This window comes from Giraffa tippelskirchi, chromosome 9, assembly GCF_054371585.1.
Source record: "Giraffa tippelskirchi isolate mGirTip1 chromosome 9, T2T-mGirTip1v1.2.pri, whole genome shotgun sequence".
In the NCBI taxonomy this organism is placed as follows: Eukaryota; Metazoa; Chordata; class Mammalia; order Artiodactyla; family Giraffidae; genus Giraffa; species Giraffa tippelskirchi.
The window spans coordinates 101,394,790-101,466,878 of NC_137283.1; the positions used below are offsets into that span (position 1 = coordinate 101,394,790).

At 36.9% G+C, this 72,089-nt stretch overlaps 1 protein-coding gene across 1 annotated transcript; it reads right to left on the reverse strand.

Annotated features, from left to right (window-relative positions):
* Positions 1–11,542: 11,542 nt before the first annotated feature.
* LOC145521238 (amine sulfotransferase-like) lies at positions 11,543–35,469 on the reverse strand. The gene is made up of 7 exons (XM_081529589.1): positions 35,425–35,469; positions 31,921–32,071; positions 29,671–29,879; positions 21,216–21,342; positions 20,261–20,355; positions 16,429–16,615; positions 11,543–11,661 (listed from the first exon to the last, which is right to left on the reverse strand). Exons 2-7 carry the CDS (start codon positions 32,060–32,062, stop codon positions 11,543–11,545), a joined length of 879 nt encoding a protein of 292 aa, XP_081385715.1. The 5' UTR covers positions 32,063–32,071; positions 35,425–35,469.
* Between the last annotated feature and the right edge of the window lie 36,620 nt (positions 35,470–72,089).

The following is a 72,089-nucleotide window of genomic DNA, read 5'->3' on the forward strand; positions in this document are numbered from 1 at the left end:
GTGCATTCAAGCCTGTTGTTATGTAACTTGCAACTATCAATCAAATCTGTCAGTCCACGACCTCCTAGATATACATGTAAAAGCCCTGTCTTGAACACATGCATACCTCATCATTCCAGTGCCAGTGCCTCTCTTGCTTGGCCCATCTCTCCCTTGAGATCTTCCTGTTCCTTTTTCTGTAAATCTGGGGCAAAACCTCTCTTGGCTTGGTTCAACTCTCCCTTGAGGTGCTCTTTCTGTTCTTTCTTCACTAAACCCGAGGACAGTGCTTCTCTTAGCTTGACCCAGCTCTCCCTTCAGGTGTTCTTTCTGTTCTTTCTTCAGGAAACCCGGGGCCAGTGCCTCCCTTGGCTTGATCCACCTCTCCCTTCACCTGCTCTTTCTGTTCTTTCCTTCAGGAAATCCGGGGCCAGTGCTTCTCTTGGCTTGATCCACCTCTCCCTTCACTTGCTCTTTCTGTTCTTTCCTTCATATACTTGTTTTTGCCACCGGTAAGACTTCAAATTTTTCTTTGTGTTCTTCCCAAGAACCGAGATGCACAAGGGAGGATCCTCTTTCAGTTCAGTTCAGTCACTCAGTCGTGTCTGACTCTTTGTGACCTCATGGACTGCAGCTTACCAGGCCTCCCTGTCCATCAGCAACTCCAAGAGTCAACTCAAACTCATGTCCATTGAGTCAGTGATGCCATCCAACCATCTCATCCTCTGTTGTCCCCTTCTTCTCCTGCCTTCAATCTTTCCCAGCATCAAGGTCGTCTCAAATGAGTCAGTTCTTCGCATCAGGTGGCCAACCTATTGGAGTTTCATCTTCACCATCAGTCCTTCCAATGAATATTCAAGACTGATTTCCTTTAGGAAGAACTGGTTGGATCTCCTTGCAGTCCAAGGGACTCTCAAGAGTCTTCTCCAACACCACAGTTTAAAAGCCTCAATTCTTTGGCACTGAAATTTCTTTATAGCCCAACTGTCACATCCATACATGATTACTGGAAAAACCATAGCTTTGACTAGACGGACCTTTGCTGGTCCTCTTTGACCCTTCCCACATCCTCGAGCACCTATCCACCAGATCAAGACCATTGTCTTGAACAATGTTAGGTTCTCAAGTGCCATCTAGTGGTTAAAGACTCTATTGCGTTTTCATGGCCAGTTTCCCCAGTGGCTCAGAGGGAAAGAATCCCTCTGCAATTCAGGAGACTAGGGTTTGACCCTTAGGTGTGAAAGATTTCCTGAAGGAGAGCATTCCACGACAGCGCTCATGGCCTGACAAAGGAGCCTGGAGGGCTTTGGTCCATGCGATCGCAAAGAGTCAGGCATGACTGAAGTGATTGAGCACAACACTGCTGCATAGCTGAGGCCAACTCCAGGGACACATGGACGAAAACCAAAACCTAACAAATAAAATCAGAAAACGTATTCCCGGTCCTGTTCTGGCTACTTCTTCAAGTTTTATCTCTCTTCCACAAAATGCCCGTCTTTATTTACTCTTTGGTGTCCTCAGCGAGCTGCCCAATCTTAGCATTCAAAGGATTTATTGCTCCTGCTGCACACTAAATATGTACCATCTCATGTTGCATACACTGTTTCTTAAAGCTGAGTTCAGTTCAGTCGCTCAGCAGTGTCTGACTCTTTGCAACCCTATGGACTGCAGCATGCCAGGTCTCCCTGTCCATCACCAACTCCCAGAGGTTACTCAAACTCATGTCCATTGAGTCCATGATGCCATCCAACCATCTCATCCTCTGTCATCCCCTTCTCCTCCCGCCTTCAATCTTTCCCAGCATCAGGGTCTTTTCCAATGAGTCAGTTCTTCACATCAGGTGGCCAAAGTATTGGAGTTTCAGCTTCAGCATCAGTCCTTCCAATGAATATTCAGGACTGATTTCCTTTAGGATGGACTGGTTGGATCTCCTTGCAGTCCAAGGAACTCTCAAGAGTCTTCTCCAACACCACAGTTCAAAAGCATCAATTCTTCGGCACTCAGCTTTCTTTATAGTCCACCTCTCACATCCATACATGACTACTGGAAATACCATAGCCTTGACTACCTGGATTTTTGTTGGCAAATTACTGTCTGTGTTTGTAATATGCTGTCTAGGTTGGTCATAGCTTTTCTCTCAAGGAGCAAGCGTCTTTTAATTTCATGGCTGCAGTCACCATCTGCAGTGATTTTTGAGCCCAAATAAACGAAGTGTGCCACTGTTTCCTCTGTTTCTCTGTCTATTTGCCATGAAGTGATGGGACCGGATGCCACAATCTTAGTTTTCTGAATGTGAGGTTTAAGCCAACTTTTTCACTCTCCTCTTTCACTTTCATCAAGAGGCTCTTTAGTTCTTCTTCACTTTCTGCCATAAGGGTGGTGTCATCTGCATATCTGAGGTTACTGACATTTCTCCTGACAATTTTGATTTCAGCCTGTGCTTCATCCAGCCCAGCATATCTCATGATGTACTCTGCATAGAAGTTAAATATTCACGGTGACAATATACAGCCTTGACATACTCCTTTCCCTGTTTGGAACAAGTCTGTTTTTTCATCTGCAGTTCTAACTGTTGCTTCCTGACCTGCATACAGATTTCTCAATAGGCAGGTCATGTGGTCTGGTATTCCCATCTCTTTCAGACTTTTCCATAGTTTACTGTGGTCCACACAGTCAAAGGCTTTGGCGTAATCAATAAAACTAAGTAGATATTTTTCTGGAACTCTCTTGCCTTTTTAATGATCCAGAGAATGTTGGCAATTTTATCTCTGGTTCTTCTGCCTCTCTAAAACCAGATTGAACTTCTGGAATTTCACAGTTTACGTATTGCTGAAGCCTGGCTTGGAGAATTTTGAGCATTACTTTACTAGTCTGTGAGATGAGTGCAATTATGCGGTAGTTTGAGCGTTCTTTGACATTGTCTTTCTTTGGGATTGGAATGAAAACTGATCTTTTCCAGTTTTGTGGCCACTGCTGAGTTTTCCAAATTTTCTGGCATATTGAGTGTAGCACTTTCACAGCATCATCTTTTATGCTTTGAAATAGCTCAGCTGAAAATCCATCACCCACTAGTTTTGTTCGTTGTGATGCTTCCTAAGGCCCAGTTGACTTCACACTCCAGGATGTTTGTCTAGGTGAGTGATCACACAATTGTGGTTATCTGGGTCATTAAGTTCTTTTTTGTATAGTTCTTCGGTGTATTCTTGCCACCTCTTCTTAATATCTTCTGCTTCACTTAGGTCCATACCATTTCTGTCCTTCATTGAGCCCATCTTTGCATGAAATGTTCCCTTGGTATCTCTAATTTTCTTGACGAGATCTCTAGTCTTTCCCATTCTATTGCTTTCCTCTGTTTCTTTGCACTGATCACTGAGGAAGTCTTTCTTATCTCTCCTTGCTATTTGGAACTCTGTGTTCAAATGGGTATATCTTTTCTTTTCTCCTTTGCCTTTCACTTCTCTTCTATTCACAACTATTTTAAAGGCCTCCTCAAACAACCATTTTGCCTTTTTGCATTTCTTTTCCTTGGGGAGGGTTTTGGTCACTGCCTCTTGTACAACATTTTGAACTTCCATCCATAATTTTCAGGCACTTTATCTATCATATCTAACCCCTTGAATCTATTTCTCACTTCCACTCAATAATCATAAAGGATTTGATTTAGGTCATACCTGAATGGTCTAGTGATTTTCCCTACTTTCTTCAATTTAATTCTGAATTTGGCAATAAGGAGTTCATGATCTGAGCCATAATCAGCTCCCAGTCTTGTTTTTGCTGATTGTATAGAGCTTCTCCTTCACTGACTGTAAAGAATATAGTCAATCTGATTTCAGTATTGACCATCTGGTGATGTCCATGTGTAGTGTCTTCTTTTATTTTTGGAAGAGGGTGTTTGCAACTTAAGTGCCCATTCACAAATTTTTGGATTAAGAGAAATACAATGGAATATTACTCAACCATGAAAACAATGAAATATTGCCATCAGCAGCAATGTGGATTCACCTAGAGAATATTACACTTAGTGAAATTAAGTCAGACGTGTGTGTGCGCATGCTAAGCTCGTTCAGTCGTGTCCAACTCTTTGTGGCCATATGGACCATAGCCTGCCAGGCTCCTCTGTCCATGGGATTCTCCAGGCAAGAATAACTGGAGTGTGTTGCCGTGCCCTCCTTCTGGGCATCTTCCCCACCTAGGGATCAAACCAGTGTCTCCTGCAACTTCCACATTGCAGGTGGATTCTTTACTCCTGAGCCACCAGGGAAGGCCCTTATAATACTATATCACAGAGCGAAAAATAGGTCTGGGATTGAGCTTCAGGTACTGTTTTGTATCAACTTTTTAATGGGTTCTACAATTTATCTAGAAAACTTGTCTTCTAAATGGATTGAACATAAGGATAGATATTCTAAAATCTGTTCAAATTCCCTGTATAGTCATTTGGGTTATTGACATTAACTGATGGCTCTCTTCTATTGCTAGTGCTTCTTGATACACAGATATTTATTCCCATAAACTAAGGAAAATCATGACTACTTTGCACATGTTGATTTTACACTGGGCACATTATCTGATTTGGAACGAAACTCAAGCTATTTGTAATACAATTTCCCTTATCCCTATCTTGTAGTCACTAAACCAGGGAAAGTCACATTGGATTCCTTATTTATCACTGCTCTTAGTAGCTTCGGAATTCATGGGTTCATTTTTCTTATTATTATCTTTCCTTTTATAAAAATTTAATTCAAATGAAAACCTCAGTTTTTTTTATTGGAGAAATATTGACAGCTAAGGAAATAGCATTTGATATAAGAGAAATCTGACATTGTAATTATTCAGACTGCCTTTTTCCACTGGGAGTTCTAAATTTTAAAACATAATCTATTTCTAGAGACAAATATATTAATAATTAGAAAAGACTAGTTATGAATTCTCCCAAAATAAATAACTTGAAGAAAGTAAATGGAAATTTACAAAAGTGAAAATTTTAACTTTCACCAGTCTTGCAAGATGAAAATCTTACCAACTTTAGGTGTTTAAGCATAAACTCTGACCAGTTTTTGACTGATCACTAAGCTGTGCTGGCTCAGCTGTAAATAATCAACAAGAATTAAAAAAAGAAATCTGAGTGGAGATATCAAAATCAGCACACTGCTGAGGAAAGTGGCTGTAAAACCTATTCCGTGCTGCATGCTAAGTCACCTCAGTCACTTCCAACTCTTGTGAACCCATGGGCCTTAGCCTGCAAGGCTCCTCTGTCCACGGCTATCTCCAGGCAAAAGTACTGGAGTGGGTTGCGATGCCCTCTTCCAGGGGATCTTCCCGACCCAGAGATTGAACCTGCATCTCTCTTAAGTCTTCTGCATTGGCAGGTGGGTTCTTTACCATCAGTGCCACCTGGGAAGCCCAGTTAATCATTAAAACAAATGATTACAAACAAAACAAAGCAAAAAGGCAGAAACAAACCTCCTTTAGGAGGAGATCAGAATTTAGAGAAACTATATTACCTGAAATGTTCAGTTTCTAATAAAATGGTTAATTAAATATGTCAAGAAGCAGAGAAGTGTGACACACATGCAGGAAGTAAAAAAAAAAAAGCAGTTCATTTTCAAAAGTCTCTGAATGCACCCAGATGTTGCACATAGCAAACAAAGGAACAGTTGAAAATATTTATGATGAGTCACTAGGAGAGTTCAACAACAAGTGGCATTTTACAAAAGAGAGAATCAGGTAACATGAAGATAAACTCATACAAACCATCAATCTGTAGAATAGAAAAACAATATAATGAAGAAAAATAAAAATATTCTCAGAGACCAACGGAAAACTTTGATTATATCAACGTATGTACAAGAAGGAGAGGAGAGAAAAGGGTAGAAAAAGACACCTGAAGAATCTGTGGCCAAAACATTCCCAAACTTGATGAAAACCAATTTATGGATCAATGCAGCTCAATGGGCTTCCCTGGTAGCTCAGTCAGTAAAGAGTCTGCCTGCAATGCAGGAGACCTGGGATCGACCCTGCAGTTGGGAAGAGACCCTGGAGGAGGGCATAGGGACCCACTCCAACTTTCTTGCCTGGAGAATCCCCACGGACAGAGGATCCTGTCGGGCTGCAGTCCACGGGGTCACAGAGGTTCGGACCTGACTGAGTGGCTAGGCACACACGCAGCTCAACAAACAACAAATAAGAAAAACATGAACGGACTTACACCAAGGAATATCACTGCAAACTATTGAAAGACAAATTTTAGGGTTATTCTTCTTGTGTCTGTGAAGAATGCCTTCGGTGTTTTGATGGGAAGTGTATCGGTTCTGTAGATGACTTTGGGTCCTGTGGACACTTTAACGATCCTATTTCTTCCCACCCAGAAACTTGAAACATCTTTCCATTTGTTTGTGTCTTTTTTTGATTTCAGCAAATTCCTGTAGCTCCCATTGCACATATCTTTCATTTCCTTTATTAAATTTATTCCCAAGTATTCTATTGTTTCTGTTGTTATTGTAAATGGCGTAGTTTTGTTCTGTTCTTAGGAGTTTTATCACTAATGTGAAGGAATACAACTGACTCTTACAGTGATGTTGTATCCTGGAAATTTACTGTGATTATTGATTAACTTCAACAGGGTTTTGGCTATTTAAGGATTTTCTATTTATAAGATAGTAACATTTGTCAGTTGCAACAAGTTTACTCATTCCGTTCTGATTTGGATTACTTGTACTGCTTTGCCTTGCCTCATTGTTCTGCTAGGACTTAAAATATTATGTTGAATAGGATTGAGTAGAGTGGGCATGGTTGTCTTGTTCCTGTTCCTAGAGGAATGGTTTTAAACTCTTGTTACTGAGGATGATGTTAGCTGTGAGTTTGTTGTATGTGGTTTTTATTAAGTTGAAATATTTTCCTTCTATAACCAATGTATTAATGCCTTATTTATTTACAAAACTATACATTCAAAAAATTTTTTTCCTGTATCTATTGAGATCATGATATTATATTTATTACCCTTCATATAATTGATTTGATATATTATAATTATTGGTTTCCTTTTGGTGAATCATCCTTGATGCCAGGGATAAATCTCACCCTCCACAGTGTATAATTTTTTTAATATGTTCTTAAATTCAGCTTGTTAATATTTTGTTGAGAACTTTTACATCCATATTCATCAGGGTTACTGATAAATGGTTTTCATTTCTTGTGGCATTTGATGTGCCTTTTGTATCAGGGTATTTTTGGCCTCCTAGAATAAGTTTGCAAATATTCCCTCCTCCTTGATAGTTTGGAAGAATTTGAGGAGAATCTGTGCTAATTTGTAGATATTTGGTAGACTTCAGTAGTAAAGACTTCATATCCTGGTGTTTTCTTTATTGGGAAGCTTTTGATTACTTATTTAACTCTTAGTATTTTTCTGCTCAGATTTTTTCTTTCTTTTTCATTCAGTCTTGGTAGATTGTATCTCTAAGAATATATACATTTCTGCCTGGTTTTGTAATTCATTGGCATATGATTGTTAATAATAATGTCTCATGAGTCCATATGTTTCCGTAGTATCCCTTGTAATGTCTCCTTTTTCATTTCTAATTGTATTTATTTCAGTCTTCTCTCTTTTTATCTCAGTCTAGTTTACAGTTGGTCAATTTTACTTGTCCTGAAGACCAGCTCTTTGGTTTACCTTTACTTTTGCTTTTCTTGTTGATGATTCATTTTGTTCCACTTTGATCTTTATTGTTTTTTCCTTTACATTTAAGTGAATATTGGCATGGAAGTGAATACTAACATGGAAGTTAAATATTGACATATTTAACTCATATGCAGAGTACATCATGAGAAATGCTGGGCTGGAAGAAACACAAGCTGGAATCAAGATTGCCGGGAGAAATATCAATAACCTCAGATATGCAGATGACACCACTCTTATGGCAGAAAGTGAAGAAGAACTAAAGAGCCTCTTGATGAAAGTGAAAGAGGAGAGTGAAAAAGTTGGCTTAAAGCTCAACGTTCAGAAAACTAGGATCGTGGCATCTGGTCCCATCATTAATGGGAAGTAGATGGGGAAACAGTGGAAACAGTGTCAGACTTTATTTTTTGGGGCTCCAAAATCACTGCTGATGGTGATTGCAGCCATGAAATTAAAAGACGCTTACTCCTTGGAAGGAAGGTTATGACCAACCTAGACAGCAGCATATTTAAAAGCAGAGACATTACTTTGCCAACAAAGGTCCGTCTAGTCAAGGCTATGGTTTTTCCAGTGGTCATGTATGGATGTGAGAGTTGGACGGTGAAGAAAGCTGAGTGCCAAAGAATTGATGCTTTTGAACTGTGGTGTTGGAGAAGACTCTTGAGAGTCCCTTGGACTGCAAGGAGATCCAACCAGTCCATCCTAAAGGAGATCAGTCCTGGGTGTTCATTGGAAGGACTGATGTTGAAGCTGAAACTCCAGTAGTTTGGCCACGTGATGCGAAGAGCTGACTCATTGGAAAAGACCCTGATGCTGGGAAAGATTGAAGGCAGGAGGATGAGATGGTTGGATGGCATCACCGATTCAATGGACATGGGTTTGAGTAAACTCCAGGAGTTGGTGATGGACAGGGAGGCCTGGCGTGCTGCGATTCATGGGTTCCCAAAGAGTCGGACACAACTGAGCCACTGAACTGAACTGACATGGAAGGAATTACTACTCCCATTTATTTTTTGACTTCTAGATATTTTGTAACTCCATTTTTTCTCTTTCTTTCTTTATGAATTGGTGGTTTTTCCATAGTAATGTGCTAGGTCCCCCTTTCTTCTATGTTTCATATCTTTAGTCTAGAAGCTTACATAAAACATCGAACAGTTTAAAATAGTCTTTTTTTCTGCTGATAAAAACTTATCTGTATTTGCCTTTAATGGATTTACCCTTTTACTCCTCACCTTTTGTATTTTGAGGCCACAGATTGCCTCTTATTATGCAGGTAATTTACATTATACACAATTCATAAATATTTATGTAGGTTCTATTATCACTTCTTCATCCTTCATAGAGCTTGACGGGACTTTTCTATGCTCTAGGATAGCAAATCTGCACCCTACCATACTCCACCTCTTTTCTTTTTCTTTCTTTTCTTTCCCACAATACTCTTTGCTAAAACTGAACTATAATTAACATTGTACAAAATTAATGTATGTTCTGTATATAGTTGGTAAATTTTGTAAAATATGTATATTGTATATCCATAAAATGGCATACTATTCAGGAGTAAAACTGGGAAAAAGTGCTAATACAATGGTACAACATGAATGAACTTCAATGTCCAGAAAAGTCAAGTCATAGAGGCAGAAATTACACTGTTTACTTTCTTAGTGTGTGCCTGAGTCTTGGGCATAAGAATGGGGAATAATCATTTTGATGAACCACCCTGTTTTGCTTCCCAGGTGGCGCTAGTGGTAAAGAACCCATCTGCCAATGCAGGAGATATAAGAGACACGAGTTTATTCCCTGGGTTGGGAAGATCCCCTGGAGGAGGGTATGGCAACACACTCCAGTATTCTTGCCAGGAGAATCCCATGGGCAAAGGAGCCTGGAAGGCTGCAGTCCACAGGGTTACAAAGAGACAGATGTAACTGAAGTGACTTAGCACGCACACATGCACCCTGTTTTGCATAATCTGGTTAGAAGATCATTCTTATGTGTAACAAAGTGCTTAAACAAGATGCAAGAAGAAAGAGTTTCAAAAGTGAGAGAAAACTCCAGATTCCTGTTCTTCACAAAGGGATGTATGTGTGTATATCTGTGCGGTAAAAATATACCAATTTCATGGAAATGGAAACATTTGTTGGTTGAAAAAAGAAATGTAGTGAAGGTAAAATTTTAATTGCAAAAAATTGAGTTCATTGAAGTAATCAGAAATTTTTAAAGTAAAATTACAGGATTATAGAATGTGACTACTTTTTAGGATTTTACAAATTTGTTTCAAATGGTTATGAAGAATAGTTGAACTGATTTCCATTTCCACAAATTATTTAAGAGAACATTTATTTTACCTTACTCTCTCTTAACATTGAGCATTACTTAGTTTTTAAACTTTTGCTTCTTTTGAATCAATATTTTGTCTTTTCTATAAACTGCAAGAGTTTGTGAGGAGAGATCTGCTCTAACAGAATGGTTTCATGTTTATTGGTTATTTCATAAACTTTATTAACATTTGACAAAATGCACAAAATTTCACAAATCATACAAGTACAGCTTCATAATATTGAAAAAGTGACCACCCCTATGGAACCAGCACTAAGATCAAAACACAGAGTATTACCAACACCCAGGATCCAACACCAACATCCAATACTTTGGCCACTTGATGTGAACAACTGACTCACTGCAAAAGGCCCTTGTGCTGGGAAAGATTGAAGACAAGAGGAGAAGGGGATGACAGAGGATGAGATGGTTCGATGGCATCACTGACTTGATGGACATGAGTTTGAGCAAGCTCCGGGAGTTGGTGATGGACAGGAAAACTGGCGTGCTACAGTCCATGGGATCGCAGAGAGTTGGACATGGTTGAATGACTGAATTGACTGAACACCCCAGGAATGATCTCATTTGCCTGACCAATTACTATACTCCTCCCTCTGCAAAGCTAACCACACCCCCTTTATATCCATAGTTTAAATGTATGAATTTTCCTGTCTTGTATAATGAATTCTGAAACAGACATATGCATTTTCTTCCAGTGCATACCATGTTTCTGGGGTTAACATACATTTACCATCTAATGATAATTCTTGCATCCTTACTGGTGCATAGAATTTCGTTATGTGAACTACTACAATTTACTTACTTATTTTACTGTACTTGAGTATCGAGTTGTTTTTATTTATTCACTGTTATGGAGGGTGATACCTTGAAGTGTTTGATTGTGAATTTTATAAATTTTATTAATTTTCTTACAACACTTTTATGCATCACAAGGTTTTCTCCATTTAGGAATTTAAAGACATATTTATCTATAGTTTTCTTCTTGTTCAAAGTAATTTTATTTTAAATATTCAACTCTTAAATACACATAGGATTACTTTAGTGAGTGATATAGTACAAATATTTCTTTCCATCCAAATTGTTAAATAATTGGACTATTAGGTGATCAATCCACCTTTGAACCTTAACTCCTTAGTGTAAATTGTGTGATCTGGTAAATCATTAAACAGATGCATCTGAGAAGCAGATGTGATTTCTTTATTTACTCAATATTCACATTGGTTTTAAGGCAAATTATCAAATTTCAATTAGAAAATTATAGGTAAATAATGAATGCCTGCTACAGAAAACACTCTCAAAATATTCATGTTGCATCTTGCTTTCTTTCACTTTATCATACAGGCCAACAATGCAGATTATCCAAATCATTGTAATTGTTGAAATGTCAAAGTTTCATTAAAGTCATGGCAATGAATCTAAGCACAGTTTACTTATTCTGTTAATTAAGAAAGTTTTATAATTAAGCTTTGTATGAGAAGCAAAAATTAATGTGTATATTAAAATATGCTTTCCAGTTGTTAGATTTTTATAATATTATTATATTTTACACTGATTCTACTCATCTATTTCCCAGATGAACTTCAAGGGGAAATCTTTCATCTTCCTTTGGAATACTCTGTCAAATCGTTCATTTTGCTCCACTGTCAAGTGATGTTTCCAGTCTCCAATGGTACCTGGTGGGACAAGCACACGGACAGCCCTGGGTGAGGAGGTAGCACTGTTGGGGCAAAAGCTTCCTTCAATCCACTTTATTATCATCTCAAGCAGATAAATACCTGTTTGTTTTCCATGGAATTTGATGCCTCACTCTTTCTTATACGTGGATGAGTTGAAACACACGTAGGACATGGTAACACAGAAAATAGAGCTCTAACCACTTCCTTAACTTAAACTTTCATTATCCACTACCATTAATATAGAACTTTCTTAAGAAGGAAAAATAAAGGTAAATATGCAAAGAGATTAGAATATTTAAATATATCTTACAAAGTTCCACATATCATACTTCGCAAACCACATCTATTATATCACATAATATAGTTCTTAATGATACCCTTCAAAGTAAGTATTTTCTTCATCTTTAGAATTGCAACAACAACAAAAAAATGAAACTCAAAGATTTTTAAGTAGAAGAGAGATCAAGATGGTGAGCAAAGAGAGTTGAAGTTCACCTCCTTCCCAAGAACATGTCAAATATACACCTTCGTGTGGAAGAATTCTCAATGAAACTGTGCTTCTCACTGATGGTTTCTCACTGAAAGTATGCTACCTAGAAACAGGAAGTCAGACTCCTGGAAAACCAGGCCTGTCAGAAAGTTACATACATAGCACACATATGAAGGGAAGAAGGGCGATCATGTCAGGACCTGTGACCCTTGGGAGAGACTCAGAGGAAAAGGGAGATCACGTGAGAAGACACTGGGGAGTGAATAGGTTGAGCCAGATCTGGGCATCTGAGACTTTGGCTGATTGGAAAACCACTGGGACAGTTAGAGAGGCTGGAGAACCCTGGACTCCGGGATACCAGTATAAAGTAGAAAAACAACAAGGATACACTATATAGCACAGGGAATCACAGCAATTACCTTGCAATAATTTATAACGGAGTATAATATGCAAAAAAAGTGAATCACTATGCAGTGCATGTATGATGGAGTAGCCATCAGAGTCAAAAAAGAATCCGAAATGCAGTACTTGGATGCAATCTCAAAAACGACAGAATGATCTCTGTTTATTTCCAAGGCAAACCAGTCAATATCACGGTAATCCAAGTCTATGCCCTGACCAGTAATGCTGAAGAAGCTGAACTTGAACGGTTCTATGAAGACCTACAAGACCTTCTAGAAATAACACCCAAAAAAGATGTCCTTTGCATTATAGGGGACTGGAATGCAAAAGTAGGAAGTCAGGAAACACCTGGAGTAACAGGCAAATTTGGCCTTGGAGTACTGAATGAAGCAGAGCAAAGACTAATAGAGTTTTGCAAAGAGAATGCACTGGTCATAGTAAAAACCCTCTTCCAACAACACAAATGAAGACTCTACACATGGACATCACCAGATGGTCAATACCGAAATCAGATTGATTATACTTTTTGCAGTCAAAGATGGAAAACCTCTATACAATCAGAAAAAACAAGACTGGGAGCTGACTGTGGCTCACATCATGAACTCCTTATTGCCAAATTCAGACTAAAATTGAAGGAAGTAGGGAAAACCACTAGACCATTCAGGTATGACCTAATCAAATCCCTTATGATTATACACTGGAAGGGACAAAAGATACAAGGGATTAGATCTGATAGACAGAGTGCCTGAAAAACTATGGACGGAGGCTCATGACATTGTGGAAGACACAGTGAACAAGACCATCTCCAAGAAAAGAAACGCAATAAGGCAAAATGGTTGTCTGAGGAGGCCTTACAAATAGCTGTGAAAAAAAGAGAAGCAAAAAGCAAAGGAGAAAAGGAAAGATATACCTATTTGAATGCAGAGTTTCAAAAAATAGGAGGGAGAGATAAGAAAGCCTTCTCCCTCAGTATTCAATACAGAGAAACAGGAAATCAATAGAATGGGAAACATTAGAGATCTCTTCAAGAAAATTAGAGATGCCAAGGGAACATTTCATGCAAAGATGGGAACAGTAAAGGAGAGAAATGGTATGGACCTAATAGAAGCAAAAGATATTAAGAAGAGGTGGCAGGAATACACAGAAGCACTATACAAAAAAGATTTTCATCACCCAGATAATCACGATGGTGTGATCACTCACCTAGAGCCTGACATATTGGAATGTGAAGTAAAGTGGGCCTTAGGAAACATCACTATGAACAAAGCTAGTGGAGGTGATGGGATTCCAGTTGAGCTATTTCAAATCCTAAAAGATGATGCTGTGAAAGTGCTGCACTCAATACGGAAATTCGGGAAATTGGGAAAACTCACCAGTGGCCTCAGGACTGGAAAAGGTCAGTTTTCATTCCAATCCCAAAGAAAGGCAATGCCAAAGAATGCTCAAACTACCGCACAATTGCACTCATCTCACAAGCTAGTGTAATAATGCTCAAAATTCTCCAAGCTAGGCTTCAACAGTACATGAACTGTGAACTTCCAAATGTTCAAGCTGGATTTAGAAAAGGCAGAGGAACCAGATATCAAATTGCCAACATCTGTTGAATCATCGAAAAAGTAAGAGAGTTCCAGAAAAACATCTACTTCTGCCTTATTGAGTATGCCAAAGCCTTTAACTGTGTGGATCACAACAAACCGGAAAATCTTAAAAGACATGGGAATACCAGACCGACTGACCTGCCTCTTGAGAAATCTGTATGCCAGTCAAGAAGCAGCAATTAGAACTGGACATGGAACAACAGACTGGTTCCAAATCGGGAAAGGAGTACATCAAGGCCGTCTATTGTCATCCTGCTTATTTAACTTATATGCAGAGTACATCATGAAAAACTCGGCTGGAAGAAACACAAGCTGGAATCAAGATTGCCAGGAGAAATATCAATAACCTCAGATATGCAGATGACACCACCCTTATGGCAGAAAGTGAAGAACTAAAGAGCCTCTTGATGAAAGTGAAAGAGGAGAGTGAACAAATTGGCTTCAAGCTCAACGTTCAGAAAACTAAGATCCTGGTATCTGGGCCCATCAGTTCATGGCAAATAGATGGTAAAAAAAGTGACAGACTTTATTTTTGGGGGGCTCCAAAATCACTGCAAGTGGTGAGTACAACCATAAACTAAAAGACACTTGCTCCTTGGAAGAAAAGTTATGACCAACCTAGACAGCATATTAAAAAGCAGAGACATTACTTTGCCAACAAAGCTCCAGCTAGTTGGACTATAAATAAAGCTAAGAGCCAAAGAATTGATGCTTTCAAACTGTGTTGTTGGAGAAGACTCTTGAGAGTCCCTTGGATGGCACAGAGATCTATCCATCCCTTCCTAAAGGAAATCAGTCCTGAATATTCATTGGAAGGACTGATGCTGAAGGTGAAACTCCAATGCTTTGGCCACCTGATGCAAAGAATCGACTCATTAGGAAAGACCCTGTTGCTGGGAAAATGAAGGCAGTCAGAGAAGGGGATGGCAGAGGATGAGATGGTTCGAAGGCATCACTGACTCAATGGACATGGGGTCAGAGTAAACTCCGGTAGTTGGTGATGGACAGGGAAGCATGGCGTGCTGCAGTCTCTGGGGTCACAAAGAGATGGACACAACTGAGCAACTGAACTGAACTGAAATATGCTGTACAACTGAAACTAATATAATATTGTAAATAAACTGTATCCCGCCTGCCAGTGTAGGAGACACAAGAGACTGGGGTTCGATCCCTGGGTCGGGAAGATCCCGTGGAGCAGGGCATGGCAAGCAACTCTAGTATTATTGCCTGGAACATCCTATGGAAAGGGGAATCATTACAAATAGATTTTAAAGTAATAAATTCAAGGAACACAGGGTGCCAAGGGCTGTCATTAACACAAAACTTTAACCTGATCAAAGTTTGAAACCAACATTAATTCAATTATGTAATAAAGATGAATAAACTGGCATCTTTAGCTATCAGAATTAATTTTGTAAATATTATGGTCATTAGGCAGTAAGTAAGTTACATGGACCTGAGAAATGCTTTACATCTGATCTAGTTGAACAAGGAAAAGTGAAAACTGATAATAAATGGGACAAAGAGGAAGCAATGGCTTTTGAAAATATTGGTATCCACAGTAATTATAATACGATCTTTACATAATTAAAATTTAATCAGTGTCTATTGTAATAGTGCTGTAATGAATATATTAGGATAAAATATGAGTCTAGCAATGTAGATAAGTGGAAATTATGTTTTAGAATAATGTTCATTAAAAAGATAAAATGGAAAAATTGAAATTAAGGAGTATCAGGAGAAAATATATTCATTCTTAGCAACCCCTGGCAACTTAATGGAACATAATAAAAATTTATTCATGTTGTTAGATGATTGAATTCATAGCAGATTGGGTTAATGAGGTATCAATCCAGTTTTTACAATGAAGAAATATGAACTTGAAGGGAAAGCAATGATATAAAAATCCTTCTCAAAACAAAATACTTATTAACCTTCCATCTAGAATGTTCTAAAGAGCCAAAAGGTAAACCAAGAATTGGAGCTCTTCTGGACAAATATCTTTTGCCTTTCAGTAAGACTTTTTAACAAATTGTGAAGAGTAGGGTCACATGGTCTAGAAAGAAGGAACCGAATATTGATTTGTCGGGTAGTGAAGTTCTGTTCTGCTTCCTGGGATAATGTTCAGGTTCATTTTAGTTAGGATCATTCATTCTCTGGCTTAAATGCTGATCCTTGGAGAGACATGTTGCAGGCCACTTCTAACTTCATCTAGCAGCCAAGGAATCAAGACAAGTCTCAACACTTTTGCTTCTATTACCCACTTAACATCACCTTTGCGCAGGAAGTGTCCCTCGTTTGTTCTCATCCCGACGTCATTTTTCAGAATACTATCATAATTAGCTTGAGGATCAAGCTTCATGTTCGGAAATGCAGCCTGATTCACAACAGCATCCAGATCCTCTTCACTCAGTTCTTTCTCAAGAAAACTGCTGATTTTAAGCACAGAACTTCTGAGATCCTGAAAGAATTGTATGAGAAACTATTCATTCTATAAGGAACACCTGAGTTATAGCCCAACATCTTTACCACATTTTAGAAAAGTGAGAGTGCTTGGGGTTTTTCTAAGTCGAAAGTTTGGCTGAGATCTGCAACATCCATTCGATTAAAGTGAGTGATGTTGTCAGCTTTGTTAGAGTTTCCTATCATTTGATTTTATAAGGGGAGCTCAACTTCAGTCACTCATTCAAGCAACACCTTTAGACTTATTATATACATTTCAGAGGGTTTCCCAGGTGACACTAGTGGTAAAGAACCTGCCTGCCAGTGCAGGAGACGTGTGAGACATGGGTTCGAACCCTGGGTTGGGAAGATCCCCTGGAGGAGGGCATGGCAACCAACTCGGGTATTCTTGTATGGAGAATCCCATGGACCAAGGAGCCTGGTGGGCTAGAGCCCACAGGGTTTCAAAGAGTCCGACACGACTGAAGTGATAGCGCGCACACATGCCTCCAGTTCAGAAACTACTAAGTTGGGCAGTATGTTAACAGGTCAATAATACTCTCTTTGTGTTTGTTGTGTGTGTGCTCAGCCGCTCAGTCATGTCCAACTCTTTGTAGCCCTCCAAGGCCAGTAATCCACCAGGTTCCTCTGTTCATGGGATTTCCCAGACAAGAACACCAGAGTGGGCTGCCATTTCCTACTCCAGGGGATCTTCCCAATGCAGGGATCAAAGTCGCATATCTTGCGAGATGCAAGAGATTTGCATTGGCAGGCAGATTCTTTATCTCTGTCACCACATGGGAAGCTCCCAGCAGTCCAGAATTCATAAGGGAATGAATAAAGCAACTCACTGAATACAAAGAAAAACCCATTTTGATGGCTTCCCTACTGACTTCTACCAAACATTTAAAGAAGTATGAACACCAATTCTCTTCATATTCTTCCAAAAAATTGAAGAGTATGAGAGATTTCCAAAATCATTCAGTTAAGCAAGAATGACTTTGGTACCAAAGCCAGAAAATCAGTGTAAGAAAAAGCTAAAGACCAATATCACTTATGAAACATAGGGTGCAAAATTCCTCAACAAATTAATAACAAATTCAACAACATATTGAAAAGATTATAAACGATAATTCAATTGGATTTACTCCTGGCATGCAAGATGGTTCAAAGTATGAAAATTAATTAGGGTAATATCACATAAACAGAAAGAAGGGAAAGACCACATGATCATATCACTTAATGCAGAAAAAGCATTTGACAATATCCAACACGTTTTCATGATTCAAAAACACTCAACAAATGAAGAATTAAAGGAAACTATCTCAACATGAAAAAGCTGTATATAAAGTACCTACTGCTAGCATCACACTTAATGGTGAAAGACTCAAAGATTTTCCACTAAAATCAGGAACAAGGCAAAGATGCTTGTTCTGTCCACTTCAACACTTCTCCACACTTTTCAACATAGTACTAGAAGTTCTAGCCAGAACAGTTAGGAAAAAATAAACAAATATTAATAAAAGGCATCTAAATTGGAAAGGAAAATTGTTCACAGGCAGCATGATTTCATACATAGAAAAATCCTAAAGATTCTACACACTGACACAACCTTGTTAGAACTAATGAACAATTTGAGCAAAGTTGCAGGATACAAAGCCAACATGCAACACTCTTACATTTCTATACACTAGCAATGAACAATCCAAAGGCTAAAGGTGAAAGTGAAGTCACTCAGTCCAACTCTGGGACCCCATGGACTATAGCCTACCAGGCTCCTCCATCCAAGGGATTTTCCAGGCAAGAATACTGGGGTGGGTTGCCACTTCCTTCTCCAAAAGGCTAAATTATAGCAAAATAATTCCAATTTCAATTGTTTCAAAACTGATGAAATACTTAGGAATAAACTTAATCAGTGTGGTGAAATATTTGTGTTCTGGAAAATATTTTAGAAAGTTGACTAGAACAACATCCCTTGGTCGTGAACTGGAAAATTTAATAATGTCAAGATGTTAATATCACCAAAAGTGATTCACAGATTCAGTGCAATCCTTATCAACATCCCAATGATATTTTTACACATGGAAAAATTCATTGTAAAATTCAAATGGAATCTCAAGTGGCATTCGATATCCAATAGAGTCTTGAATGAGAATATCACATATAGCGGCATTAGACCTCCTCTTTCAAAGTTTACTACACTTTCAAAGTCCTCAAAAAGTTAAAGTCCATATCCAACAAGTCCAATGGGCATACATGCAAAAGAAATGAAGATGAGGATCAGATATGTGTACACTCATAGTAATAGCAGCATTATTTACAATTGCCACAAAGTGGGAGTCATAATACGTATTTATTAGCTTGCAGTTTTCAGGTTACTTTTTTTCAGAAAACACTGCCTATCACCTTTGATGATACCAGATCCTCTTCTTCTACATACTTATATGAAATTCGTGTCTTTTCTTAATATTACTTGTATAGTTTTTCATTATTTATACTTGTTTGGGAATACCTGTCTTTCCTGTTAAATGATAAGCTGTGCAAATAAAAGGTTCAGTTCTCTTTTTCTCATAATTTACTCTCTGTCACAAATTAGGTATTCAATAATTCTTGATGAAATGAGTGAAGAAATGATGTCTTAGTGAACGAACATATCAATCATAGATTACAAAATAGTGAACTTAAATGTGTTTTGTTGGGTTTATGCAATATTTTAAGACAGCTTTAATCGGATGACAAAGAATAAATATTATGAGATTATGTAGGAAAGATGATTTAAAGAGTTTCTTTAAAAAAAATAAAAACAGGAAGAGCTTGCATCACAGAGCACACATCCACCTCAGTTAATTAGCCCTATTTTAATAGCTCTTCACCTCAGCGGTTCCTAGTGCCCTTTCTCTATTTTAAGATATGAGAGGTCTACACAATGGAGTATGCCTTTGTTGTAACAGATGAACATATGAAGAGGAATCAAAAGTGATGAGTGGGCACAGTGAGAAGAGAGCATCGAAGACCAGTAATGAATGAGCTGCAGAAGATTAAACCCCTCCCCTCCAAGAAAAAAATAACCCGGAAAAGTAGTTAGATCCTGTCGACTACAAATTGGCACTTGTCACCTCCTTCTACAAGGATTAAATCATGTGCTGTGGCAGCTGCTGGCCTTCAACACCCCCTGAAAGGAGTTCAGCTGGAGAGCAGAAATGAGGCACTCTGAGCTCAGGGAAAAACTGGCAGGATAGGTCTTCAGATAGTTAGATATTTTCAGGAGCTGATTTTATGAGCCCAGTTCTTGTATCTTCTCATATCTAGAAAAGCACTAAAATCCTGCATGATGACGACTGTTCCCCGTGGATAGCAAAAGCTCCACAAGACTAGAAGAAACCTTCTGGGAAAATATGTGCTCGACTGCATGTATCCCCCTTCACCAAAAATCACACATATACCGACCTTCCCCCCTGCGTCTTTGGAGCAGTTTCTCAGAGCTATCTGAGGTGCTGTCTCCTGGGCTGCAGCCCTCATTTTGCCCCCCCAAAACTTAACTCACAGTTTTCACATAGTGCATTTTTTAAGTCAACCATACAAAGATAAGTAGGAGAACATGGTTCATTGAAACTGGATGAAAGAATATCCAAGAAAGAATTTAAAAATAACTTTCTTCTCTTACCTTCTTCATCTCCTCATACATCATGAACAGGATACTGAAATCATGTCTGTGCTCATACCAGCCTCTGATGTGATCAAACCAAAGGCTTCCTACCACTGTGGGAAAATTAATAAGTTATCAGGTAAAGATGTCACACTTACTACATAATGAACTATAGTCTGTCTTTTCTGTTCAAGAATCTTCAAAAGGCAAACCAAGCTCCAAACCACTGGACATCTATGCTATCTTTTAAAAAGTGGAGTTGTGGAAAACGATTGCATCATTTTAATAGAAAACTGCTTTTGCAAAGTCTTCAACATATGTAGGATAGCAGCAATGCAAGCAAAACAATCCTGAAGAACTAAATTCTTTGGTAAGAACTAAGATTAGTTAAGAATTAAAATTTTGTTAAGATCACTCCCTTCCTTCATCTGCTTCCTTCACCTGAAAACATACATCTTTATTTCTCCTATTATTGTCTATTTAAAAATCTGTGCATAACAACTTTATTTACCTACAAAACAGCACATGAATATAAACTTCTAAATGTGAGAAAGCCCAGACCCCACATTCCACAAATCGCTTACATCAGTCTATCTTTCTCAGTGCTGGAATGGGAATCCCACACCCGCCATATAAGGTCTAACCCAGGACCATGACAGAGCTCAAAACTACACCTACATTAGCTACTCTGGAATGAGCTTTGGATCTAGACCTTTTCTGATCCTATTATTCTCTGGTCAAAATTTCTCTTATACACTATGCAGCATTACAATTCTCAGGGTAAGTGGTCCTAGCTTAAAAAAAAAAAGCTGTAGGCTGGCAAGTAGATAGCCAATACCAACCACTTGTGTATATTGTGCATATTATGAGTAGCCTTCTCTTCTCACTAAAATATGTTCCCTTGGTTTGAGAATTTGGCGAAATGACAACGTGGCCTCATAAACCTGTTGCTTCAAAATAAATTCATAGTTACCTTTTCCATCTAGAAATCTTTCCATGAAATGTCCTATGTTATTTGAAGCTTCTAATGTAATCAACAAATTAGAAAAATGAAAATATGAAGTCAAAACATCCTTGGGGTTTCTGTACATGTAAATTACCTGCAGAGGGAATAATGAATCATTTTAACAACTCTGGGTTATCTTTATAAATTTTTTAATACCTACTTAGTATTTCATTATATGAATGCAAATTAATTTATTTTATCCAGGCTGCTACTGATGAAACTAACTTATTCCCAAGGTTTTTTCTATCAAAAGGATCATTGCAATAAAATCTTTATTATTATGGATTTTCACTTGGGTGAGCATATAGGACTAATTTCTAAAATTGAAATTATTTATTGTAAGGTTGATTAAGTTTGCAAATTACCTTCCGTAAAAGATGTTCCATTTACCCTCTGTGAGCATTAAGTGATATTTGATATACAGACAAGGTAGCACTGGAGATCAGTGAGAAAAGGAACATATGCTTAACAGATGATGTTGGGTAAATAATAATCTTTACTAAAAAATGGATTTCTACTTCACACAATGTATAGAAACACATTACAAAAGGATAAAGGATTTAACTTTGAAAGCAAATCTTTAGCATCTAAAAAGATAAAGAATGTATTACAGACCTTGTGTAAAGAATCTATTTTACAAACAGGAATATATTTCCCATATAAAAATACACAAAAATGGATCAATCAGACTCCATTAAAATAAAAATGCTGTTCATCAAAATGTACCAAAGCTTTACAAGAAGCAAGAAAATATAAGTGCAACACAGATACCAATAATAGATTAGTATCTAGAATTGTGTTCAAACTACCATACAATTGTATTCATTTCACATGCTACCAAGGTAATGCTTAAAATCCTGCAATTAGGCTTCAGCACTATGTGAACCAAGAACTTCCAGGTGTACAAGCTGGGTTTAGGAAAGGCAGAGAACCAAACATGGAACAATGGATTATTCAAAATTGAAAAGGAGTACATCAAGGCTGTGTATTGTCACCCTGCTTATTTAACCTCTATGCAGAGTGCCTGTGTGCTAAGTCGCTTCAATCATGTGTGACTCACTGCAACCCATGGACTGTAGCCCACCAGACTCCTCTGTTCATGGGATTATCAAGCCAAGAATGCTGGAGTGGGTTGTGAGCCCTCCTCCAGGGATCTTCCTGACTGGGGGATCAAACCCACGTCTCTTACATCTCGTGCGTTGGTAGGCAGGTTCTTTAGCACTAGCACCACCTGGGAAGCCCTCTATGCAGAGTTCATCATACAAAATGCTGGGCTGAATGAATCACAACCTGGAATCAAGATTGCTGGGAGAAATATCAACAACCTCAAATATGCAGATGATACCATTCTAATGGCAGAAAGCAAAGAGGAACTAAAGAGCCTCTTGATGAGGGTGAAACAAGAGAGTGAAAATACTAGCTTAAAAGTCAACATTCAAAAACTAAAATCATGACATCTTGTCCCATTATTTCACAGCAAAAAGGGGGAAAAGTGGAAATAGTGTTAGATTTTATTTTCTTGGGCTTCAGAATCACTGCAGACGGCAACTGCAGCCATAAAATTAAAAGATGCTTGCTCCTTGGAAAGAAAGCTATGACAAACCTAGACAGTGTAGAAAGCAGAGAGCTCACTTTGCCAACAATGGTCCATATAGTCAAAGCTGTGTTTTTCCCAGTAGTCATATATGGATGTGAGAGTTGGACCATAAAGAAGGCTGAGCACCAAAGAGCTGATTCTTTCCAATTGTGGTGCTGGAGAAGACCCTTGAGAGTCCCTTAGACAGCAAGGAGATCAAGCCAATCAATTCTAAAGAAAATCAACTCTGAGCTAATCAGAAAGACTGATGCTGAAGCTGAAGGTCCAATATGTTGGCCACATGATGCAAAGACCCTGCTCATCATAAAAGACCTTGATATTGAGAAAGAGTCAAGGCAAAAGGAGAAGAGGGCGACAGAAGATGAGATGATTCGACAGCATCACCGACTCAATGGACATGAGTTTGAGTAACCTCCTAGAGATAGTGAAGGACAGAGAGGCCTGGCGTGCTGCAGTCCATGGGGTCCCACAGAGTCAGATATGACTTAGAGACTGAACAACAACAAAAACAAAATAAAACAGAAGATTCATAAACAATCTCTATGAAAAAGGTAACATAAAAAAACTGACAAAAATTATAATAATTTCACTGAATAAAAAATAACTGTGGCCAATAAAGTTTTCAAAACCTGCTTAAATTCATTATTGATTAAATAAATGGAAATTAAGACCAATTTTAGATAGCATCTTATAATCACTAAATTGATAAAATAGGGAAATCCGATAGAAAAAAATACTAAAAGAAAAATAAAAAGTCATATTTTATAGCTTTCACTGTTTATGCTGCAGCAACTTTGAAAAAAATAGCATCATTTTATGAAGTGGAATATTTTTGTACCTTGTGGCTTTGCCATTCTATTCTTGGGTGCTTAGGGAAGCTCATGCTGATGAGCACCATGGACATGCTCAAGAATGTAATGTAAGATAGCATGTTCTAATAACAGAATAATGGGATAACCTAAGTATTCAATGAAGGAGAAGTGTGGGTCTCATAGAATTACCTACGTAACATATAAAATTATAGAGCAGTCAAAAATAACATTGAAAATAAAGAACAAGAAAAGGCACATGTCAAAATCTCAGAGAAAGGGAAAACAATTGATAATATATAGCTAAGTAGAATTTAAAGCCAAATATTTTAATAAGACAATAAAACACTTGTTTCTAATGACCAACAGAATAGGAATCTGTATACTGCATTAATAGAAAAATGTGAATAGCACAATGTCTAGAAACTCTGTAAAGAGATCTGTTTAGTAACAAACATAAAAATTTACACACTTATCTTCAGACATAAGCATAAAAGGATTAACATAATAGATTTATAATATTATTTAGCAAAATTTCTTTTATATGTTTGTGTTAGTATCCCAAGGTGGCTCAAATGGTAATGAATCTGCCTGCAAGACAACATACCTGGGTTTGATCCCTGGGCCAGGAAGATCCCCTGGACAAAGAATGGCTACCCATTCTAGTATTCGTGCCTGGAGAATTCCACGAACAGAGAAGCCTGTCGGGCTACAGTCCATGAGGCCACAAAGAGTCAGACACAACTGAATGACTAACAATTTCAAATTCTGGTGTCCCAACAGAAATATACATCATTTTCTCATGTAGTCGTGGAATGTATTGAAAAATTGATTTACATGTAATTGGCCATAAAACTTCTTAATGAATTTCAAAACTTAGAACTCTTACTATTACCTGATTCCATCATGACTATTCCACAATACTAATTACCAACACTGAAAAACAATTTTAATTTTATAAATGTTTATAAACATTTTATTTGAAAGTAAAAATTCTTCAGAATAATTTGGACCAATGAGAAAATTAAAGAAAATTAAAATGAAAGATAGATTACTTTGATGCTAACGACATTATGCCAATAGCAATATTGAAATGGATATTCAGCATTTTAAAATGTCCATATTTAACAAATAAATATTGGCTAGCACATGACAAAAATATATTCAAACAAAATATGAGAAAAAGTTAAAATCAAAGCAGAAATCAATGAAGTAGAAAATATTAAATTATTTTTAAACATTTTAGTTCCTTGCAGCAAAAATAACAATATAATAGGAAAATGTCCAGAGTCTGAAAAATGTACAAAGGAAAGATTATAGAAATTTTCACTGTTACTGATGAATGATAAGATGTAATCATAGAATTGGGTAAATATTCATTAGTTCATGAAAGTATATGTTGCAGTTTTTTCCAACAGTTTTGAAATATAGATGAAAGGATGATAATTTACTTTGAAAATAAAATTATAGTAAAGGTAGCTAAATAAAATAAACTGAAAAAAGGAAAAGGTTTTAGAACTATAGAGCTATCAGTATGAGACATATTATAGTGGAATTTAATTAAACCTTCAAAATATTCTTCCTATTTATAATTTTAAAATACTTGAAAACCTAACCAAAGTTTAAAAGCTTCAAAATTTGTCTTACAAAATTGACTTACAGTGATATTAAAATCAAAACCACAATGAGGTATCATTTCACACCAGTCAGAATGGCTGCTATCCAAAAGTCTACAAGCAATAAATGCTGGAGAGGGTGTGGAGAAAAGGGAACCCTCTTACACTGTTGGTGGGAATGCAAACTAGTACAGCCACTATGGAGAACAGTGTGGAGATTCCTTAAAAAACTGGGAATAGAACTGCCATATGACCCAGCAATCCCACTGCTGGGCATATACACCGAGGAAACCAGAATTGAAAGAGACGCGTGTACCCCAATGTTCAACGCAGCACTGTTTACAATAGCCAGGACATGGAAGCAACCTAGATGTCCATCAGCAGATGAATGGATAAGGAAGCTGTGGTACATATACACAATGGAATATTACTCAGCCATTAAAAAAAATACATTTGAATCGGTTCTACTGAGATGGATGAAACTGGAGCCCATTATACAGAGTGAAGTAAGCCAGAAAGAAAAACAACAATACAGTATACTAATGCATATATATGGAATTTGAAAGATGGTAACGATAACCCTATATGCGAGACAGAATAAGAGACACAGATGCATGGAACAATTTTATGGACTCTGAGGGAGGAGGGTGGGACGTTCTCGGAGAATGGCATTGAGACATGTGTATTGTCATATGTGAAACAGAGCACCATTCCATGTTCGATGCATGTGACAAGGGCTCAGGGCCGGGGCAATGGGATGATCCAGAAGGATGGGATGGGGAGGGAGGTGGGTGGGGGGTCCAGGAAGGGGAACACATGTAAACCCATGGCTGATTCATATCAATGTATGGCAAAAACTATTACAATATTGTAAAGTAATTAGCCCCCAACTAAAATAAATAAATTTATTAAAAAAAAAAAAATCAAATCAAATCAAATCAAATATCTCTCAATATCAGAGAAAACTGTCTATTCTAAAAATAATTACAGTTAAAACTTCCTGAAAAAATAAGTAAAACTCTTATAGCAGAATATTAATAAAGTGCAAAATATAATTCTGTAAGATTTATCTCAGAAATAAAACATTAGTAAATATCTAATCAATTTCTTTTTGCTTTAGTTTAAAGGTGGGAAAGAGGGAATGTTGTACCTATAGGGTGCCAAAAAAGAACTTTTCAGTTATTAGAACTTTTCTGAAGAACAAAATTAAAATTTCAAGTGAACTGAGAAAGGAGGAAAAAGTATTTCTCAGCATTGTGTACCTCAAAATCATTGCAACATAAAACAAAAAACAAAATCAAGAAAAGTATACTAAAAAGTGTCAGTCAAGGACATAATATTTCTCATCACCTCTATTATTCTATTTCTTTTCTACAGATTTTTAAGTCTTGAAACAGAAAAGAAGGAAGTGCCAATATTGAAAAGCAGAGAAATATAGAATGTATTTTATTCTAAAATAAAATGTATTTCAGAGAATATAGGGAAAATTAATAAAATGAAGAGATTTGTGGAGCCAAATATAATAGTGTAACAAGACCAGTATCATTTACTTTATAACAGTAATAGCTAATTAGAGAAGGCAATAATGAAAACCAATTAATTACGTGTGCAAAATTTAAACCAAAAATTGGCAATCCAGGAAAAAAAAATGTAGGAAGCATACAAAGAGCATCACAGCTCTCGTGGTGGACACAAATGTTGTTTTTGTTTAGTTGCTGAGTCATGTCCAGCACTTTTGTGACCTGAGGGACTGCAGCCCGCCAGGCTTCTCTGTCCGTGGGGATTCTCCAGGCAAGAATACTGGAGAGGTTTGTCATTTCCTTCTCCAGGGGATCTTCCCGACCCAGGTATACAACCCACATCTGCTGCCTCGCAGGCAGATTCTCTACCACTGAGCCTCCTGGGAAGCCCAGACATGAATGTATATCTGATAAATAAAGAGCAATAGAATATTGCTGGATGGAATGTTGGAAAAGAGCAATGATAATGATTTTCTCTGACTAAATCTTATTTTACTAATGCTAATCATTATCTAAATATTATTGGAAAATTAACATATTAAAGAATAAACTTCATGGGATTTTCCTTATCAGTTACACCATTCAAAACATTGAAGAATGGGCACATACTAAATATATCAATTAATTTTGGGAATGAAGAATGAATAATCAGAGGAAGGAAATATGGAAATAGTGTATCAGAATGTAGACTTGAATATAGTAGGGAAAAACTAAATGCTGAAATCATATTGGATCAACTGGTCAATCCCATCGGCAATTATTATACAATAGTCATATTTCAAATTACCTGTGAGATCCAATATAATTTATAATTAAATGTAAAAAATAAAAACAGAAAGGAAAAGTGGAAAGTATTTGCACAATCTTTCTGACTGGGAAGTGTTTATTGACAAAACTCGACAGCAAGATACTATGAAGGAAAGATTGTTAAGTTGGTTACATGAAATTAAAAGCGTTCAACAAGTTTTAATGGTAAACTGTTAAGGGGAACAATTTTTACTCCATATAAATGCTTCAATCAAACATTAAATAAAGAAAAGTTTTAAGAAAGGCAAAGAATATGAAAGATATTTCAAGGCCTAGAAATAAACAGAAGGGGGTTCAAGTTTATTAAAACCAATAGGACTATAGTTACTCAAGAATAAGATTGTTCATACCTAATACATTAGCAAAGATTTATAATTTCATTCTTTGGTGAGTGTGTAAGGAATAAAGCATTCTTATATGCTATTTGATGAGTGCCAGTGGGGTCGCTAAGAGTCGGACATGACTGAGCGACTTCACTTTCACTTTTCCCTTTCATGCACTGGACAAGGAAATGGCAACCCACTCCAGTGTTCTCGCCTGGAGAATCCCAGGGATGGGGGAACCTGGGGGGCTGCCGTCTATGGGGTCACACAGAGTCAGACACGACTGAAGTGACTTAGACTAGTGATAGATTTTATAAGGCAAGTAGATAAAACCTAACAACATTTAAAATATTTGGACATCTCAAGCTGAAATTTTCACTTTTAGGGAAACACTTCACCAGAACAAAAAAACTGTGAAGATCTATAAGACTGCTTATTGCAATATGGTACAGACATTTTCTCCTAAATGAGATCAGTCCTGAGTGTTCATTGGAAGGACTGATGTTGAAGCTGAAACTCCAATACTTTGGCCACCTCATGCGAAGAGTTGACTCATTGGAAAAGATCCTGATGCTGGGAAAGATCGGGGGCAGGAGGAGAAGGGGACGACAGAGGATGAGATGGTTGCATGGCATCACCGACTCAATGGACATGGGTTTGGTTGGGTAGACTCCGGGAGTTGGTGATGGACAGGGAGACCTGGCATGCTGCAATTCATGGGGTCACAAAGAGTTAGACACGACTGAGCGACTGAACTGAATAGACATTTCTAAAACTTAACCTGTTCATCAATTCACAATCATATATAATGTATATGTAGTCATAGAATAAAATCCTACTAAATTGTTAAAGACAACAGATTTTATGTGATGGCAAAATAATTTTTGCTATATTTTTTATAATTACACTGCAAACAATGTGTGTGACATCCCAATCCATGTAGATAGTTACAATTTCATATACAGCTTTAATGTGCAAAATAGTATTTTTATTTTGTGGGGTATAACAAGTACCAGCAGAGAGGGCAATGGCACCCCACTCCAGTACTCTTGCCTGGGAAACCCCATGGACGGAGGAGCCTGGTAGGCTGCAGTCCATGGGGTCGCTGGGAGTCAGACACGACTGAGTGACTTCACTTTCACTTTTCACTTTCATGCATTGGAAAAGGAAATGGCAACCCACTCCAGTGTTCTTGCCTGGAGAATTCCAGGGATGGGGGAGCCTGGTGGGCTCAGTCTACGGAGTCGCACAGAGTCTGACAAGACTGAAGCAACTTAGCAGCAGCAGCAGCAGCAACAGGTACTAGGGCTTCCCTGGTAGCACAGGTTGTAAAGAATCCGCCTGCAGTGCAGGAGACACTGGTTTGATTCCTGGGTTAGAAAGTTCCCCTGGAGAAGAGATAGGGTTCTCCAGCATTCATGGGTTTCCCTGTTGCTTCAGACTCTAAAGAATCCACCTGCAACATGGGAGACCTGGGTACAATCTCTGCATTGGGAAGATCCCCTGGAGGAGAGCATGGCAACCCACTCCAGTATTCTTGCCTGGAGAATCCCCATGGACAGAAGAGCCTGATGGGCTACAGTCCATGGGATTGTAAAGAGTCAGACAGGACTGAGCAACTAAGAACAATATCAGAAAGATTATAATAATCCCATTAGAAGGAATGTGAATGAGTGGGTTTGGGAGGACATTATGTAAAGAAACTATTTTTGTTTGTTCAAAAGGGTCATGAGCTATTTGTGTGACTTACTTTAGCTTTTTTGTTCTTGAGACCTTTTGGTGCTAGATAGTATGGGATGTGGGAGGTAAAGAGGCGAGGGGATGGTCTCTTCCCATAGTCTATTCTGCGTAGATTGTATTCCAGGAAGGGGCTTCTGTCAACTGTTTCCACAGTTTCAGTTCTGTTACGATGTCCCTCATAGTAAATCAAGCTTAATATCTGCTGAGTCCAGATGGTACCTGTAAAAATATATATCTTGTTTTCAACCTTGAATTAATTTTTAACAATAAATGTCAGTAATAATGCCATCCATCTCAAAATTATTTGAAGCTTTTTCTTTCTTTTTACCACCCTAAAGATGTCAGTGAATTTGTCTAAGTTTTCTGTTTGTTTGTGTTTTATATTAAAATTATTAGAGATGAAATCAAGGGCTTTTACTTCCTTTTTCACTCTGAAGACCAGTGGGAGTTCTCATTCCATTACATTAGGGAATCAGATTCATCCTTCAGCTCCTTCTGTTTCCTCTACTTCAAGTAAAGTCTGTTTCCAAAATTTTCTCTGACTAACTCTGTTCCCCTTTCCTTAGTCTCCTTTCTTTTTTAAAACAATTAATGTATTTATTTTAATTGAAGGCTAATTACTTTACAAAACTGTGGTTGTTTTTGCCATACACTGACATGAGTCAGCCATGGGTTATACCTGTGTCCCCCGTCCTGAACACTCTCTCCCACCTCCCTCCACATCCCAACTATCAGGTTGTCCAAGTGCACCCGATTTGAGTGCCCTGTCTCGTACGTTCATCTTGGACTGGTGTCTATTTCACATATGGTAATATACATGTTTCAATGCTATTCTCTCAAATCATCCCACTCTTGCCTTCTCCCACAGAGTCAAAGAGTTGTTCTTTATATCTGTGTCTCTTTTGCTGTCTTGCATATAGATGCTTTGTCATTTAAAAGAATAGACAAATTAAGAGCTCAAGACCTCTTTCTTACTTCTTTTTTTTTTTGCTTACTTATTATTTCTTGACAAAATACTTGGGTAAAATTAAGGATAAAGGAAAAACTAGATATGGACTTCAATGTTTGAACTAAAACTAGGCACACTTAGATGCCACTGATAACTAAGGGAGGAAAAATAATCACCAAATCATAGGTGTTAATAAGTTGTACAGAGTGGAAGAATCCAGGAGTAAAGCAATATATCACTATTTCAGGGAAGTAAACAAGGTCATGAATTTCAAAGTAGATGGTAAAGGGAAGAGTTGGAGTATTTTCATAAAAATCATGAATAATTTTATTTCCATTGTCTTAGATGCCAATGTGTCTTTGAGAATATTATTCACTTCATACAACATTGCTTCAGTAGCCCCAGTCACCTTATGTTCTAAACAGTGTAATATAAAAAATTGTCTGATATGAAAAATTGTGTCTGACTCTTTAGGACTCCATGGACTGTAGCCCACTAGGCTCCTCTGTCTATGGAATTATCCAAGCAAGAACACTGGAGTGGGTAGTCATTCCTTTCTCCAGGGGATCTTGTAAAGCCAGGAATCAAACCCGGGTTTCCTACATTGCAGGCAGATTCTTTACCATCTAAGCCATCAGAGAAGCCCAATATAAAATAAAATAAGTTGCAAAAATTTCATGTTGAGGACAGTTTGTCCTAGAGAAATTTATTTTCTTATTGTAAGGAAAGTGTTAGTTGCTCAACTGTGTCCAACTCTTTGTGACACTCTGGACTGTAGCCCACCTGGCTCCTCTGTTGATGGAATTCTCCAAGCAAGAATACTGGAATAGGTTGCCATTTCCTTCTCCAAAGAATCTACCCAACCCAGGGACTGAACCCAGGTATCGTGCATTGCAAGCAGATTCTTTATCATCTGAGCTACTGGGGTTTCTTATCATGTGGAAGTACAAAGCATTTAGTGTACTTCAAAATCATGAATTAGTTCTGGCTGAGATATGCTCCTAACAAAAATCCTGCTTTTTTTTTTTAATGTATTTTCTTCATTCTCAGACCAAGAGCAGCATTTACCAAGCATCTCCTATTGGCTTCCTATTTGGTTTCTTCATATGTGCTAACAGAAATGGCAATATAAGCATTTCAAATGACCTTTTAAGATAGAGATATGAGATTTTTTCAACTTTTCTTCTAATCCTAGATGGTTACCTAATTGTTGGCTGGGCTACTGTCAAAGTCTGGATAAGAGTACATCTGTCCACATGTATTACCAAACTAGAGTGAAGAATGAAACAGGTGGCCACTCCTCAGACTTACCAGATTTGGGGTATGTAATGATGAAGACATCATCATCTCTAATTTCAAAGTCATCTAGATTTTCTAGAAAGTCAATATCAACAAAAGTACGTTCAAAATTATAGCCTTTAAATTTCAATAAATATGTGTCTTCATCATCCATTACTATCACCTACAAGTAAAAACAGATAAAATACATTCAAATTCTTCATATTTTACAATAATGACTAAGACTTCCTGAATGTTCAATATGGATCAACTCGTTTACCAGAGAAACCAGCTTACATATAGTATATCATTCAATCTTCACAGGAACCCTTTTTCACTAGAGATATTGTTATTACCACTGTGTTAAAGATGGGGAAAGAAGATACTAAGTTAAAGTGCTTGCCTTGAAGGCAATATTATCATGAATTCAAACATACAGGTTAGTAAATCAGCAAACCACTCAAGGTGGCCCAGTTACCAGAGCTCCAAGATTTTGAGAGGGCAACAGGCAGAAAGGCCAGGGTCTCCAAATGGAGAAAATAGGCTACAAGTGTCAGACATTTTTTATCTCTCTCTTAAGCAACAGGAGGAAACAAACTACACGTGTTAGATATTTTCCCCTTCTCTGTGCAAATTTAAAAAGGGGTTTCTTTTAAAATTCAGTGTTGACATAAAGAGGATACCTGGTTCCACCTGAACTTAACTTTTCTCAAACCTTGAGCTAACCAATGCATTTTTCTTATGGAAATGTTTATCTTAAGCTGTGTTAATGAACTATGTATTTACCCTAGACTCTGTCTTCAAGCCAGTGCTTGCCTAAGACTCAGAACTGACTTGACAAACCAGTATGTTTTACTCAAGCAAATGTTCTCTTAAGCTATGTTAACGAGACTGTATTTGCTTGGATACCTGCCTTTCTTTAAGATTCATATCTATCATTTTATGGTCCACGACAGCTCACATTGTGCCAGTGTTATCTCAAAATGCATGTTGTGTGTGAGGGGCCTGTTGCTAGTCTCTGAGTTTTGAGACATTCCCTTTTTTCAATTAGCTGACTGCAAGTAGCTATAGAACATCCTGCTAAAAACTAGCAGCGGAGCACTCTTTCTGTCCCCTTCTGATGTCTGTGTCAGAAGCTTCCTCTATCTCTTTTATACTTTAATAAAATATTATTACACAAAAGCTCTGAGCAATCAAACTTTGTCGCTGGCCCCAGATTGAATTCTTCTCCTCCTGAGGTCAAGAATCCCAGCGTCTTTCACAGCTCAGCAACAAGCTTTCAATTTGATGCCAGACAATTGGCAACAGAGTCCATGGTCTTAAACATTTTATCATACTGTTTCCTATGATTTTATATGTTTACACGTTACATGATTTTCATTGTTTTAGAAGTACATTGTTTTAGAAGTAAACATTTCTTTAATGAATGTACTTTTAACTTCTCTTTTTCTTCTGGAACATGAAGAATCTGCTGTCTCTGAAAGAAGCTTTTGAGGTTCTTGAATCTGATATGCTCTTTCAAATGAATTATGGGATATGTTCTGTGGGAGAAATACCAATTGGATTTAGGTTGGAAATGTTCCTTCATATAGTTCAAGATACTATTTGGTAATTATTGTATTTTCCAATAGAAGTTTTTTTTTTTTTTAAATCAGAATTCTGAAATAAGTCTAAAAAAGAAAGTGAATGCAAAAATTGGTAGCAGTCTAAACATGCATCTTCAAAAATCATGCCTGCCAAACACTATTTCATTAGTTCCAGAAAAATCCATATCTAAGTCTTTACTATTAGAAATTATTATTTTTTTTGTCAGGAAGTAAGATTTGCTGATGGGTCTGGGTGAGGAAAGGACAGGGCCCTTGTCCAGGAGCGCTTTATTAGGGAGAACTCTATTCCTAATTGTTAAATAGATGAGGGAATCCGAGAAGTTCTAACAATATTATATTTAGAGCCAGCATATATTTCAGTTATGTACTTTTTAACAATTTCTGTGCACACCAAGAAAATGAATTCGTTAAAAATTTTGCAAATATAGCTTAATCACAAAGCAACATTTAATCCTTTCAGACAATCTAACTCATTGAATCACTGCTGTTGTTGTTTAGTCACTAGTACTGCCTGACTCTTTTGCGACCTAATGGACTATAGCCTGCCAGGCTCCTCTGTCTGTGAGGTTTTTCAGGCAAGGATACTAGGGTGGGTTGCCATTTTCTTCTTCAAGGGATGTTCCCAACCCTGCGATTGAACCTGCATCTCCTGCATTGCATGCAGATTCTTTACACTGAACCACCTGGGAAAGACCACCTTATCATTAAAAGGAGATAAAAGTTGGGCTTAGTTTGTAAGGAAGAGAAAAAAATCACTTGTATTAGAATCACCTGGGAGTCTGCACAAGCTTTCATATTGTAGGCCCTATTTCAGACTGGCAGAATCAGAATTTCTGGGGAGTGTGACTTGGAAATCTGCATTTTAACAACCTAGACTTTCCAAAAATGAGAATCAAAATAATGTTAATTCCCTATCTTTGTTTCAATTGATATTTTATCTCAACTTTCAGAGAAGCCTTTGGGGCATGCTGTTTTGCAATGCAGGAGATGTTCGTTCAATCCATAGGTAGGGAAGATCACCTGGAGAAGAAATGGCAACCCACTCCAGCATTCTTGCCTGGGAAATCCCATAGATAGAGAAGCCTGATGCGTTATAGTCCATGGGGTCACAAAAGAGTGGGACAAGACTTGGTGAATAAACAACAACAACAGCAACAACAACAATTTGCCTCTCAGTTGAAGATTCAGTTAGAGTTCTACCAACCTGCTTGTAGTTATCTCACTCAAGTTGCAGTCCACAGAACCTCAACTATTGAGGACTGAGAATAGACTGATAACCTGCAAAGAATTGTTTCAATATCTGTAGAGCTATTTTGACATGGGCATCACAAAGATATCATGAAAAACCTTGAAGAATTCATAATGTGGAGTGTGGTGTGGCAGCATTTTTACTGAATAACATGGACAAATGCAGAGGTTCATAAATAGAAAATATAGTTGAAGTGCAAGCAAAGGTGAAAATGAGTCACTATCACACACCACCTGGCACCGCACAATGCCACCCCAAACAACCTCTTAGAAAACACAAATTCCAGACCCTGAATGCTACGAAAAGTTGAAAGCGTATCAGGCAGTCCACACAAACATTCTGAATACCACTTCTTTGCTATTAATAGTTCACTCTGTCTTGCACAGCTTTAAGAGAAAATCATGAGTTGTTTGTCACAGATGCAAGACAAGAGTTGGATATGGGGTGGATTCATACAGAAACTCAGCATTGGCAAGACTTGTATATATATTCATGATGAATATAGGAGAAGGTGACAGTAGACAGAAAGGACATCTTGTTTCTCCTTATTCTTGCACTGAAGCCTAAAGTAAAAGGAGAGGGGGGAAAAAACAGCAAACTGAGGAGAAAAATTAAGTGTGTTTGTGTGCTGAAGAGAGGGTAAGACTTGAAAAAGGCTAGGTCTACCTTATTACTACTCACTGTTAGAGGTGAACTGATGAAGCAGGATTCACTCTGATACAACCTTAGGGATGTTAGGGATTGATGTGTTGCTGAGGAAGAAATACTCCTTGCAAAGTTTGATTTGACCAATGAGTAGTGTTCTAGAATGTCAGCTGGTAGCCCAGTATGGATAAACAAATTGAATCTGATTCTGTTGACATTAGGGAAAGGATATCAGGTTGCTCAGATATTGAGTAAATATTCAATAAACTAAAAAAAAAAGTATTCAAAACTGTCGGAGATACTAAAGAGAAATGTATGTAGCCAGTAAGTCATATTTACTTAACTTTGAAAACTGTACAACACACAAAAGGATGTATAATATTTGAGAGCTATAGAAACAAATTTGTTGGGCCTGAAGGGAGGTTAGTAAAATCTTTTAGATATATCTCAGAGGGCAGGTGTGCATTCTTCATTTCTTTATATCATCCCATTTAAAACTGGCTATGGAAATATCCAAAAGCCTTATTAACTCACTGAATATTTAAATCAATTTTTCAAAATGCCCGGACTTGTCCATCACTTAAATGATGCCTTTCATTTCTCTTTATTTTTTTATTAGATGTTACAGAAGATTCAGCCCATCTTTTCTATATTCTACATAATTAACATTTGTCTCAGATCTGTGCTAGCATATCTTTGGGGTTTTCACTCATTCTTCTGTTAGCTAACCTGCATAAGCTGCTCTTCAATAATGATTCTCAGGTTTCTACTAAACCCAGTATTTGATCCTAGATGAAATTTTTAATCCTTTCATTGTACAAATCTTCCCTGGTATGAGCTAGTGTTTAATCTGAGGGTGAATTAAGCTTCTAAATGTTCCCTCTATTTGGTTTCTTACAATGTTTGTAAATTAAACATTAATCCGTTTTGTGAGAGTGGCAGAGCCTTAAAGATAAAAATCAATGATAAAAGAATTGTTATTAAAATTAATGTCTCAGTCAAGAATTTCTGAATGTATATCATGAATTTTCATTAAACTAAATACTTTAGGTGTCTTTTGAGATGCTCTGAGATCTTTCCCCCATTCTTTCTAGATTAGTCTGCAGTAACACAAGTTTAAAAAATATAGTGCTGCATCAGTGATCAAAAGTGTTGTTTTAGTTGTCTCAGTTCTCTACCAAACAATGATATGGTTCATGTAGCGAGTAAGAATATTAATAATCTTTTTTTCCATGGAACTTCCAAGGCTTACTGAAATTTTAGCTTTCTAAGGTTTTGGATGGTACAATAATTATCTGTTCAAACTATTAACTAAAGGCAAAATGGAAGGATTTAGAAAGTCCTATATAGTTGTGATATAGTAACTGGTTTCTTTTCCTCACTTCAAATAATCACTTCATCTTTTTTTTCTATGTCCTTTGAGGTAAATGGGAGCACATTATTTCATATCATCTCAGAGTGTACCATTTTATAGTTCCTATGTCTGTCTGCTGGGGGACATAAAAGCTATGAGAAGTCAGAGCAGTGAGCACATATAAAACCAAGATCTTGGTTTCTCAATACCAATCTCTATTTACAGAAATAAGGAGAAATGACTGATTACAGAGATGGGGCAAAGAAAATGCAAATGAGTTTGGATCATCTTACTATACCAGAAAGAAAAGAGATATACAAACAATCTTGGAGACGTGTCAAAAGGACACCAGAACCAGCCTTGAAATATTGCATCTGACCAATTCTGGAACAATTTGAATCTTAAACCCTTTCTTCCATTTTGCCTTTAGTTAATATTTTGAACAGACACATAAGTCACAGTGGTGAGATAATACCTTATTTCTAAAACTGGAAGTAAGTTTATAGATTTATTTATAATTATAAAATTACCAATGTTTTTGTATTTTATACTAAAATAATAAAAGACAACCTAATATTTATAATTATAAGATTACCATTTTTTTGTATTTTATACTAAAATAATAAAAGACAACCTAATATTCTATATTTGGAGAAGGCAATGGCAACCCACTCCAGTACTCTTGCCTGGAAAATCCCATGGATGGAGGAGCCTGGGAGGCTGCAGTCCATGGGGTCCCTAAGAGTCGGACACAACTGAGTGACTTCACTTTCACTTTTCACTTTCATGGATTGGAGAAGGAAATGGCAACCCACTCCAGTGTTCTTGCCTGGAGAATCCCAGGGACGGGGGAGCCTGGTGGGCTGCCATCTATGGGGTCACACAGAGTCAGACAAGACTGAAGCGACTTAGCAGCAATATTCTATATTACCATTTTTATCCCAACTTCTTGGCATGCCCCCAGACTCCTGGGTTCTTTCCCATTGATACGAATTCAGGGTGTAGGTGAGAGGCCCAGTTTCTCACTTGAGAGTGTGGACTGTAACATATGAGGTGTAATACTTGGGCAATAGTCCAGATTATTGATAATGTTACCTCCGAGCACACAAGCCTGTTGTTTTCCATTGGTCAGACTGCACATATCTGACTGCTGCTGCTGCTGCTGCTGCTGCTGCTAAGTCGCTTCAGTCGTGTCCAACTCTGTGCGACCCCAGAGACGGCAGCCTACCAGGCTCCTCTGTCCATGGGATTTTCCAGGCAAGAACACCAGAGTGGGTTGCCGTTTCCTTCTCCAATGCATGAAAGTGAAAAGTGAAAGTGAAGTCACTCAGTCGTGTCCGACTCTTTGCGACCCCATGGACTGCAGCCTCTCAGGCTCTTCGGTCCATGGATTTTCTAGGCAAGAGTACTGGAGGGGGATGCCATTGCCTTCTCCGACATATCTGACTAGTTTCCCACTTTTCATTTAAGTACTTCTTTTTTGTGTGTTCTTTATTGCAAAGAAATCCTTCACTGAAGTCCATGTTACAGAATCCCTAAGGGGGAGTTCTCTGACCATCCAGTGGTTAAGACCTCAGGGGGAACGTGTTCGATTCCTGGTTTGTGACCTAAGATACAGCCTGCATGCTGTGCAGCCTGGACCAAAAAAAAAAAAGTCACTAAGGTCCACTGTTAAAGGAGAGCATGCCATTTTTAGTTTCAAGGTTCCCCCTTTCTGGAAGTAGTCCTTATGGACTACTTTTTCCACACAGCATTTACTGCTTTTATAGATGCCTTTACTCCAAAGTTCAAAGACTTTTTTTTTTAATAAATTTATTTATTTTAGTTGGGGGCTAATTACTTTACAATATTGTAGTGGTTTTTGCCATACATTGACATGAATCAGCCATGGGTTTACATGTGTTCCCCATCCTGAACCCCCCTCCCACCTCCCTCCCCATCCCATCCCTCTGGGTCATCCCATTGCCCCAGCCCTGAGCATTTGTCTCATGCATCGAACCTGGAATGGTGTTCTGTTTCACATATGATAATATACATGTTTCAATCCTATTGTCCCAGAACGTCCCACCCTCACCTTCTCCCTCAGAGTCCATAAGATTTCTATGCATCTATGTCTCTTATTCTGTCTCACATGTAGGGTTATCGTTACCATCAAAGATTTTAAATGGAGAGAAAGACAGTTTGCTTAAGAAGGGGATTGCCCCCATTTCCTTCTCTAACCATCCCTTTAAAAGGCAGAGGACAAGTGAACAAAGGGGTAGCTTAGTATTTCTATCATCCTCATAGAAATTGATGAGCCCTTGCTGCTGCTGCTGCTGCTGCTAAGTCGCGTCAGTCGTGTCCGACTCTGTACGACCCCATAGACGGAAGCCCAACAGGCTCCTCTGTCCCTGGGATTCTCCAGGCAAGAATACTGGAGTGGGTTGCCATTTCCTTCTCCAAGAGCCCTTGCTATGGGGCTTAAATCAAATCAACATTCTGGGATAGGCAGAGTTACGAATCTTCTCCCAAGAAGTTCCTCCATTCTGCACAACTATGCATGTATTTGCCTTCAATGGCAAAAAAGGACTTTGCAGATGTAATTAAAGTTACTAATTAGCTGACCTTAATTAAAGTTGGGAGACTATCCTGGTATATCCATTTGGGCTCAATGTGATCTTGTGAACCTGTGGGGCAGAAGAGGAAGGTGAAAGGAAAGTCAGCAAGATTTGAAGCACAGGAGGGATTCAAGAGCCTATGGCTTGCTAGAAGATGAAGGGGCTACCTATCAAGTAAACAGGGTCCTCAGTTTTGCAACCACAACTAACTAAATTCTTCTAACAACCTGAATGCACTTCAAGTGGGTCCCCCCACCCCCCACCCCCCACAGAGTATTCAAAAAGAAATTAAATTTGGCCATCTCTTTGATTTTAGCCTTGGTAATTTTAAACAAAGAACCCAGCCATCATGCTGGACCTTTTGTCTACAGAACTCTGAGATAATAAATGGGTGATATTTTAAACCATAGTCTTGTGATAATATGTTATGTAGTTATACAAAACTAAAAGCCCATTATATTTATTATTCAACACACTTCAATGATTTAGTTATTGTCAATGTCATCATTAAAAACACAGTGCCCAGAGACTAACTATTAGTCAGACAACTGATATGAGGCTGAGCTGTGAATGTTCAGGACCTGGGATTATGTAGTATTAATAGATAAGAACTACTTAGGCTTCACGTGAAGAGGAGCCCTGGTGTCTAATTGCGGTTCTATGAATTACTAATTGTATGGCAGGTTGTTTAATCTATCTAAGTTTCAGTTTCCACAGCTGTAAAACGCTGGGAATTAAAATATACTCTAAGGCCTGATACAGCATTCTAGGATTTCCCTGGTGGCACAGATGGTAAAGCATCCTTCTGCAGTGTAGACCTGTGTTTGATCTCCGGGTTGGGAAGATCCCCTGGAGGAGGAAATGGCAACTCACTCCAGTAGATTTGCCTGGGAAATCCCATGGACACAGGAGCCTGGCAGGCTACAGTTCACGGGGTTACAAAGAGTCAGATACGATTGAAGGATTTCACTTTCACGCTATTCTAAAGCAAGAATACTTGGGAATCAGTTCTAAGCACAACTGCAAAATTGTGTGTCCAAATTTTATTACCAAAAAAAATTTGGGATGTCATAATTTGAAACCTTATTTATCACTTAAGTTTCCCACTTGTTCACATTCTCTCATTTATCTATAGTCATTTCAATGACTGCATAATAAATTTAGGTGTAGGTTTCAATTTCCTTGAAGACAGGGACCAGTTCTTTGTTTCCATGTGACCTCAGGGTCTAGAACAGAGTGAGCAGCCAGTAAATACTTATTCAATGAAAATAAATAATTTAATTGTCTTTATCATATCATCCTCATTAGATCACAGGATCACAAATGTATAAAACAGTTACCTACAAAGATTCTATATCACTGCCCTTTTTAAAATTTTTTATTAGCATATAGTTGATTTACAATGTTGTATTAGTTTCACGTGTACAGCAAAGTGAAATCAGTTATACATATACATGTATGCACTCTTTTTTGTAGGATTCTTTTCCCATGTAGGTTATTACAGAATATTGAGTAGAGTTCCCTGTACTATACATCACTGTGCTTTTCCTGAAAATGATTATAGCTAATGTAATTCACCACATATTATTCATCTCTTTTGCTGGCATGTTCCATATTGTTGACCAGTGTGAACATTATTCTTAAAGAGATAGGAATACCAGACCACTTTACCTGCCTCCTGAGAAATCTGTATGCAGGTCAAGAAGCAAGAGTTAGAACCGGACTTGGAACAACAGACTGATTCCAAATCAGGAAAGGAATACGTCAAGGCTGTATATTGTCGCCCTGCTTATTTAACTTATATGCAGAGTACATCTTGAGAAATGCTAGGCTGGAGGAAGCACAAGCTGGAATCAAGATTGCTGGGAGAAATATCAATAACCTCAGATATGAAGATGACACCACCCTTATGGCAGAAAGCAAAGAACTAAATAGCCTCTTGATGAAAGTGAAAGAGGAGAGTGAAAAAGTTGGCTTAAAACTCAACATTCAGAAAACTAGTATCATGGCATCCGGACCCATCACTTCATGGCAAATAGATGGGGAAACAATGGAAACAGTGACTGACTTTATTTTCTTCAATCACTGCAGATGGTGACTGCAGCCATGAAATTAAAAGATGCTTGATCCTTGGAAGAAAAGCTATGACCAACCTAGACAGCATATTAAAAAGCAGAGACATTATTTTACCAACAAAGGTCCATCTAGTCAAAGCTATGGTTTTTCCAGTAGTCATGTATGGATGTGAGAGTTGGACTATAAAGAAAGCTGAGCGCCTAATAACTGATACTTTTGAACTGTGGTGTTAGAAAAGACTCTTGAGAGTCCCCTGGACTGCAAGGAGATCCAACCAGTCCATCCTAAAGGAAATCAGTTATGAATATTCCTTGGAAGGACTGATGTTGAAGTTGAAACTCCAATACTTTGGCCACCTGATGCGAACAACTGACTCACTGGAAAAGACCTTGATGCTGGGAAAGATTGAGGGCAGGAGGAGAAGGGGACGACAGAGGATGAGATGGTTAGATGGCATCACTGACTCGATGGACATGAGTTTGAGCAAGTTCCGGGAGTTGGTGGTAGACAGGGAAGCCTGCCGTGCTGCAATTAACGGGGTCACAAAGAGTCAGACACGACTGAGCGACTGAACTGAACTGATGAACATTATGCACTAGGGTTGTTTGAATTTCAATTCTGCAAGTCACTGTAGCTTATTCCTCTATGTGCAATTCTTAGCCCTTGAGTTTCTTAATGAGAATTGTAAATAATACTTCTTTGATTGCAGTCATTACAGCACATATATTCTTTGCCCCCAGGAACCAGATAGCACACTCAAACAGATGAATGTTTAATAAACATTGGCTCTTTATACTGATGTGGGCTGGTAGCAGGGAATCCTCAAGGATACTCAGGGTGATTTTTCTTTCAGTTTTTAGGGCTGATTTGTTGATAAAAACACACACTCCAAAAGCTCAGAGAAGGGAGGCAGAACTTCCAAATATCAGAATGAAGAGCTTGGAAAATTCTCTCCCTCAAAGAAATGGCAACACTAGGCACAATTATCAAAAAAGGAACCATTTCATCCATCTGGAAATTGACAAAAGGCTTAGGACAAATTGTGGAATATTTCTTTAAGAAAAACTATTGAATCTCAGTAACAGTATATGATTCAGTAGCATTTTAACATGGTGATGATCCATTCCTTCTGGAAAATTTGTAATTTGGGGGTTCCATAAAACTTACTGACTTGAGGGAGCTGACCCAATTTGGAATAAAGCTTGAAAAAGCCCCATGGTCAGGGGCATTGTTGAAAACAGTCATAATCTCAATGGCCACAACCATTCAGGGAAGGTCATTATTGCAGCTTGATACTGGCTGGTCAAGCAACAGAACAGCCAGAAACCTAACAGAAAAATCCAAAGAATGAGACAGCCATAGTGGACTTTGGTAATCAACCATATATTCCTTGGAGTTTGGGAGTCTGGACACATGCATATGGGCATATGCACACACAGGAAAGATTGAGCAGTCTCTAACTATCAACTTTTCCCTAGTGAATACGATGTCCTGTGCTACAAGAAGGTAAAAACCATGGAATATTTGTAAACTGTCTTAACTTTGAATGTACACATCAACCCACATATACCTCAACAAAAAGGTAGAAACCTTACTAACTCAAGGTGTTCAGATACAACTTATGACACTTACTGCCTTATCATTAAGCCAGGCTGACCCAGGGTTGACACCTAGGAAGCCAGACTTACAAATAAAAATGGGAATTAAAGATAGATAAATAAACACAAGGGACATCAATGATCATTGTAGGAAAGAAGATTCAAATTAGTCAAAGCATGTCACCAAACAAAAAATAGCCAACAATAACAACAAGAAACAAATAAACCAGTGTAGGGGGCATGTGGAGATAAAAGAATCAAGACTTTAACACATAAACTCAATTAGCAATTAAGCAACTTTTTCTTCAAAGAAAAGCTTATTCCAATATGGCATCCTTGGTGCCATATTAGACATTTAGAGAAGAATTTCCACATTCTTTGAGGAAATAAAGAAGATGGAACTTTACCCAAATCAGTCTCTGAGTGTGATATTACTCTGCTAGCAAAGCTAGACAAAGACAGTATAAGAAATGAAATTATAAACCAATGTCCCTAGTAATTAAAGACACAAAATCCTTAAACAATTACTATCAAATGAGTCCAGCAGCAAACAAAAAGGATTATAAATTTAAAACCCACTGAAATTTATTCCAGAAATGAAATGTTGGTTAAATGTGTGAAAATCAACCAATATAATACATTATGCTAATAGAATAAAGGAGAAATGCCACATGAACACCTCAATTGATGCAATACAAAAGCATGTGACAAAATCCAACACCCATTCATGATTAACAAAAACAAACAAAATGCTGACCAAATTTGAAATAGAAGGGAACTTCCTCAACCTGTTAAACAGCATCTATAAAAAATTCTACTGGTAAGCATAATGATGAAAACCTGAATGCTTCCAAGTGTAGAAACAAAGTAATGATGTTCACTCTCACAACTTCTGTTCAATATGTTACTAGAGGTTCTCACCAGAAAAGAAAATCAGTATACAAAAATCAACTGCATGACTCCATACGAGCAATAAACAATCCAACAAAAATAATTCCATTCACAGTATCAGCAAAAGTACTAAAACACTTGGGTACAACTTTTAAAAGAGAAATGCAAGACATACACACAAAACTATAGCATTGTTGAAGAAAATTAAAGAACATCTAAATAAAAGAAGCATTCCATGTTCATGGGACTGGAAAAATTACTATTGTTGTTAACATTTATACCAAAATTTTCACAGAAATAAGCAGAACCTAGAATAGTTGTTTTTTAAGCTTTGAAGAATAGCAGCAAAGTAGGAAGACATATTCTTCCTAATTGAATTCTGAATTCAAAACTTTATATAAACAGTAATAAAGATAGTGCAGCACAAGTATAAAGGTAGACATATGGAACAGAATTGAGACTTTGGAAATAAACTTTTGTACTTATGCTCAATTTATTCCCTACATAGCTGTCAAGGTAATTCAGTGAGAGAAAGGAACATCTTTTTAACAAATGGTGCTTTAAAACTTAGATATCCACCTCAGAAAGATGAATTTTGACCTTTCTCACAAACACAGAAATTACTTCAGAATGAATGGATCCTAATTCAAGAGCTAAAATGATAAAACCATGAAATAAACCTGGGAAGAATTTTCTTGGCCTTATGATAGGCAAGAATTTCTTAAGACAGAAAAGGCAAGGTCTACAAAATTAAAAATGGATAATTTGGACCTCTCCAAATTTCAAAAAATTTGCACTTCAAAAGACATGGTTAAGAAAATGGGAAGATGAGATACAGACTAAGAGAATATTTACAAATCATGTATTGATTTAAAAAACACAAAGCCAGAAGATTACATTCAATAGTAAGAACATAAGCAACCCAATTAACAAATGGGCAAAAGATTTAAATAGACATTTATGACAAAAATATACAAATGACTAATGAGCACATGCAACGCTTACTCAGTTATTAGAGAAATTCTGTTATTCTGTTAGGGAAATGCATCTGCAAGGTTTTTGGTTGTTTTTTTTTTCACTGCACAGTGGGACATATGAGATCTTAGTTCTCCAACCAGGGATTGAACCTGCACCCCTCTGCAGTGGAAGGGGCAGAGTCTTAACCGCTGGACCATGAGGAAAGTTCCCATAATTCTGTTATAGGAAAATGGTAAAACCACGGTCAAAAAGCACTTGCAAAGCTGTGGATAAATGGGAATACTCACATATAGAAGGGCTGGAAATGGTATAGTCTCTTTGGAAAGGAGTTGGCATTCCTTCTTTTAGATATCTACACAGAAGAAATTAAAATACAGATCCTTTCAAATACTTGTCCATGATTGTTCATAGCATCATTCCTTATAACAGTCAGAAGTGGAGCTAATTCAAATGCCTATCACCTGGTGAATAGACGAAATGTGGCATATTCATACAATGATATATTCTTTGGGGATATAAATAAACAAAATATGAATACATGCAAAGTCCAGAAGAGACAACTCAATAGATGCAGAAAGTAGCTTAGTGTGGAAATAAGTATACATAAGCCTGGGTATGGGGTGTGGGGAATGGGGATTAACTATCATCAGCCTTAAGGAATTCTGGAGTTGACAAAATTGTTCTAAAACTGAATTATGGTGATGATTACACAACTCTATAAATTACTAAAAATCACTGAAACACAAACTAAAAAGGGATTAATTTTTATGGTATGTAAATAATTTCCAAGTAAAGCCATTAAAAGAACCCAGAAAAAGTTCATCTGATATACAACTCAAAATATAATAACCATTTTCACTGTGAATATGGTTCCTAAATAAGCTCCAAATTTTGAAGTAAATTTCCCCCTTCTTTGTCTTTTATCTCCAAGATCAAGGTTAATAGAATAATGGAAGAAACTTTTGTAGTTCAGTTCAGGATTCTCAGTAACTCTGAAAGTTAACATACTTGAATTGTTTTGTCACAAATCTTTGTTTATTTTTCATAGATTTTCCTTTTCCTCTATCTTCCCTCTTATGTGCCTTGAGTAAAGGGAAAATATAGTAATTATAATTAATATAATGATGGATACTAAGTAATAGTCTCACCAAAAATAGTTTTAATTAGCTATATTTTCATGAACTCTTCAGAACTGGAAGGTGGCCACCATAATTGATCAATTGCAGCAGCTAAATGAGTAGTCGTGGTAAGAAACTCTAATAAAAAATATCATTAAAGACTAGGTTACAAGCATCTCTCTTGAGTAAAAAAGATATAGTAGGTCATGAGATATCAATGCTCCCATGGCCAAACACTTATAAAGCAGGTAACATGCAAAAGTCACGTTTTTAAAAACCTTTGATCTCTGGGAACAATAGGACTAGGCTAACTAAAATTCCAGAGGAAAAAAAATAGCCTTTTTTTTTAAACTTGAATTATTTTTGATTTCCTTCCCTGAGTACATTTGCCAATTCTTGGTTTAGGCTAGATTTTAAAACTTTAAGACAAAGTATTATAGGACTAAAATCAACACCTCAAAGAAAAAAATTAAATACTTCAACTTTCAAGGCCTAAAGAAAAGGAAACCTTCTGGGTTCTCAGTAGAATGGGGATTAACCAGAGATAGAAATTGAATTATATTAAATAACAACTTAGTCCCAAACCATCTCAATCCCTAATTGGAAATCAAAAGCTCAGTGAAAAGTATTAAAGAGTTTTCAGTTTTAGAGTCACAACAGAATTGGAATTACTGAGCTAACACCAAATATTGTACCTTAAAATTTATTTTGCCTCTCTACACTTGTTGTTCTCTCATTTTTGAAACAGTACCTACCTCATAAAGTTTTTGTTAATAAAAGAGATAATTCATATGCAATTTTAAACTGAATTCTTGTATGCATAAGGTGCCAATATTTACATTTTTAAAACGCAGGATTTCTCTCCCGCTAGTAACCCAAGTCCTTGCTGGAGAAGAAAGAAGAAGAAAGGAGGAGAAAAGGAATGTTTCTCTCCAGACTGTCTCTCCCAAGCCCATACCTCATGGAAGTTATGAGCTCCTGAAGCAAAGGAGTTCAGAAAGGCAGAAGGTTGTGAACCAGGAGGGAGCATGGGGAATAAGAAATCCTCTCCAGATGCAAGAATTGAATCCACTGTATTCTTGTGCAAAGGAACAAATTATGAAAGAAATGATCCTGTTTCTTAGCAAAGATGAAGAGAGAGATGAACAAATTAGAAATGAAAGCAAGTCAAGTAGCCAGCAACCTTACATTGGGCATGAATCAAGAGAGAGGTACCAATGGATGCAGAATCTGATGGTTGGAGGTGGCAGCATCTGCTCTACTGTGGGCCTCAGACAAACTGCATTGCTTTCCACTCAGCCAGGTTTAACACCAGAACCCAGATTATGGGTGAACATGAAAAACTTCCATGAGCATCAACTAGCAGCTAGAAAAGTGTAACTGTAATAATGTCCAACTTAATAATAGCTACAAATACTATCTATACATGCTTGTGAATAAACTTAACACAAAACAAACAAGGCTTTTACAAAGGCCATGTTCCTCACCAAATGACCTGGAAAGAAACATAAATAAATAGTAAGAATGCCATATTTCTGAAGGGGAAGACTCAATTTTCAATGATGTCAGTCTTTAAATTACTTTTTAAGTGAGAAGCAATATTAACAAATTTCCAATATGATTTCTCACAAGTTATGAATTTATTTTAAATTAAAATGTCAATGTCTTTAATAAGAAAAGTTATTAGCAGGATAATATGTAATTATACTTGATCCAACTCACATACATATAATTATTTACAATACGATAACATAAAACAATGATGGATTATTCAGTAATGATGTTTCAATTTTCTATGTATTTTATAAAATAGTTTTGTTAGCATAAGATAATGTCCAATAAAATAAAAGTTTGACTCATTTGTATACAGAAAAATTAAAATATTAAATATGATAAAAGAACATACAATTTTTATCAATTGACAAGACTTCCATTTCCAAACAGCAATCTGATCATATTACGATCTCCCTCTTTTGATTGACAACTTAGGAATTTCTGAAAATAAAATTAAAAAAAAAATTACTCCATAGTAAAATAGGCCTGAAAAGAAGGGGAATCCTCTTCTGATCAGAAACTGAGGAATCCCAAGAAATGGAAAATAGGCACAGATGGCAGATGGTATAAAGATATTATATTAACATTTATCAATAACAGATCTTTCAATAATTATACATTGACAGTCAAAGATTAAAGTGTACATTTATATATATATATATATTTTTTTTTTTTCTGAAAATGTTTTATTTAGATTTCTTACACTGGGTTTAGAATTCTATTCTTCATTTATATGGTGAACGAACATCTAAAGAGAACCTTTCATCTTTTGGAAAATATTATGAAACTTCTTATTCTGCTCCATAATCGTATGTTTTTCCCAATCTCCAATGGTATTTGGGAGAAAGACCAAAGAAATTGTTTCAGTGAAGTTTTGGGGGTGGGACAGGGCATGATAACTTAATGTTGAAAGAAAAAATATTTTTCTCATTTTTATATTTCTCCCCATTTAGTTACTCCACCATATAGCCATGACTCTTAACTCACCCAATTATGACAATTATTAAGCAAACTTATTGCAAATATACAATAATTAGATATAATTAGCCCCATCTTCTCAGCTGTCAGTCATCTGGAAAAAAGAAAATTACTACAAATTAGATCACCATTTTGTTCTAGGATAATATTATTGTATTTTACAGAAGCACTTAAAAATTTTTAATAAAATCAGATATCACTGAGCCAGCAAGGAACACAGACAAAAACTTAGTGGGGGGGTGGAAAAGTCAATGCAAATGACTTATCAAAGAGAGAAGTTTTTGTAGATGTACAAAATCAAAATATAGGAAGATGCTTTACTTCCATAAGAAAATTTTGCTCACTACTATTTTTTTATTATCTATTTCAGTCTCTCATGTTCATGTTTTGTTAAAGACATATGAACACAGAAAATGTTCTTTTTTCAAAAAAATAAGCAGAATGCAAGTGCAACAATAGTGGCTGCTGACAACAGCCTTAGCATCGGAACAGAGTAGGACATGCTGAGGCTAAGAGTAAAAGATACGTGCCCTCTTTATGTTAACTTTGTGTTACCAGTGCTCCTTATTATTTGAGTGAAGTGAAAGTCACTCAGTCATGTCCAACACTTTGTGACCTCATGGACTGTACAGTTCATGGAATACTCCCGGCCAGAATACTGGCGTGGGTAGCCTTTCCCTTCTCCAAGGGATCTTCCCAACCCAGAGATCGAACCCAGGTCTCCCACATTGCAAGCGGATTCTTTACCAACTGAACTATCAGGGAAGCCTGGAATTAGAGTTTTCTGTCAAGAGGAGGTGACCAGTCTCCCATTCTCAGCTCAAGCTGAGGCCCTTCAATCAGATTCCTGTGTCCAGGACCGGGGGACTAGAAAAAAAGGGGAAGGATAGGAAGGGTTAAGGAGAGGAAAGACAGAGGGAAGGGTAGAGAGGTCAATAAAGTCTCTTGTTCCTTACCCGGTCGGGGCAGTCTGGCCAATTGTCCGCGTCAGGAGACCAGGGCCAAAGGGTCCCAGTTGCGGCCACTGGGTCTGGTCCATCAATGGGCAAGCCGATCCCTGTGTACCCCAAGTGGTCAGGATGTCAGTCGCAGTGAAGAAAAGTCCCCGCCAGAGTGGCCATTTGTTGCAGGAAGAGGGACTCCCTTCCAGGGCCCAAAACTAGGCTCTTGTCGAGCACTCAGAAATGAACTGTCCGAGGAGACACATGCGCTGACAAAGCAAGAGATTTTATTGGGAAAGGGCACCCGGGTGTGAAGAATTTATTTATTCCAAAATCTCAATCACTAGATGCTAGATATATGGGATGTTACTCCAAATTTTTATAATGTGGAATTCTGGTTTAACAAAAGCTATGTAATAGTCACTCCCAATAACCAAAGAAGAGTGAATTTCAGGGAAACACAATCCTTCAGTCCATTAGAGATACTGAAGTGGAGGTTACATGACTTCAGCTATCATTTCCTACCAAAAAAAAAAAAAATGGCTTTTACTTGGGTAAACTTAAACGTTCCCAAATGTAAATTTTAAAAGCTACCATGTTGCCAGAGGAATGCAGGATGAAATTCAACTTATGAAAAATGGATCTAACTGTATTTCAGATGTATAATATAGCCTTAATGAATTGGATGGAGGAAAAATATCTGATCTAAAGAACTTTAGATACCGACATTTTGTCTAGGTACTCTTAGGCTAAAGATGAAACTGAATATCAACTCTGTATCCAGTTGGTATGGTTTAGTAATTCTTAAGTTACTTTACATGTACTCTGGGCTCATATAGTAAGGAATCAGCCTGCAATGCAGGACACCCAGGTTTGATCCCTGGGTCAAGAAGATTCCCTGGAGGAGTGAATGGCAACTCACTCCAGTATTTTTGCCTGGAGAATTCCACGGACAGAGGAGCCTGGTGGGCTTCAGTTTGTGGAGTCACAAAGAGTCAAGCATGAATGACCAAGTGACTAACACTTTCACTTTCACACTCGGACTGAACAAATAAGCAAGTTTATCGTAGGTACTGGTTTCTTACTGTGAGAGATAGAAGGAATGTTGAATGTCTTTGTATTACCTTTGGAAGTTTTCTGTATTCTCTTATTTAATGATAAAAAGTATTAAAGTATATTTTGATGACTCTCTAGGATGAATTCCCCAGCTTTGTTCTTCTTCAAGATTATATTGACTACTCTATTTTATGATATTTGTTTGAAAATAGTTTAAGAGCCATAAGAAATGCAAAATAATACAGAATCCTGATGTTCCCTTTACCCTGCATGCCCAATGATGATATTTAATATGTATCTTACATAATCAGAATACTTTATCAAAAGAAGGAAGTTGACATTGCACAATACTATTAACCCAAATACAGCCATTATTTCAGTTCACTAATTTTTACACACATGTATTTTGAAGGCATAAGTTGATTATACTTCACTGAAACTTTACCATATGCATATTTATGTAACCATCAGCGCAACTGGGACACAAAACTGTCCCAGCACCACAAAGAAACTTCTTGTGTTTCATCTTAGTCATCACTGCAGCCCTCAACTTTAACACTTAGCTACCATGAATCTAGTCTTCATCACTATAATGTTGTCACATTGAGAATTTCATAAAAATAGGATCATAAACACTGTGATATTTTGCATTTGGTTTTCTTCACTTAGTTTAATGCCCTTGCAATTAATTCCTGGGTGGAATTCCACCGTATTGATATCCTATAGCTTTTTTTTATTCACTTGGGATGCATCATATTTGGGGATGTTACAAGAGATACTTTGAAATTTTACGTACAAGTTTCTGGGTGAATATAAGTTTTCATTCTCTAGGATAAATCCTAACAGAAGGATTACTGAATCCTATGTTAAATACATGTTTAATTTTTTGAGAGGTTGACAAACTGCCTTCCAAACTAGCTGTGCCATTTTATATAGTCACCAGCAACATAGGAGAGATCCATTTGCCTCACATCTTTGTCAGACATCATGTTGCTAATAGTTGGTCATCTATTATAATAAATATGTAGAGGTATCTCACAGCACTTTTAATTTCCATATCTGTGATGATTAATAGCAGTACACATTTTTTCAAGTGCTTATTTGCCATTCCTTTATCCTCTTTGGTGAAGTGTCTTTTTTTTTTCCTTTTTCTAATTGGACTACTGGTTTACTTACTATTGAGTTTATGGAATTCTGGATGTAATTCCTTTATCAAATATAGGATTTGCAAATATTACCTCTCATTTTGTAAATTTCCTTCTTAATCTCCAAACAAGGACTATGTGATTATTTTTTTAAACATTTTGATTGTTTTTACATTTTGGTAAATTTTTTTAATATTAATAAAGTTCAATTTGTGATATCTTCTTTAACGCCTTTTGCATTATGTCTAGGAGTCCCTTGTCAACACCAGGGTCATGAATATTTTCTCCTATATTTTCTTCTAAATGTATTACAGATTTCTGTTTCATATTAGAACCAAAAAGTATTTTGAGTTCCTTTGTAAAGGCATGATATTTAGGCCAACTGTCAATGTTTTTGTATATTAATGTCCAATTATTTCAACATCTTTTGCTGTAATTTTTCCTTCTCCGTGGGATTGCTTCTGAACCATTATCAAAATTCAGCTGGTGTACAGTGTAGCTCTATGTGTGGAAACTCTATTCTTTCAGCAACACCATGCTGTCTTCATTAGCTGCTGCTCTTTAGTAAGTTGTAAAATTGATAATTAGCTTTTCTATAGCTACAAAGAATCATATTTGGATATTGGTAGTAATTTAATTAAACCCAAAGTGTAAAATGGTTAAAACTAGTGTCTTTAGTATGATGTATCTTACAATCACTGAGCATCATACATTGTCTCATTTAGTTTTTCTTGATTTTTGTCATTAACATGTTGCTGTTGTTGTTCATCAGCTTGCAGACCCTGTATATATTTTTTAGATGTGCACCTAAATATTTTATTCTTTTAGGAGCAATTGTAAGTGGTATTATGTTTTTAATTTTTTTCCAGTTGTTCATTGCTAGCATGCAGAGATACAACTGAGGTTTTTTGTGTTGCAAACTTGTATTTTACAGCTTTGCAAACTCACTAATTAGTTTTAGTAATTTTTGTTTTGTTTTGCTTATCCCTTGAAATAGTCTGTGTAGAATATCACGTCATTTGCAAACAGAAATGATTTTGTTTCTTGTTTCTAAACTATATGGCTTTTATTTCCTCTTGACATATTGTCCCAGGTGAACTTTCTTCAGTACTATGCTTAATGACAGAGATGAGAACAGAGCTAAATCTTCAGTTACTATTACAGTTTTGCTGATATTTTTAAAAAATATTTATGTCATGCAGTCAGAGCTAATCAGCATTATGCTACTTTACTGACCTCTTTGGTTTGGCTCCAGAACCTGCCTTAATGGTTGTGATTTAGAATAGCAATTCTTCAACTGAATTGGAGAGTACTATATTCAATTCCTACGGTTGCTGTAATAAAATACTGATATGCAGGCTGCTTAAAGCAATAGAAACTTATTGTCTCACCATTTGGAGGCTAGAATTTCAAAATCAAGATGTCAGGAGGATCATACCTATTCTTAAACCTGTAGGAGAGAGCCCTTTCTTGCATCTTCTAGGGTCTGGTGTTTTCCAACTGTTGTAGCCATGTGTTCCGGGAAACAAACTCACTTAGAAGGACAATGCAGATAGCAGAGTGCAGTTCATTATACTGGAGGGCCCAAGGCAGAGTCTCCTCTTAGCCAAGGACCCTGACCAGTTTTTGTGAAAACCTTATATACCCTAAGTATATGTGTCCAAACACACCTCCCCAAATTCCCTGAAACTAGTCTGAACAAAGGAAAAGAAAGATACAATCAAAGTTAACTCGGGATTCATATGCCTTAAGCCTAGGTAGTTAACAGTGGACAATTATCAATAGGCCTGTGGTCATACCCCAACAAGCATAACAGAATGTATGATTCTATTCAGTTACATGGATAATTAGGGTATTCTTTTAGGCGATGGAGAGTCTAGGTACAAGCCCTGGGGCTCTTCCTTCCGGGGACCTGGTTTTTCAATTGGTATGTCGTTTCCATAGATACTGGGCATATAGCTCAAAGTCCACAGTCAGGCCCAAGATGGAGTCCTGCTTTCAAGATGGAGCCTGTTATATCTGTTTCCTACTTCACAACTATCTTTGGTTTTCTTTGGCTTATCAATGCACCACTCCAAACTCAGCCTCTATTGTCACATGACCATTTTCTTTCTGTATCTCTTTCGTCTTTTATAAGGACACCAATTTTATTGGACTAAGGACCCATGCTATTCCAGTACCTGAATCTAACTAATTACATCTGCAATGACTCTATTTCCAAATACTGTCACATTTTGAGGTAGTGAGAATTACAGTTCAACATATCCTTTGGGCTTAATTGAAGCAAAACCAAGAATAATAGATTTTTTCACTGCTTATCCCATTATTTCAAGGTTACTCCAGGTTCTGGTAATGTGTTTGTATTCCATGACTCTTTTGCCTTGACAATAGGTAGATTGCTTCGGGAAGCAAAGTGACCTAACCTACACCATTAAGGTTTTGTTTTCACAGTTTAAATTTGAATTCCACGATGCTAGCCTATCTCTGTTTGTTATATGAAGTGAGGTCACTTGGACATAGTGTATGACTGGCATAATGTTAAAGCAAATCCAGTTTTCAGAGACTAAGGAAGGAAAAATGAATCCTGCACTTGAAGCTTACAGAGGTGAGAAACATAAAACTCTAACTAAGATGAGGAGAGAGAGAAAAAAAAAAAGATGAAAAGTTACACATATCCCTGATGGTCTCATACTTCTTGGTTCTAGTTCTTCAGGAAGTTTATGACAATTCTTTTTTTCTGGTGTTCTATGAATCATTTTGATGAATCACCTTATTTGGCTAAGTTGGTTACAAGTAACTTACTCTTTTCAAAAAAAATTTCTTGACCAGGATGTCATCAGAAAGATTCTAAAATGAGACAGAACAGCAGCCTTACTTTCTCCACAAAATATAAAAGGATGTTTCATTTGTGTGATAAAAATAAGGCAATTGCATGGAAGCATGTTAGTTAACAAGTAAATGTAATGAAGATAAGATTTAAATTGTATAAAATTGATTTAGTTGAATAGGAATTTAGAAGTTTCCTAGAAATCATAGATTATGATTATTTTGATTCTGTTTCAAAAAAGTTTTAAAGGAGGTTTGAACTGATCACAATTTCCACAGAAATAAAAGGTTGGTGCAAACATAATTGTGGTTTTGGACTGTGACATTTAAATTATTATAATTGGCTCAAACACATCTTTATTAATCAAAATTGGAACATTACAATCAACAGATTTTTGCCAGTGAGAAATACATTGGTTTATTCCTGTAGCATAAAAACCTGTGCTTCAGGATTTGTCAAACTCTGGGAAAGCATTTTCTGCCTCATACTGGCTGTGGAAGTGTATTCCCTGTCAAAGTTTGTCAAGATGCAAAGAAGTGGCAATCAGTTGTCAAGAGGTCAGGTGAATATGGTGGATGAGGCAAAATTTTGTAGCCCATTTCATTCAACTTTTGAAGCATTGGTTGTGCAACATGCGGTCAGGCGTTGTCATGGGAAAGAATTGGGCCCTTTCTGTTGACTAATGCGGGCTGCAGGCATTGCAGTTTTTGGTGCATCTCATTGATTTGCTGAGCATACTTCTCAGATGCAATGATTTTGCCAGGATTCAGAAAGCTGTAGTAGATCAGACCAGCAGCAGACCACCAAACAGTGACCAAGACTGTTTTTTGGTGCAGACTTGCTTTGGGAATTGCTTTGGAGCTTCTTCACAGTCCAACCACCGAGCTGGTCATCACCTGTTGTCATATAAAACTCACTTTTCTTTGCAAGTCACAATCCAATTGAGAAATAGTTCATTGTTCTTGCATAGAAAAAAAGAAGATGATACTTCAAAATGACAATTTTTTTTGATTTGCGGTCAGCTCATTAGGCATCCACTTATCAAGTTTTTTCACCTTTCCAACTTGTTTTAAATGCTGAACAACCACAGAATGGTTGACATTGAGATCTTCAGCAACTTCTTGTGTAGTTGCAAGAGGATCAGCTTTGATGATCCTCTCAATTGGTCATAGTCAACTTCCAACAGCCAGCCACTATGCTCCTCATCTTCAAGGCTCTCGTCTCCTTTGCAAAACTTCTTGAACCACCACTGTGCTATACACTGGTTAGCAGTTTCTGGAGCAAATGCACTGTTGATGTTGTAAGTTGTCTCTGTTGCTTTATGATCCATTTTGAACTTGAATAAGAAAATCGCTCAAATTTGCTTTTGTCCAACATCATTTCCCTAGTCTAAAATAAATATAAAATAAATAGCAAATAATGTTATTAGCAAAAAAAAAAGGCAAGAAATGCACATTAAAAATGATGCATAATATAACCACATATTTAAGTATGTATTCCAACATCAAATGGCCAAGTTCAACAATGAAAAATCACAATTACCAATGTAATATCTGAGACCATTTATTTCTCATGACAGTAACACTGAGCATTTCCCACTTTTTAAACATTTGCTGATTAGAAATTAATGCTTTGTCTACTCTATAAACTTCAATTTTTTTTTAATTTGGTCTTACAGAAAGTTTTTTATGTTTATGAACTACTTCAGCATATTTTATTAACATACAACAAAATACATTGAAAATCATTAATCACATGCACATAGCCTGATAAATATTCACAAAGTGACCACACCTATGGAAGTGGCACTAAGAGGAAGAAATAAGAATATTACCAAGACCATGAGAATTCTATCATTTGCCTTACCAGTTACCATACCACTACTATAAGTAACCGCTCCTTCTCTAAGCCCTTAGACTATTTTAACCTATTTTTTATTTTATATAATGTTTCATGGACTAAATATCTGGCCTTTTTCCCACTCAATAGTAAGTATCTGAGTTCGTGTATGTTTTCAACGTGGTTGAAATTCACACATCCTCGGTAATGTATATCAGAGAAGGCAATGGCACCCCACTCCAGTACTCTTGCCTGGAAAATCCCACAGGCGGAGGAGCCGGGTGGGCTGCAGTCCATGGGGTCGCTAAGAGTCAGATACGACTGAGCGACTTCACTTTCACTTTTCACTTTCATGCATTAGAGAAGGAAATGGCAACCCACTCCAGCGTTCTTGCCTGGAGAATCCCAGGAAGCCTGGTGAGCTGCCGTCTATGGGGTCGCACAGAGTCGGACATGACTGAAGCGACTTAGCAGCAGCAGCAGCAGCAATAATGTATATGGCACATAATATTGACCTCTTTCCTTTGTTGACTGCTGTGGATAATGATGTCTTGAAAAGCTGATGACTGTTAAGTTTACTAATTTTTTCCATTGTCTTCCACAGATTTATGCTTCACAAATTTTCTCCATTTGGGAATTATCAGATTCACTTATACTTTTCTAGTTATTCAAAATGATTTTATCTTAAATTATTTAACTATTAAATACGTGTAAAGTTAGTTTAGTAACTGAGATGTTATGGATAAAAGTATTTTTTTACCCAGTAGTTAAATGACTGAATTATTAGATGATTATTTCACCTTTGAACCTCTTTTCTTGTGTAGACTTTGTGATCTGGTAAATTATTAAGTAGATGCATTTCTTTCATGTGAGTTCTCTATTTTGACATTCACATTGGTTAAAACTGAAGTATAAAGTACACTTAGAAAGTTGAAAGGATTTTTAATCTTTGATCCCAAATTTAATTGTAGATAAAGTACACAGTACAGAAGACTCTCGAGGCATTTATAATTAATGTCGCATAACTTCTGTTTTTTGCTTTATCATACAAGTTACCAATGCAGGTTATCTCCCAAATCATTTTAATGTTTGAAATTTCAAAATGTTCATCAAATCATGGCAATGAATGTAAGCACTCTTCACTAATTTTATTTAATAGTAAAGTTTTATCACCAACATTAGTTTGAGAAGTACATATTAAAATGTATATTAAAATATGCCCACTAATTTAGTAGACTGCTATGATTATTTTGCATTGATTCTATTCCTCATTTATGTCCCAGATGAAATTCAAGGGAAAATCTTTCATCTTCCTTTGGAATACCCTGTCAAATGTTTCATTTTTGCTCCATGGTCAAGTGATGTTTCCAGTCTCCAACGCTACCTAGTGGAACAAGAACATCAACAACTGAGTAAAAAGGTAGCACTATGAGGGCAAAAACTTCCTTCACCCCACTTTAATCTGTTCTCCAACTTATTTCAATCTGTTCTCAAGCCAGTTAAATATATGTTAGTTCTCCATAGGGTATGCTCTTTCACATTTCTTTTACAGTTGTCAGCTAAGAAACAAATTTAGGATGCAGTAAGACTGAAAGTAGGATTTAGTCCACTATGTTATCAGTTAGACTTCTAACAACCATTACCATTAAATTATAACATTTCTTTGAGAGGATGGAAAAAACCAAAATACATGAAGAGATTTGAAAACTTAAATATATTTTACTAAATGACAGATACCATTCTTGGGAAACTACATCTGTCATGTAATATTAATTCTTAAAACAATCCTTAAAAGGTAAGTATTTCTTATTCATAAAACTGAAATGAATTAGATTGTGAAATTTTCAAGTAATAAAGTCAGGATGACAGAGGGTTCCCAGAGCTGCCATTGCTGCAGGGTACTTGGTAGGAGCTGGAAACCATCATTAAGACAATTTTTTAATAAATAATTTAGCATCTCAAGCTATTAGATTTTCTAGTGCAGATATTATGATTAGCATTTGGAAAAGTTAGCAAGCTACTATTGGAATGAAGAATGCTTCATACATGATCTACTTGAGCATTGAAATTGAAAGTTGTTAATAATAAGAAAAAATAGAATAATAATGGTAATAATATTAGTATCTAGAATATATTTACACAATTAAGTAGTTAATGTTCTACTATCCATTATCAAAATGCTTAACTATTAGTATGTTAGAGAATAAAATATGAAGAAAATAAAACAGTAAAAATTATGTTTTAGAACAATGTGCTTTAAAAAGTTTAAATTCAAAATTTTTGAACTTAAGGATTATCAGGAAGAAAATTTATTCTTAACAATTCCTGGCATATTATAGGAGCACAATAAAAATTCATTGCATATTGGTGAGTAATTGAATTTATAGAAGATTAGGTTAATGAGGTAATCTGTTGCAGGCTTTCCTTAACTAGTCTAGGGGCCAAGGACTCTTACCACTTTTATAAACCACTGAGCATCACCTTTGTGCAGGAAATATCCCTCATTCCCTCTTGTCCCAAATTCATGTTTTAGAATTATATCATAATTGCCTTGCAACTGAACTTCATGTTCTGAAAGGTAACCTGGTTCACACTAACATTCACATTCTCCTCGCTCAGTTCTTTCTCAAGAAAACTGCTGATTTTAAGCTGGAATTTTTGAGATTCCAAAAGAATTGTGAGTATGAGAAAGTACTTAGCCAGTATGCAATGTATGAGTTTCAACTCAACATATTCATCATATTTTGAAAAACTGAAGATCTTGGGGTTATTCTACATCCAGAATTTGACTTTCTAATTCCTTCTATGAAAATCAGTACTCTGGTTGTCAGCTCTGTGAGAGTATCCTGCAGTTTAATTTTATAAGGATAGATCACCTTCCTATTTCATGTAACACTTTTAGGATATTATATATTTCAGACTGTACTGGGTCCTAGAGGTTAAGACAACAACAATCTGATAGCTTGCTTGTTAAGAGTTCATAATTTCAAGAGGAAAAGAGTAAAGCAAATAATTAAATGTAGTGGGCACAAAAAAGAAAAGCCCAGGACTAGACAGATTCACTGGTAAATTGTATTAGACATTTAAGGGAGAAGTAACATCCATTCCAGTCAAATTCTTCCAAAAAATCAAAAGGAGGGAGTACTTACAAATTCATTCTATATGACAGACTCACAAGAATTTCATCTAGAGATGCAGGTTGGATACAAGATGAATGACCTTCTAAGCCTGACGAGCACCTTAGTACTTATATTTTAGATAGATTGTATTTCCCTTTTATTCAATGGCAGAGGTTGAGTGTGATGGAGTGACTAAAAATATTAGGACCTTAGTTATCAAATTATTTCTTTAAATAATATTTGTATAAAATAACTAATATAAAATCAAATATGGAAGAATAGGAAGAGATAAGAATATGTAGCCCAAAACAGTAGAAACTAACAGAAATAGAATGAAGATATTATACATATTACAATATCTGAAATAATTAAATTACTATACTATATTTAAGATATCAAAGATAAAATTTAAATTAAAATTTGACAGAAAACTTGAAACTATAAAAATAATATAGAAAATTTACAATAGATCCCGACACATGAATAGAAATGAAGAATTTGGTGAGATTTAGATTCTAGTCAAAAATATTTGGTTGAATATTACTCTATAAAATGATTATTATCTGAACAGTACCTAAATGTATACAGTTTTAAAACATAAAAATTGAAGTGGCTGCCTAGATGAACTAAATCCAAATTGCATACCCAGAATGCCTTTTTTTTTTACCTGAATGATGGTTGCATTAGAGTTCACTTTATAGATTCATTATGTACACATACGGCTCATGAACTTTGATAATTGAACTTGATAATTTACACCAAGTTTATTTAAAAAAAGTAAAAAGAGCATATGAGGCAACAGAAAGATTGGTTTTCAAAAATTAAAGGTTGAGCAATAAAATCCTGAGGATTCCTGCTAAATCTGCCAGAAATTTCTGACATGTTCCTGCTTATTAGGAAAAGAAGCAGGTCCATGCCCCACTGTAAGAAGTTCCTCAAGCATCACTTGGGTTCTGAAGAGAAACTGATAGGAAATTACACTGTTCTAAATAAGGATTCAGCGGACCTCCCTGGTGGTTCAGTGGTTAAGACTTCTCCTTCCAATGCAGGGGGTCCAGGTTTGATCCCTGATCAAGGAGCTAAGATCCCACATACCTCAGAGGCCAAAAAACCAAAACATAAACCAGAAGCAATGTTGTAACAAATTCAATAAAGACTTTAAAAATAAGGATTCAAATAACTTAACATGCCCAGAGTAATGATTACAAGTTAGCAATAAGAAACAAACTATTCAGTTATCTGCATATTCAGGAGCAGATCATCTGAGGATATGGTGGTAACTAGCCAATTAGCCAGGGTTTCCCTGGTATCTCAGTTGGTAAAGAATCCACCTGCAATGCAGGAGACCCCCATTTCGATTCCTGGATCAGGAAGATCCCCTGGAGAAGGGATAGGTTACTCACTCCAGTATTCTGGCCTGGAGAATTCTATGGACTGTATAGTCCATGGGGTCACAAAAAGTCGGACACGACTGAGCAACTTTCACTTTCAGCCAATTAACCATGATTGTCACATGATTTGTCCTTGACTTTTATCAAGAGTTAATAACGTTCTCATTTGTTATTTTTTGCAGAGCTGTATCCCCTCTCTCAACAACTTTCTCTTCATAGCATTAAAAAGTTAAAGTGATACTGGTTCATTTTAAGATTTACATCTTTAAATAAATTAATCATTTGAGAGTGCTTTTCAGCCACATAGTCAGTAGCAATGTTTCTTACCATTGTGGTCTGCCTTATTTGTATTTAAATCCATAACTATTTTGTTATATGGTCAGTGGATATTTTCACTTTTTTAAGTTAAGCTTTCTGAAAAATTGTAAAGGCCAAAATTCTTGTAATGATCTTTTCAATAGATTAGCATCGACGAAATCCTTAGATTGGAGAAGGCAATGGCATCTCCCTCCAGTACTCTTGCCTGGAAAATCCCATGGACGGAGGAGCCTGGTAGGCTTCAGTTCATGGGGTCACGAAGAGTCGGACACCACTGAGCGACTTCACTTTCACTTTTCACTGAAATGTATTGGAGAAGGAAATGGCAACCCACTCCAGTGTTCTTGCCTGGAGAATCCCAGGGATGGAGGAGCCCGGTAGGCTGCTGTCTCTGGGGTTGCACAGAGTCGGACACGACTGAAGCGACGCAGCAGCAGCAGCAGCAATCCTTAGATCGTGAAAGTAAAAACAGGTTTACTCATAGGGATTATCCCAATAAAATTTAAAATCTTGACATCAGTTTAGTAAATAAAACAGCTCTAATTATACTTCATGCTTCAATAAAGAAAATAAACTCTTGTTCACAAAGAAATGAAGTTTCCCATGTGTGGAAGCTCTGAGTTTTTCTATCAAGGCAAGAGATGGTAAACTAGGAGGAGGCGCGGTGAATGAGAAACCCTCTCCTCATACAAGAAACAAAACTCATTCCACCCTTGTTTAAAGTATGAACTTAGGAAAGAAACCATATGTGTTTCTTAGCAAAGATGGACAGAGATGTGAGCAAATTGAAATAAAAGCAAGTGAAGCAGCCAGGAACCCTAAGCTGGGCACAAACTAGCAGAGAGGTACCAGTGGATGCAGAATCTGAGATCAGAGGTGCAACACCTGCTCTACTGTGGGCCGCAGACAAACTGCAGCGCTTCCGTCTCAGCCTGATTAACTTCCAGCTACAGCAAGGAGATCCAACCAGTCCATCTTAAAGGACATCAGTCCTGAGTATTCATTGGAAGGACTGATACTGACTGAAACTCCAATACTTTGGCCACCTGATGCGAAGAGCTGACTCGTTGGAAAAGACCCTGATGCTGGGAATGATCGAAGGTGGGAGGAGAAGGGGACAACAGAGGATGAGATGGTTGGATGGCATCACTGACTCAATGGACATGAGTTTGAGTAAGCTCCAGGAGTTGGTGATAGACAGGGAAGCCTGGCATTCTGCAGTCCATGGCATCGCCAAGAGTTGGACATAACTGAGCAACTCAACTGAACTGAACCCAGACTGGAAAGCGAATGTCACTCAGTAGTATCTGACTCTTTGTGACCCATGGACTGTATAGTCCATGGAATTCTCTAGGCCAGAATACTGGAGTGGGTGGCCTTTCCCTCCTCCAAGGGATCTTCCCAACCCAGGGATCAAATCCAGGTCTCCTGCATTGCAGGCGGATTCTTTACCGGCTGAGGAGCCAGCAAAAATCAAGAACAGCAAAGAGCAGTTAGAAAATGTAGCTAAAACAGTATTCTACTCACAGTAGCTACAAACAGTATCTATACAGGTTTATGAATAAATTTAAGAAAGGAGTAAGGCTTTTATAAGAACTGTGTTCTTTACCAAGTGACCTGAAAGAAAACAGAAATAAATGGTAAGTACTATATTTCTGAATGGAAAAAATCAATTTTAATAATGTCACTTTCAAAATTACATTTTAAAGCAATATAAACAAAATTCCTGTATGATTCTTTATGAGAGTTATAAAATTGTTTTAAGTTAAAATGTCAATTTTTTTAAAAAAAGTATATCAGCAGGATAATGTGTCATTATCCCTAATGGCTCAGATGGTAAAGATCTGTCTGCACTGCAGGAGACCTGGGTTCGATCCCTGGGTCAAGAAGATCCCCTGGAGAAGGGAATGACTACCACTCCAGTTTTCTTGCCTGGAGAATTCCACCAACAGAAGAGCTTGGCCAGTTATAGTCCATGGGGTCACAAAGAGTCAGACACAAGTGAGTGACTAACACACACATAAATGAATCAAATAAGGTACTTAAAATCATTTAGAAGATGAACTCTGTTTTAGTTTGTAATAAAATGATGGAATGTTCAATAAGTAATGAAGGGTGAATTTGTTTTATTTGAAAAAAACACTTTTTCTTTTTTGTAATTTTATTTTAATACTACATTTATTTTAATACTACATTTATTTTAATACTACAAAATTTTATGTTTAATACTACAATGTAGTATTAGTTTCTACTGTATAGCAAAATAAATCAGTTATACATATATCAACTCTTTCTTAGTTGCTATTTTCATATAGGTCATTACAAGGTATTCTTAAACATAAGAATAAAATCCAATGAAATGAAATGATTTTTGTATATTAAAAATATATGAGACAGGAATGTTCATAAGTAAAACACAAGACCTAGAAGCCAAAAAAGGTTGACTCATTTAATTACTTAAAAATTAAAATATTAAAAATGAAAAACTCCTTAAGCAGTTTATTTTAAATTAACAAGGCCTCCATTTCCAGATTACATTTTGATCATGTTATGATGGCCCTTTTTGCTCAAGAACTCGGGAATTACTGAATGTAAAATTTAAAGATATCCCACCATTGTTTGCCAAAGAATTCTCTGTTGATCAGAAACTGAGGAGTTCCTGGAAATAAAAAACAGGCCACAGGACTTCTCTGTTGACTCAGTAGTAAACAATCCACCTGCCAATGCAGGGGTAAATGGGTTCGATCCCTGTGGTTAGTCCAGGAGGATCCCACATATGGTGGAGCAACTAAGCCCATGCCCCACAGTTACTGAGCCTGTGTTTACTACTGAGCCCACTGAAGCTGGTACACCCTACAGCCTGTGCTCCACAGCATGAGAAGCCACCGCAATGAGAAATGCATGTACTTCAACTACAGTGTAGCCCCTGCTCGCCGCAACTAGAGAAAAGCCTGCTCAGCAACGAAGACCCAGCACAACCAAAAATAAATAAATAAATGAAGCTTAAAAAAAAAGGCCATAAATGCAGATAAAGACTACTATATTAATACTTATTAATCACTGAGGTTTTTCAGTAATACATGAAAGGCAGTCATGGATTAGAGTATATAATATATATATTTCCTTTAGAGTGTGATCTCTTAGGATTGCTTGTGCTGAGTTGAAAACTAATATTCTTCATTTATACCCCAGATGAACTCCAAGGAGAAATTGCTCATTGTCCATTGGAAAATCTTGTGAAACCTTTCACTTTGATCCAAAGTCAGGTGACTTTTCCATTCTCCAACAGTACCCGGGATGGAGAGCAAAGAAATTGCTTCAGTGGAATTTTAAGGGTTGGGGGACATGATAACTTAGTGTCAAGAGAAACATTATTTTCCCCTCTTTTACTTTTCTCCTTACTGAGTTCTAGTTATGCCTCACATGGCCATGACTCACCCAATTTATAGAGCATGTGAACAAACTTACCATTGTATTTATATTATAATTAGATATAGATAATGTACCTTCAACCACCTGGAGAAGAAAAATTACTACAAATTGATGACTGTTTTTTTCCAGGCTAACACTGGTTGTTGTATTTTACAGAAGTACCTTAAAAATTCCATAAGATCAGTCAGCTAATATTTAAAGATGAGGACATGAATGTTCACAGAGATTTTCATAATTAGTCAATGTTATACATTTAAGGGCTTCCCTGATAGTTCAGTTGATAGAGAATCCACCTGCAGTTCAGGAGACTGGTTCGATTCCTGGGTTGGGAAGATCTGCTGGAGAAGGGATAGGTTACCCACTCCAGTATTCTTGGGCTTTTGTGGCTCAGCTAGTAAAAAATCCTCCTGCAATCTGAGAGACCTGGGTTTGATCCCTGGGTTGGGAAGATCCCCTACAGATGGGAAAGGCTACCCACTCCAGTATTCTAGCCTGGAGAATTCCATGGACTTTATGGTTAATGGGGTCGCAAAGAGTCGGACACAACTGAGTGACTTCCACTACTACTATACATCTATAATGGCAGAGCTAAAATTACTCCACCTTAAGGCTGTGAGACAGCCTTAAACTAACTTACAGAGACACTGATTTCTGATGACAAATTCCAGTTGGTAAGGAGGAGCAGCAATAGGAGAAACACTGATTTTAAAAATACACAGAAATATAAACAAATGAAATGGAACAAATTGAAAACACAAACAAAAACCAATGCAAATGATGTTCAGGTGGGTAGCATCAAAAAGAGAAATGTTTGGGTCTCTGCAAAATAAACATATAGGAATATGCTTCATTTCCACAAAGAAATTTTGCTCATTTCTACTTTTTTATTAATGATGTCACACTCTCACTGCAGGTGTTATTAAAGACGTTGGTGGTTTAGTTGCTAAGTCTTGTCCAACTCGTGTGACTCCGTGGACTGTGTAGCCCAACAGGCTCCTCTGTCCATGGGATTCTCCAGGCAAGAATACTGCAGTGGGTTTTCATGCCCTCCTCTAGGGGATCTTCCTGACACAGGGATTAAAACACACATTGCAGGCAGTCTCCTGTATTGCAGGCAGATTCTTTACCAACTGAGCCACCAGGGAAGCCCCATATTAAAGACATGGGAACACAGAAAAGTTTATTTTCTCAAAGGAAAACAAAATACCAATGCAACAATATTGGCAGTTGAAAATGGCTTTAGCATCAGCACACAACAGGGTGTGCTCAGGCTAATAGTAAAAGGTATGTCCCTTCCTTAGTTACCAGTGCTCCTTATTTTTCAAGATAAGGGGGAAAGTTATGAACAGAAAGAAATATTAACTTTGAGAAACACAAAGCCAGTGTTTATTGCTATTGGACGTACAGGCATATAACCTCATAGTTAAGGTCAAAATCTATGTCTGTAATTTTATATTACATGGTTTCCATGTCCTGAGTTAGAAAATCATAACATATAATTTAGAATGAATGTATAAAATAACACAAATATTTGCATGCGTTCCAATTTATCAGTTGTGTGAAGAATTCATTCATTTTACAAACTCAAATCACCAGAGGTCAGATAAATGAAATACTTCTATAAACATCTTATTTAATAATAAAATTCTGGTATGATAAAAGACATGTACTAGCACCTCCCAATAACAAAATAAGGTCAAATTTGTGCAATTAATTCTCTCCATGGGGAGGTTCCAGAGAAGGCAATGGCACCCCACTCCAGTACTCTTGCCTGGAAAATCCCATGGATGGAGGAGCCTGGTAGGCTGCAGTCCATGGGGTCATGAAGAGTCGGACATGACTGAGCAACTTCACTTTCACTTTTCACTTTCATGCATTGGAGAAGGAAATGGCAACCCACTCCAGTGTTCTTGCCTGGAGAATCCCAGGGACGGCGGAGCCTGCTGGGCTGCCATCTATGGGGTCGCACAGAGTCGGACGCGACTGAGGTGACTTAGCAATGAGGAGGTTCAGGATAAACTTTGGATAAATTAGAGGGGCTTGTGATGGACAACAGACCTGTCATCACTACATCATCAGATCTGTAGGTTGTTAATGAGGCAAAAGTGTCTAACATTAAATGAACACTAAATGAACAACCGCTTTGTGCCAGGCACTGTGCACTGGTAGATTTTCAAGTGTCAGGTAGAAGAACTTGCAATTTTAGAATATTCATCAGCTATCTTCCAAGATAATGTAGTTTCTTGTGAGATAAGAAGCAGAAATCATGGAAATACAAGGAACCAGAGAAGAGGGCAAACCAAACTCCATTTTGGGGAACTCGGGAAGGAAACTCAGCAGCTACACGGTGGGTCATTTGCACCACACTCCAAGGCAGACATAAGATGCAAAGCTTCACCTCTTTGAGGGAAATGGCTTTCTCATTTGGGCCAAAGTCGGTTGTTTCCATACTATCATAATTTGCTACTAGTTCATATTTCATATTCTCAAAATGTGGCCTGCCTAACTCATCCATGGCCTCCTGACTCAGTTCTTTCCCCCCAAATTTGCATAATTTCAACACAGAACTTGAGACCCTAAAATAAATCTGAATGTTAAATTATGCAAATTATAAGAAATATGACAGCTAAGTATCATCAAGGAATGAAAAATGGAAGTGCTTAAGTTGTTTGTTAATTTTGATTTGGACAGTGACAGGTAACTTTCTTATCTCTTCTTGGTAAATTAGTCTACTCTTATAGTATTTATTTGGCCACATTTTAAGAGTGCTTACATTTTGTTTTATCTGTGTTCACTCAGCAAACATTTTGGGGCTGTATGTCAGGCTGCCCCAGGTCACAGTGTAAGTGAACAGAAAAATAACAATAAAGTCAGTGCTAGGGGTTGAGTACAAGGACTTATACTGAGAAAGGAATCCTGGAACAGAACTCAGAGAAAATTTCAACAAATGATAGAAATTTGTTTTGGCACAAAAAGGGAAAATGGGAATTTTCTACATGAACAAAACTTCACTTATATAATTTAGACAAATGAAAGAATATATGCACTACAACTGTTGCATCGAAAGTGTGAGATGTTAGGTCACAGAAAGGTTAGAAATTCAGTATCTCTGGAGCTTTAAGGGAAGAGGCCTGGTATGAGGACAAAGATGAAAGTGGCTAAAGGTACTGGAGGGGGTTATACTGTCACTAGAGCACCTGACTCTTTTGTAGGTAATTGGATTCAACAGGAGAGCCTAGGCTTAGTATCATGATTTCAGGGCAGATTTTAACCAAAGCTATTTATAAATATTCAGCAGTTGTTTGTTGCTGCCTACAATTCAGCTATGTCTCTTCTCTCTTGGCGAACGGTCCCGGGTTGTGTTCTGACAACAGTGCCCAGGCTCATTCCAGAAATGATCTTGAGTGGCCAAAGATCCCCATAGAAAGCTTTTTCCTTTTCCAAGAGATTGTTCCAGGGCAGTCACATGACCCAATTTGGCACTGAAACAGAGAGAAGCCTCCAATCAGTTTTCCCAACACCATTTATGGAAGAGAGAAAGCTTTCCTCTTTTATATTATTGGTTCCCTTGTTGTAAGTTAATTAACCTTATATCTGTGGGTTGTTTTTGAGCTATATATTCTGTTCCACTGTTATGTGTCTGTTTTTATGCTGATATACTGTTTTGTTCCTATAGCTTTCTAATATAGTTTGAATGTAAGAAGTGTGATTTCTTCAGCTATGTTTTTCTTAAGATTCCTTAGGCTACCCAGTGTCTTTTGTGGTTCCATACAAATTTTAGAAGCATTATCTGTTCTATTTCTGTGAAAAATTGCCATTGGAACTTTAATAGGGATGCATGGAATCTGAAGATAGCTTGAAGTAGTAAGATATTTTTGGCACTATTAATTCTTTCAGTTGATGAGCATGGATTATCTTTCTACTTCTTTGTGTCTTCTTTAATTTATCATTATCATTGTTTTCAATGTATACAATCTTTCAATTCTGGTTAAATTCATTCTGAGATGTTTTATTCCTTTTGAGGCAATTGCAAATGGGATTGTTTTCTTAGTTTCTCTTTCTGATAGTTTGTTATTAGTGTTAACAATGATGCTATTAGTTGTTATTAGAAAAGCAGCACATTTTTATATATAGACTTTGTATCTGACTTTACTAAATCACTGAGTAAATAACATTGACCAAAGTACCTTTGAGGGAACATTAGAAACCAGTTAAGAAAGTGCAGTCACTAAACAAACTCTCAACTGAGAAAAAAAAAGCTCAGTCATGATGGTAGGAAAATATGTAATAATTTTGTTCAGTTTGCCTCAACTTTCCCTGGAATAAGACTAACTAATCAGCAGGAGCTGCCAGATTCCCATTTCCTCACTTAGAATGGAAGGAAGAGACAGGAAAATTGTTCAATAGTCTGAATAATTCACAAAAACTTGCTTCTCTCTTACATAATTGATACAAATGAGTTGGAGTTTGATGAAAACAGTGGCAGGTGCCAGTTTGAGGGAGCCACAGTGGGACTATACCCCATGGGTATCAGGACCAGATATTTATAGGCAACTGAATACAGTAAAACACATATCATCCTGAGAAGCAGGCAAGAGACTCTGGGAAATTAAGACATTTAAAATTAACTGTGTATACATGGGAACTGGGGAAAATGAACATGACCAGGTCTGGGAAGACATATGTCCAAAAAACACCTAAAGCTTCTAATCACATTGGGGTGATTAGTGAAGGTCTTCCTCTGAATGGAAGTGAAGTGAAAGTTGCTCAGTTGTGTCTGACTCTTTGCGACCCCATGGACTATACAGTCCATGGAATTCTCCAAGCCAGAATACTGGAGTGGGTAGCCGTTCCCTTCTCCAGGGGATCTTCTCAACCCAGGGATCAAACCCAGGTCTCCCACATTGCAGGCGGAATTCTTTTCCAGTTGAACCACAGGGGAAGCCCTGGAGCCAGTCTGCAAAGACTGAGAGACATATTTTTTTTTTTCAAATAACCAATTTTTAACAAAAATTCAAGAGTTATACAAAGAAACAGGAAAATTAGCCACAATCCAAGGAACAAATTAATCTCCAGAAACCAACCCTGAAAAAACACTAAAAATAAATTTGACTAAAATATCAAAACAAGCAAAATAATTGTCTGAAATAAATCAACAGGATAAAGGAGAACAGAGATAGGAATAAATGGTATTAGGAAAATGGTTAATCAACAAAATGAGAATATCAACAAAGAGATAAAGCATTCATTTTTTAAAAAAGAACCAAATAAATTATGTACTTGGACTGATAAATTCGTTAGACAGGTTCAACAGAAGCCTTGAATAGTCAGAAGAAAGAATTTGAAAACTTGAAGACTGGTCATTTGAAATTATGGAATGTAAGGAGTCAGAAGAAATAGAATGATAAAAAGTAAACACAACCTAAAAGGACTTTGGGAATATTATCAAAGAAAATTAATATGCATAAATCTATTGCATGAATGTCAAAAATTGGAGAGAAAGAAAAAGGGGTAGAGAACGTATTTGCAGAAATAATGACTGAAATATCTCTAAATTTGAGGAAAGACATAGGTCTACCTAAAAAAGAAGCTCAACAAACAAGTAGGAAAAACCCAGAGACCACAGTATTGCATATTATACTCAAATTGTTGAATGTCAAAGACAAAGAATCTTGAGAGTAGCAAAACAATGTAACTTAAAGTATCCTCAATAACATAATCATCAAATTTCTCAATAGTTGCTTTGCGTGTCAGGAAGTGGGATGATGCATGAAAAGTGCTGAAAGAGAAAAACTATCAACCAAGAATTCTGTGTGCGCCAAAACTCTACTTTTTGAAAAAGTGAAAGAAATTAAGGCAATCTGAGATAAGCAAAATTTAAAGATGTCCATCACCAACAAGATGCCCTTACAAGAAATGTTAAAGGGAGTCCTTTAAGTTGGAACAAAACACCACAGCACAGTAGCTCAAATCCTTACAAAAATACAATGAACTCCAGTAAAGGTAAATACATGGACAAACATAAAAACCTGTATTTCTATAATTTTGACTCATAGTTCCACTTTATTCTTTTACGTGCTTTACATAAGAAAAGCATTAAGAATTATTACTAAAGGCCTCATAGAATTTAGATCATAGATAAATGCCTGATTCCATGAAATGTAATAATGTACTTCCTAGTGAAAGAACCCATAATTTGTATAGTATTTTTATTAATATATTTTCCCTTATATACTTAAGAACCATTCTAATCAATTTCTCTATTTTTGAATAAAATGCAATATATTGAATTTCATGACTGAAGTCTTTTAATAAAATTTCATTTTAAATTGAAAAATAAATTAACTCACTTTAACAATTCAAGCAGTAAAACTGTATTAGTGAATAAACATATTAATCAGAGATCACAAAATAGTTACATTCAAATGCATTTTGTTTGGTTTATGCAATGTTTTAAAACAGCATTGAATGGAAATAAAATGTAAGCATTATTGGTATCATAAGAAAGCCACATTTCAAGATTCTCATCAAAAAAAAAGAGAGAGAAGAACTTGTATAACAGGTCCACATTCTTCTCTGGCTAATTAGCCATATCTTAGTGGTCTCTTACTTCAGTGCTTCCCTATGCCCTTTCTTTCTTTTAAACTGTGGGTGCTCAATACACTTGAGTATGCCTTTGTTAAGTGGCGGGGAAGAGCACCAAATTAGGGTTTTGAGAAACAATTAGGTATAAAGATAACTAGGAGAATGCGGTTCATGGAAACAAGGGTAAGGAGAAGTTTCCAAGAAGTAATTTAAAGAAAGAAAGAAAAAAAAAAAACCTTCCTCTCTTACCTTGTTCATCTCCTCATACGTCACCAACAGAATATTGAAGTCATGCCCATTTTCATATCAGCCTCTGTTGTGATCAAACCAGAGGCTTCCTAACAGAGTAGAAATTAATAAGTAACAAGGTAAAGATGTTGCACCTGTTAAAGAGTAGAAGAACTAAAGAGCCTCTTGATGAAAGTGAAAGAGGAGAGTGAAAAAGTTTGCTTAAAGCTCAACATTCAGAAAATTAAGATCATGGCATCCGGTCCCATCACTTCATGGCAAATGGATAGGGAAACAGTGGCTGACTATTTTTTCTGGCTCCAAAATCCCTGCAGATGGTTATTGCAGCCATGAAATTAAAAGACGCTTACTCCTTGGAAGAAAAGTTATCACCAACTTAGACAGCATATTAAAAAGCAGAGACATTACTTTGTCAACAAAGTTCCATCTAGTCAAGGCTATGGTTTTTCCAGTAGTCATGTATGGATGTGAGAGTTGGACTGTAAAGAAAGCTGAGCGCTGAAGAATTGATGCTTTTGAACTGTGGTGTTGGAGAAGACTCTTGAGAGTCCCTTGGACTGCAAGGAGATTCAACCAGTCCATCCCAAAGGAGATCAGTCCTGGGTGTTCATTGGAAGGACTGATGTTGAAGCTGAAACTCCAATACTTTGGCCAC

Coding starts and splice junctions, on each gene's coding strand:
- LOC145521238 (XM_081529589.1), bottom strand. CDS start 32,062: ATGGATGATGAAGACACATATTTATTGAAATTTAAAGGCTATAATTTT. Junction 16,616..20,260: donor TGTATGAGGAGATGAAGAAG/GTAAGAGAAGAA, acceptor CAATTCTTTCAG/GATCTCAGAAGTTCTGTGCT. Junction 11,662..16,428: donor GGGACACTTCCTGCGCAAAG/GTGATGTTAAGT, acceptor TTGTCCCACCAG/GTACCATTGGAGACTGGAAA.